Source organism: Triticum aestivum, chromosome 3B (genome assembly GCF_018294505.1).
Source record: "Triticum aestivum cultivar Chinese Spring chromosome 3B, IWGSC CS RefSeq v2.1, whole genome shotgun sequence".
NCBI classification, from domain to species: Eukaryota; Viridiplantae; Streptophyta; class Magnoliopsida; order Poales; family Poaceae; genus Triticum; species Triticum aestivum.
This window is the reverse complement of record NC_057801.1, coordinates 669,325,077-669,396,954: the sequence shown is the minus strand read 5'-3', so window position 1 is coordinate 669,396,954 and position 71,878 is coordinate 669,325,077. Positions and strand designations below refer to the sequence as shown.

Here is a 71,878-nt window from a genome sequence, read left to right as displayed (position 1 = left end):
AATTCTGATATGTCGCATGTTATCGATGATGCCACTTCTGCTTTGCATGATACTTATGATGAAACTACTTCTGTGCGTGATACTACTTTGCCATTAGGTGAATTTTTAGATGAACAACTTGCTAGAGTTAGGGGGAATGAAAATATTGAAGATGCTATTGATGATAGTGATGATGAACGTTCCCCCAATGATTATGTTTTACCTGTTGTTCCTAAGGGTTATGTTATGAACAAAGAAGCTGTCGAAGCTATTCTTGCTTGCAATGATAGAAAGGATCTTAAGAAATTATTAGCTAAATGGAAGCAGCAGTCTCTTAATGCTAGAATGAAACCCGATCCTGCTTTTGCTACTTCACCTATTTGTGTTACTGATAAGGATTATGAATTCTCTGTTGATCCTGATATTATTACTTTAGTTGAATCTGATCCTTTTTATGGCCTTGAATCTGAAACTGCTGTGGCACATCTTACCAAGTTGAATGACATAGCCACCCTATTTACTCATGATGAGAAGTCTCGCTATTTATATATCCTTAAGATATTTCCGTTCTCATTAAAGGGTGATGCTAAGACTTGGTATAATTCTCTTGCTCCTGGTTGTGTGCGTAGTTCCCAGGATATGATTTATTACTTCTCTGCTAAATATTTCCCCGCTCATAAGAAACAAGCTGCCTTGCGGGAAATATATAATTTTGTGCAAACCAAAGAAGAGAGTCTCCCACAAGATTGGGGGAGGCTTCTCCGGTTGCTTTATGCTTTGCCTGATCATCATCTTAAGAAAAATGAAATACTTGATATCTTTTATAATGGACTAACCGATGCTTCCAAGGACCACTTGGATAGTTGTGCTGCTTGTGTTTTCAGGGAAAGAACAGTCGACGCAGCTGAAATATTATTGAATAATATGTTGACTAATGAAAATAATTGGACTCTTCCTGAGCCAGTTCCTGAAGTAATTCCTTAACCAATTGAGCCAACTCCTGAGCCTATTCCTAAACCCACTCCGAAGAAGAGAGGTGTTTTATTCCTCAGTCCTGAAGATATGCAAGAGGCAAAGAAATCAATGAAAGAAAAAGGTATTAAAGTTGAAGAAGTCAAGAATTTACCACCTATTGAAGAAATACATGGTCTTAATTTACCGCCTAAAGAACCACATTGTCTTGATAACCCGACACAGGTAGTAAAGGTAAATTCTCTCTATAGATATGACAAAGTTGAAATACCCTCTACTAAATTTCAATAGCCCGTGCTTAGATGAATTTGATGACTTTATGGCTAGACAAGAAAGTTTTGATGCTTAGGTTGGTAGAGACTTAAAGAATAGTGCTTTCGAGATAGGACGCGTAGGTGATAATCTGGCTAGAGTTAAAGATGAACTTCACCGCGTTAGCAAATATGCTTCTATGGTTGCTACTCAAGCTGAGCAGGTGCTCAAGGCTCAAAATGATTTGCTTGATGAATTAAATAATAAAAATGACTTTGCTGTTAGAGTGGCTACTAGAACTGGTAGAACGACTCAGGAACCTTTGTATCCTAAAGGCCACCCTAAAAGAATTGAACAAGATACTCAGAATAATAATCTAGATGTTCCTAGTTCTTCTAAGAAGAAGAAGAAAAAGAAGAACGATAGGACTTTGCAAACTTCTAGTGAACCTATTGCAGAAACACCTGAGAATCCCAATGATATTTCTATTTCTGATGCTGAAACGCAATCAGGTGATGAACATGAACCTAGTGATAATGTTAATGATAATGTTCATGTTGATGCTCAACCTAGCAAATGCAATGATGTAGAGATTGAACCTGCTGTTGATCTTGATAACCCACAATCAAAGAATCAACGTTATGATAAGAGAGATTTTGTTGCTGGGAAGCACGGTAAAGAAAAAGAACCATGGGTTCAGAAACCCATGCCCTCTCCTCCTAAACCATCCAAGTCAAAGGATGATGAGGATTTTGAGCGTTTTGCTGAAATGATTAGACCTATTTTCTTACGTATGCGCTTAACTGATATGCTTAAAGCAAATCCTTATGCTAAATATATGAAGGATATCATCACAAATAAAAGAAAGATACCGGAAGCTGAAATTTCCACCATGCTTGCTAATTACACTTTTAAGGGTGGAATACCAAAGAAACTTGGAGATCCAGGTGTTCCAACTATACCATGCTCCATTAAAACAAATTATGTTAGAACTGCTTTATGTGATCTTGGAGCCGGTGTTAGTGTTATGTCTCTCTCTTTATATCGTAGACTTGAATTGAATAAGTTGACACCTACTGAAATATCTTTGCAAATGGCTGATAAATCAACTGCTATACATGTCGGTATTTGTGAGCATGTGCATGTTGTGGTGGCAAATGTCACTATCTTAACGGACTTTATTATTCTTGATATTCCCGAGGACGATAGTATGTCCATTATCCTTGGTAGACCTTTTCTTAATACTGCAGGGGCTGTTATTGATTGCAACAAAGGCAATATCACTTTTCATGTTAATGGTAATGAGCATACGGTACACTTTCCGAGGAAACAATCTCAAGTTCATGGCATCAATTCTATTGAAAAAGTTCTAACTATCATTTTTGGAGGTTTTGAGTTTCCTCTCCCTACTGTCAAGAAAAAGTGTGACATTCTTATTGTTGGGGATTTTCATATCCCCGTTGAGGTAACTTAGTGTTATTCGAAATTTCTCCGGTTCCGTGTTATTCAGAGTGAGTTTGTTAACAAGACTTGATCAACCTTGTTAGTGGATTCATTTTGATGATCACGAGATGGACGAAAGTAGAAGGCACAACCCTCTGTACCCTCTTTTTACTTTCTGTTATTTAGATTAAATAAATCAAAAATAATATTATATGACTGTTTTCTGATTTATCCATGCAATAAAAAAATAGTCTGAAAATAAAAGTGCTCCAAATGCCCTGCAAATTTAGTATGATTTTTTCTGGATTATTTGAGGATTTTAGGCACTGAAAACACTGCAGGAGGGCCAAGCACCAGGCACGAGAGAGGAGGGCGCCCCCCCTGTAGGGCGCGCCCCTGTCTCGTGGGCCCCTGGTGGCTCCCCTCCACTTATGCCAGCACCCATACACTCCATCTTCTACCCAAAAAATCCCCATCCAGCTGAAGCACGAGTTCTAGCTCGTTTTGCTGCAATTTTCGATCTCTTGGCTCAAAGCTCCATTCACAAAACTGCTTTGGGAGATTGTTGCTTGGTATGTGACTCCTCGATTGATCCAATTAGTTTTTGTTCTAGTGCTTTATTCATTGCAAATGCTTGCTGTCTTGGTGACCCTGTTCTTGAGCTTGCATGTTAAATTTTTGAGGTTCCAAGTAATTCTAATGCATGATATAGGCTCTAGGCACTTTGTATGAGTAGTTGCTATCAATCTTGTTTAGTTTTATGCACTTTTATTTTGAAGTTACTAAAATTTCAGAATTTTTCAAATATGTTAAGGAGGTTCTTTAAAGGCTCTTCTAGCCAAAGCTCTAAAGAAAAACAAGACAAAGAGAAGGAAAAACCCAAGTATTATCTTCCTCGCTTAGAGAAAGTACGACCGTGTGAATGGCCATGTGATGATTTCTTGAGAGGCTGGAATTTATGAAGACTTTTATTCTTTAATCGAGACTGCAGGCCTCACCGGTTTCATCAATGACCGAATCAATCAGTATCTCTTACTCACCAATACTTTTATGCAAAACTTTTATTTTTATCCTAAGAAGTCACCGCCTGAAGTATCATTTTATTTATATGACGAGTTCAAAGAAATGTCTTTACGTCATTTTTGCACGGTATGTAGGATACCTTATGAGGGAGAACTAGAGGAACCCCGTCGTGAAGATGTGGCTGGCTTTGTTAATATTATTGTTGTAGAAGAGCCAAAGAAGGGTTCCAAAGCAAAAGTCTCTAGCATACACTTTCCTGTTTTACGCTACTTTACCATATTTGCTAGTAGATGCTTGATTGGTCGTGGGAATAGTGGAAACTTGAGTGTTTCTGATATTATCATGCTTCAACATGCTTTGCTGGGAGACAATAGTTTTAATATGGGTGTCGTCGTTGCTAAACGGCTAGCCCTTAATCGTACAAAAGGTCCCATATTTGGAGGTATCTATGCTGCACGTCTTGCTAGACATTTTCAGATACCCATTAGGCACCACGAGGAAAAGGAGACAAAACTGCCTCCTCACATTTTAGATTACAAGAGCATGGTAGCGCATAAGTTTATTGTTGATAATGAAGATAGGATGCTCTTGTATAAACTTAGATTCAATAAGAAACACTTTGAGATTATTATCTTGCCTGCACCTCTGTTGTTTGATTTGCTTGCAGAAAAATTTCTTGTCACACCGGAGGCGGTAAACAATCATCGAGCTCAAGCTTTTACTCCAGAACCTGAACCAGAACCTGAGCTGGACCCCTATCGTGCATCATCTGTCCAGTGGGATCCGGAGATGACCAACCAGTGGTATCCTGATTACACCTCTCATTACACCGGAGAGAGTAGCGGTGGTCCTTGGTATTAAACCAACTTAGGCCAAAAGCCTAAGCTTGGGGGAGTACGTATTTCTCACCGACTTTACATTCATGTTCACACACTAGTCGTCGGTGCTCATACTCTTTCATTGTATTATCTATGCTAGTTTAAATTCCCTTTTCTAGTCTTCTTCTTGTGTGTTTGATAAACCTTAAGAAAAACAAAAAAAAATAGTTAGTTTAATTTCCTTGCTTGTAGTAGAAATTAAAATGAAAACCTAAAAAGATTTCTAGTTCTTCTTTTACTTGTTGGGAGCTTTCCCGTGTAAATAGTTTTATTTTCTTTTCTTTCCTTTGGGGGTCGAGAAGACCTTATTAAAAATGCTTAGTGGCTCTCATATGCATGTTTGTTTATTTAATTAGAGCCCATATTACTTGTCTTCTCTCTTGAGTTGAATGCTTGCAGATTCCAGCTTAGTCCAATGCACGTACACTCTTATTATTATACACTTCGTTCGATCGTGTGAGTAAAAGGCAATAATGATGATATATGATGGACTTATTGGGATGAGAAAAGCTGGTATGAACTCGACCTCTCTTGTTTTTGTAAATATGATGATTCATCGTTCCTGAGTTAGCTATTATGAAGTAAACATATTTGCAATGACATTTAGAGATTATAGTTACTTGTGCCATGCTTGATTAGCTATGAGTTATAATGGTTTACCTTGCATGCCAACATACTATTAGAATGATTATGATGTGGTATGATGGGATGGTATCCTCCTTTAAATGAATTGAGTGACTCGACTTGGCACATGTTCATGCATGTAGTTGAATCAAATCAACGCAGCCTTCACGATATTTATGTTCATGGTGGAGTATATACTACTCATGCTTGTACTTGGTGTGAATTAATTTTAATGCATGCTTACGACTGTTGTCGCTCTCTTAGTTGGTCGCTTCCCAGTCTTTTGCTAGCCTTCACCTGTACTAAGCTGGAATACTGCTTGTGCATCCAAACCCCTTAAACCCCAAAGTTGTTCCATATGAGTCCACTGTACCTTCCTATATGCGGTATCTACCTGCCGTTCCAAGTAAATTTGTATGTGCCAAACTCCAAACCTTCAAATGAAATTCTGTTTTGTATGCTCGAGCATCTCATGTAACAACTAGGGCTGCCTATATCTTCCATGCTAGGTCGGTTATTCTCAGAGGAGTGGACTCCGCTCCTCATTCATGAGAAAGGGCCGGTAACCGGGATGCCCAGTCCCATGATCCAAAAAGATCAAAGCAAATCAAAATAATTAAACAAAACTCCCCCAGGGCTGTTGTATGTTGGAGGCACTCGTTGTTTCGAGCAAGCCATGGATTGATGCTTGTTGGTGGTTGGGGGAGTATAAACCTTTACCATTCTGTTTGGGAACTGTCTATAATGCATTTAGTGTGGAAGATATAGCCATCTCATAGGTGTTGCGTTGACAGCAAAAGTATGCCGCTCAAAATGTTATTCAATCTCTATTTTAAAATCGAGCTCTGGCACCTCTACAAATCCCTGCTCCCCTCTGCGAAGGGCCTATCTATTTACTTTTATGTTGAGTCATCACCCTTCTTATTAAAAGCACCCGCTGGAGAGCACACTGTCATTTGCATTCATTATTATTGGTTTATATTGGGTATGGCTTGACTGGATCTCTTTTACCATGAATTACAATGTTTAGTCAGTCCTTGATCTTTAAAGGTGCTCTGCATTTATGTTCTGCGGTCGCAGAAAGGGCCAGCAAGATACCATTTTGTTATATCATGTTATGATTATTTTGAGAAAGTGTTGTCATCCGAGTTTTATTATTATGGCTCGCTAGCTGATTATGGTATTGATATGAGTAATTGTGAGACCTTTGTGTTATTGTGAGTATGGTTAGTTCGTAATATTTGCTGAAACTTGAATGCTGGCTTTTCCTGTTTACAACAACAAGAGCAAACAGAGTTTGTAAAAGTTTTTCTTTTTCACTTTCAGTTTATCAACTGAATTGCTTGAGGACAAGCAAAGGTTTAAGCTTGGGGGAGTTGATACGTCTCCAACGTATCTACTTTTCCAAACACTTTTGCCCTTGTTTTGGACTCTAACTTGCATGATTTGAATGAAACTAACCCGGACTGACGCTGTTTTCAGCAGAACTACCATGATGTTGTTTTATGTGTAGAAAAGAGAAGTTCTCGGAATGACCTGCAAATCCACGGAGGGACTTTTCAGAATTAATAAGAATTTTTGGCGAAAGAATCAGGGCCAGGGGGGCCAAGGCCTGTCCACGAGACAGGGGGGCGCCCCCCCAAGGGTGCGCCCCCTATCTCGTGGGCCTCCCGAACCTCCTCCGACCTCAACTCCAACTCCATATATACCGTCTCGTGGAGAAAAAAATCAGAGAGAAAGTTTCATCGCATTTTACGATACGGAGCCGCCGCCAAGCCCTAAACTCTAGGGAGGGCTGATCTAGAGTCCGTTCGGGGCTCCGGAGAGGGGGATTCGTCGTTGTCGTCATCATCAACCATCCTCCATCACCAATTTCATGATGCTCACCGCCGTGCGTGAGTAATTCCATCGTAGGCTTGCTGGACGGTGATGGGTTGGATGAGATTTACCATGTAATCAAGTTAGTTTTGTTAGGGTTTGATCCCTAGTATCCACTATGTTCTGAGATTGATGTTGCTATGACTTTGCTATGCTTAATGCTTGTCACTAGGGCCCGAGTGCCATGATTTCAGATCTGAACCTATTATGTTTTCATGAATATATGTGTGTTCTTGATCCTATCTTGCAAGTCTATAGTCACCTATTATGTGTTATGATCCGACAACCCTGAAGTGACAATAATCGGGACACTTCTTGATGATGACTGTAGTTTGAGGAGTTCATGTATTCACTATGTGTTAATGCTTTGGTCCGGTTCTCTATTAAAAGGAGGCCTTAATATCCCTTAGTTTCCACTAGGACCCCGCTGCCAAGGGAGGGTAGGACAAAAGATGTCATGCAAGTTCTTTTCCATAAGCATGTGTGACTATTTACGGAATACATGCCTACATTACATTGATGAACTGGAGCTAGTTCTATATCACCCTATGTTATAACTATTGCATGAGGAATTGCATCCGGCATAATTATCCATCACTGATCCATTGCCTACGAGCTTTTCATATATTGTTCTTCGCTTATTTGCTTTTCCGTTGCTACTGTTACAACTACTACAAAAACCCCAAAACATTTATCTTTATTGTTGCTACTGTTACCATTACTATCATACCACTTTTGCTACTAAATACTTTGTTGCAGATACTAAGTTATCCAGGTGTGGTTGAATTGACAACTCAACTGGTAATACTCAAGAATATTCTTTGGCTCCCCTTGTGTCGAATCAATAAATTTGGGTTGAATACTCTACCCTCGAAAGCTGTTGCGATCCCCTATACTTGTGGGTTATCATTATGTTGACAATGAAAGCATACCTCTCAAAATTATTTATCTCTATTTCAAAATCGAGCTTTGGCACCTCTGCAAATCCCTGCTTCCCTCTGCGAAGGGCCTATCTTTTAATTTTATGCAAGAGTCAGTAGTATTCCTTCTCATTCCAACCTACTCTTTAGTTGGCAAGCATCATGTGATGGGGAAAGATCTAAGCATATATGGCCATTCAAATATATTTGATCATGAATTATTATTGTTGACAATTATCTATATGATAAGTAAGTTGGGAGGCGAAACATTAAGCCCCTATCTTTCTTTGTGTTCGATCGATGCTATTTGTTCTAAAAATATGCTTTGAGTGGTAGCAATCATGGAAGACTATATGATAGTTGAGTATGTGGGATTTGCTAAATCAAAGCTCTTACACAGACCCTTCCTGAAAATAAGATGAATTGCAATTGTTTGATGACTGAGAACATAGTTTGCTAGTTTTCAAGAAAGTCTTTGGTCTATGCTTTAACATGTGAATAGCTTGTTACTTGATCATGAAAAGTTTTATGAGATGAGCTACTATTATGACATATAATGATGCTAGAAAAGGTGACTGAAATTATCATTGATCAAACTTGTGCACCTTCTAGCATTCACACTTCATAAATTCTTTCTTTTATCATTTACCTACTCGAGGACAAGTAGGAATTAAGCTTGGGGATGCTGATACGTCTCCAACGTATCTATAATTTATGAAGTATTCATGCTATTATATTATCTGTTTTAGATGTTTATGGGCTTTATTAAGCACTTCTATATTATTCTTGGGACTACCCTATTAACCGGAGGCCCAGCCCAAATTGTTGTTTTCTTGCCTATTTCAGTGTTTCGAAGAAAAGGAATATCAAATGGAGTCCAAACGGAATGAAACTTTCGGGAAAGTTATTTTTGGAACGGAAGCAATCCAGGAGACTTGGAGTGCACGTAAGGGAAGCAACGAGGAAGCCACGAGGCAAGGAGGCGCGCCCTACCCCCCTGGGCGCACCCCCCGCCCTCGTGGGCTCCTCGTGGCTCCCCTGACCGACTTCTTTCACCTATATATGTCCATATACCCTAAAAACATCGGGGAGCACAAGAGATCGAGAGTTCCGCCGCCGCAAGCCTCTGTATCCACCAAAAACCAATTGGGACCCTGTTCCGGCACCCTGCCGGAGGGGGGGATCCCTCACTGGTGACCATGTTCATCATCCTGGCGCTCTCCATGACGAGTAGGGAGTAGTTCACCCTCGGGGCTGAGGGTATGTACCAGTAGCTATGTGTTTGATCTCTCTCTCTTTCTCTCTCTCTCTCGTGTTCTTGAGGTGGTACGATCTTGATGTATCACGAGCTTTGCTATTATAGTTGGATCTTATGATGTTTCTCCCCCTCTACTCTCTTGTAATGGATTGAGTTTTCCCATTGAAGTTATCTTATCGGATTGAGTCTTTAAGGATTTGAGAACACTTGATGTATGTCTTGCGTGGGATACCCGTGGTGACAATGGGGTATTCTATTGATCTACTTGATGTATGTTTTGGTGATCAACTTGCAGGTTCCGTGACCTTGAGAATCTGTGCATAGGGGTTGGCACACATTTTCGTCTTGACTCTCCGGTAGAAACTTTGGGGCACTCTTTGAAGTACTTTGTGTTGGTTGAATAAATGGATCTGAGATTGTGTGATGCATATCGTATAATCATGCCCACGGATACTTGAGGTGACATTGGAGTAACTAGGCGACATTAGGGTTTTGGTTGATTTGTGTCTTAAGGTGTTATTCTAGTACGAACTCTATGATAGATCAAACGGAAATAATAGGTTCATGTTATTTTACTACGGACTCTTGAATAGATCGATCAGAAAGGATAACTTTGAGGTGGTTTCATACCCTACAATAATCTCTTTGTTTGTTCTCCGCTATTAGTAACTTTGGAGTGACTCTTTGTTGCATGTTGAGGGATAGTTATATGATCCAATTATGTTATTATTGTTGAGAGAACTTGCACTAGTGAAAGTATGAACCTTAGGCCTTGTTTCCTAGCATTGCAATACCGTTTACGCTCACTTTTACCACTTGTTACCTTGCTGTTTTTATATTTTCAGATTACAAATACTCATATGTACCATCCATATTGCACTTGTATCACCATCTCTTCGCCGAACTAGTGCACCTATACAATTTACCATTGTATTGGGTGTGTTGGGGACACAAGAGACTCTTTGTTATTTGGTTGCAGGGTTGCTTGAGAGAGACCATCTTCATCCTACGCATCCCACAGATTGATAAACCTTAGGTCATCCACTTGAGGGAAATTTGCTACTGTCCTACAAACCTCTGCACTTGGAGGCCCAACAACGTCTACAAGAAGAAGGATGCGTAGTAGACATCAATGCCGCGTAGGCTTCACCGGCCCACCCTACTCCCTCCGCTGGCCTGGCCGCACGCAATCAGTTGCCTCCTTATTACGCGAAAAAAATGATTCCTGCCACTGACATCTGGGGCGCACCGATTAGGAGGCTGACCTGTGGGCCTACTAAGTTGACACGTATGCAAGGCTTGTCAACTTAGTCAACAAACGATTCTAGCAGCAGTAACCATTGAATTTGAATCGAACGGTCTTGCTGCTTCTTCAATCGCTGCTCTTCTTACACCAGCCGCCCGAACCAGCACCGGCGAGACCGCCTGCTCCTGCCTCTAGTGGCCGGCTGTGCTGCCGTTGAGGCCTCACCGCCCCCTACTACTCCCACTGCTAGTTAGGCCCTGCAGCGACGGCAGCCTCATACCGCAGTCGAACTAGTGAACCCTTGTACTCCTCTCCGCGTGGGCATCCACTGCCGTGTCTTCCCCGGCTCCGCGTCATCCCCTTCCTAGGCCTTGCCGTCGTCCACCCCCTGGTGCTCTCGGCGCGGCATGGTCAACATGGTCAAGGAATGACTTCCATCGGACGTGGACTGCACGTGAAGAGGCTGACAGCTGGGTCCATGGCCGCACACAAGGAAATGCCTCCTTATTACCCGCAAAATAATGATTACTCTAGCTGACATCTAGGACCCATCGGAAGGGCCTCTGTATTTCGCAAAAAAAATGTTCCCCCCGCTGACAGGTCGGACCCACCAGCTATATCTTCGCACGCAAGGAATTGCCTCCTTATTACGCACAAAAAAATGAATACTCCCCCTAAAAGTTGGGACCCAGCATAGTGGGATGTTGACTTGTGGGCCTACTAAGTTGACGGGGACGGAGGGCTTTGTCAACTTAGTCAATATGAACGATTCTAGCTCCAGTGACCGTACGATGTCCATCCAACGGCCATAGTGCTTCTTCAATCTCTGGTCTTCTTGCTCCAGCCGCCCAAAGCAGCACCCGTCGTGTCGCCTGCTCCTGCCTCCCGTGGTCGGCTGTGCTGCCGCGGAGGCCTCACCGCCCCTACTACTCCCAACACTGGCCAGGCCATCCCTCCACTCACCCACACCCCCTGTTATTCTATGGCAACGACAGCCTCACATCAAAGCCGAACCAGTGAACCCTCGTTCTCCTCTCCGTATGGGCATCCACTGCCGCGTCTTCCCCGGCTCCGCATCGTCCCCTTCCTAGGCCTCGCAGCGTCCATCGCCCTGGTGCTCTCGGCGCGGCGTGGTCAACGTGGTCAAGGAACGACTTCTATCGGAAGAGCATTGTACGTGGAGAGGCTGACAGCTGGGTCCACGGCCGTAGCAAGGAAGTGTCTCCTTATTACGCGGAAAATAATAATTCCTCCACCTGACAGCAGGGACCCACCGGACGGGCCACCGTATTTCACGAAAAAAACGTTTCCCCTGACTACTGGGACCTACCAACTACATTTTGCACGCAAGGAAGTGCGTCCATATTACGGACAAAAAAATGATTCGCCCCCTAACTGCTGGGACCCACCAGCTACACCTTCGCACGCAAGGAAGTGTCTGACAGTCGAGACCCACCTGGTTGAAGCGTACGCAGCGTTGTTATTCTGGTCGCGAACGTGTACATACATACTGGTCGATGTAGAGGCGCGCATGTGTCGTAGTATAGGCGTGCACGTAGCATGTACACTTATGTACAACGGCCAAGGTGCAAGAAAGAAAATACGTCCACGTATGTACATACGGGCGGGTCTCAAACGCCTACTCGCGCATACGTACTGCCAGGGCTCGTGTACATTGCTGGGTCAGAATGGAGAAATTGCGTGTCGTCTGTTCATTGGGAGGCAACGGAATGCATCGTGTTCATCGGGAGGCAACAGAACGAGTGGGAGCCAACCGGCTTGGACGGAACAGCTAATGGAAACGAGGCCTAGTGTACCGCAGAACGGAGGAAATGGCCTTGTGTTCGACCGGCCACATTTGAAACAGGATCCTGTTCATCGGGAGGGGTCTGTCATACCGCGAAGTAGAGGAAACGGACTTCTGTTGGACCTCCTACGGTCGAAACGGGGCCCTGTTGATCGGGAGGGTTGTGGCGTACCGCAAAACGGAGGAAACGGACTTGTGTTGGAGCGCTACGGTTGAAACAGGGGTCGTGTTCATCGGGAGGGGTGTGGCGTACCGCAAAACGGGACTCCACGGGATAATGTTCATCTCCATCGTCGACCTCCTCCAGCCTCCACGGGCTATTGTTCATCCACCGTCGACCTCCTCCAGCCTCCACCTGCGACTGTTCATCCTCGTGCTCCTGTTTATCCAGCCTCCACTGCGCGCTACTCCACCGGCTACTGTTCAACCAGCCCTCGTCATGAGGTCCTGTTCAACCACCCCTCCACGGGCTATTGTTCAACCAGCCCTCCACCGGCTACTGCTCAACCTTCCCTTCATGGGGTCCTGTTCATCCAGCCCTCCATGTGGTCCTGTTCATCCACGCCCAACCGGCTCGATCGATCGTGGTTCTGTTCATCCAGCGGCAACACCACGGGGTCCTGTTCATCCAACCCCCACCGGGAACTATTCATCCAAACCCCCCAACAACGCTCACTATTCATCCAGAGGCAGCATCGATCGGCTTCAGTTAGCAGCAGTAGCGAAGGAATCACTCGATCGGGTTTAGTTAACAGCCATCGATCGATCGCTCGGGTTCAGTAACGCGTAGCCTGCAGTGCAATCACTCGGGTTCAGTAGGCGAACACCTCGCTCGGGTTCAGTTAGAGCCCAACGCCTCGCACCCACGCTCGGCCCCAACCACCCACCGTAACCGGGAACACCCTGATATTTTCCTCGCCCTCGCTTCTACCACGGTTTTTCCGTCATGGACGGCCCAAAGAATGTCATGCAGCTGCGTCTCCGGCCTGCCCAGGACAAAAAATCCATTTTCTGTCATGATTTTTTGTCATAGAAGTAGGAGCCCACTACATCTATGATGATACCGGATTTTGTCACAATTATCGTCATAGAAGTGTCATAAGTATGACAAGAAAAAAATTCGTTCGGCCCAAAATGTCACGGATGTGTCTTTTTTTTGTAGTGACCTCCGTACAATTTAGATGGTATAGGTTCTCAAAGGTTAGATCCGCAGTGATGCTTAATCAAAACCTATGAAAGTTGCCAGAGAAATCTCTTTGTGTTCCGAGCAAATACTTGCCAGGAAGAGACTGTGATCTTCTTCGATGCGAGAGATTTATCTCAGACCGAGGAGTTGGCATTACTTGCTCCACAAGTAATGTTACTGTTGTGCTCAAATCTGACCGTTGGACTCGTGTCATTCGGCCATTGGCTGCTATCGATGTCCAATTTGGTCATTTCCCTCCAGGGAAGGCTGCGGCTATAAATAGCCACCCCGCTCCAACGTTGTTCGTTGGCTGCTCCGCTTGAGATTTCTCAGAAGATTGATTTGAGCAACCCCTCTTCGAGTAATCTGAGTTTAAGATACATCGAGAGAAAAATCAAGAGCCCAAACTTAGACCGTGGTTTAGCATCACAGTAGTTCTGAGTTAGAGTTCTTGTACTTGTTACTCTTGAGAGCTGCGAACTCTCTAGACGGATAGGTCTCGGCTCGAGTGTTGAAGAATTGTTGTCTTCACCGAGCTAGATCTTCAGCAACCAAGAGTGATTGTGGTTCGCGAAGGTCGACCGAAGGGTTGGAGATCACCGACAAGGATCTACCACGAGTGAATTCTACTGAAGTCTGATCAGCTTCGAGTTGAAGGAGAATAAGGTGAAGAGAGTTTATTTTCCGTGTTAAGACACATGCCCTCAAACCAGACGTAGCCCTTTGGCAGAAGGGTGAACCGGTCTACCAAATCTCATTGTCGTCATCGAGCACCTCTGGTTCATTCTACTTTACTGCATTTCCTTCAGCAGTTTACTTTCGTGCTCTGTGTCAATAGTTATCTGATCATTATCATTTACTGTGTTTTTCTTACTCATATGCTTCTGTTGTCATTCACATAAGTTATTCTTCGTATCTCTTTCCAGCATTTTCATCACTCCGTTTAGACATCATCATTTTACCTCGGATAACCTTCGTGCATATCTCTCACCTCCCGCATCATGTTCTGCCTCATCCTACTGTGTCTGTTTGCAAGTTGCATTACTCTCTTCGTAGTTAAACCTGTGATTTCGCAAGCACTTACTGGTATCACTTCTTTCATCGGGAAATATGCTTCAGAAGAAGAAGATTGATTCAGTTTATTTCCTCTTTTACTTTATTCCGCTGCTATGATTGGGACCGGTTTCAAAACTTTCGAAAGAAATTTTGAATCTCCCATTCACCCCCCCCCCCCCTCCCCTGGTCGATGTACTCTCGGTCCTAAAACGTTCAACCGGCGTTTTAATGTTTAAATATGTTAGTTTGGAATTGTTTGTGCGGTTTTTTCTAGGTCAACGCGCAAAAAAATGTGTCGGACTAATGTTGGGTGCTTGCGCCGAACCAAATGAAAAGGTGAACACAGCTGTTTGCTCGGCCGACCCAGACAAAGCGCGCGTCCTTTTGAGTTTGATTGCTCTGACCCGCACTATCCAAACAGTACATTAGAGCACGGCGCAGCTTGTCCACCTAGACGGGACACGTTCCATGGACGTGGGAGCGGCGCGAATGAAACGACGGTGGCCGAGCCCCGGAAAAAGGGAGGGCGCCGGCCGCCGGGCTGGTCGCGACGCGGGCAGTGCCAGCGCCATATCCACAAGCTCAGTGCGGAATCGCTGGCCGCGGCGGCCGCCCAGCACGATCGACAGGCTGCAGAATCCACATGCGTCGTAGTACAAAGGGGATACCTTCTCTCCTCCCCAGCTAGACCCACGACGCCACAGCTCAACTGGCGTGTCATCGTATACTAGCGTGTCACCAAAATAACCGGCTGCCATGTGGCGTGAGATCTAGTAGAAGCATAATTATATGATGATGTCTGTCTGTGTGGGGATCTGTCTTGCGCACACTCATTTGGAATCCTAGTACCACCCAGCTAGTAGATAATGTTCGCCAGCGACATCGCGATGGTCAGGCGATTTGCGGCGCTCGATAGCGAGAATAGGATGGATGTCTGTCCATATCAGGGCATGTACAATGGTTCTATCTTAGCAATGCCACGTAGGATAAATGATGAGGTGGAGGAGAGAGAAATCATAAGAAAAAGCTTGTCTTCTCTTATTTAAGATAAGACAAAAGATGATCTCTTAGCACAATATGTCTCACCATGTTTTTAGGAATAACTATTTATTAAACATAAGGCTAAGAGATGACCCATTGTATACACTTTTTTTTTGTCATTTCTAAATTACATGCAAGAGTTAAAATAAGACTACCTTATCAATCATTGTACATGCCCTTACTATTCGTCAGTTTAGGAGTTTGCACCTTTTTCTTTCCCGTCCCTCGTACGAGAGCAGCGAGGAGTTGACCCTGCCGGTCCTTTTCTTTTTTGTCTTTTGAAAAGGGCACTGCCGGGAGAGCGGCGATTTGGTGTCCGGCTCACTTGAGCCCGAGTATGAACAGTACCGTGATTTAAAATAGAAAAAAAGTTTTAACCTTTTTTTTTGGTGCAAGATGCTTTTGAGCGTGAACTCCGTGCAAAATTTTGTAAAGTTTGGACATTCGAGGAGCTCATGGCAAAAAAGACAAAGACAAATTTTGGATGTCTAATTTTTTTTGAAAATCGCACTGTTAATGCCTGATTTTGTCACTTTTGCCATGAACTCCTCGAATGTCCAAACTTCACAAAATTTTGCACGAAGTTCACGCACAAGAGCATCTTGCACCACAAAAAAGATTAAACTTTTTTCTATTTCAAATTGAGGTACTGTTTACCGGGCTAATCTGAGCCCGGGCTCTAGGTTGAAGTATCGCACTGCCGGTCCAAATTAACACAGAGGTGAAGGGATCAAGAAACTCGCATGCGAAAAAAGGATCCCAAAGCAAGCAGTGATTAAGCGCGGCAAAAAAATTGGATTTTTTTTCGAAATGGACACGAACTCGTGTGTACTTTCGGCCAAAACAACAATATCACGTGCCATGTGTGGAGACGTACGTTCAGGGATCTTCTGCGACTGAGTTGTAGGCTCGTCGCGTCTGATAGTCTGATGGCAACTTTATTATGGTTAATTTGTAGGGATGAATGAACTCGTCCAATACTTCAAGCTGTACTTTTTTTTTGTATAATACTCCAGATGCTAAGAGCATCTTCAGCCGGCCCCCCAACAAGCCTCCCCAAGCCACTTTTTGAGCGTCGGCGGGCAAAAAACGCCCCAGTCAGCCCCAGAGACCCGTTTTTCGCCGGATTTCACGAAAGTTATGGCCGGCACTACCACCCCAAAGCCAGCCCCCCGGGGGCAGCTGGGGACGCCGGCTGTTGCCTTTTGCATGCACAGGGCCACTCGTCAGCCCCTCTCTCTCCCCTCTCTCTCCTCTCTCCTCCCCTTTCTCTCTTTTCTTTCTCCTCTCTCTTCTTTCTTTCCTTCCACCACCTACCGCACACAGCGCGCATGGCCGGGGCGGGGTTCGCGCTCGCGCGGTCAAAGCCTCCACTCGACCATCTCCTTCCTCCTTGCTTGGTCGCCATGGCCACCATCCTCACAAGATCCAGCCCGTCTCCTCCACGTCCGCCGAGTGGACGTTCCGGCGGACCCGGTCGGCGCCGTCGCTCGCCGCCGAGTTCGCGGGTGGCCCGCTCAAGCGCTGGTGGGACTGGGGCCACGGCTGGCTGCGGCTTCGCCGGCGACCTGAAGATGATCGAGGAGGAGGCGGTCGCGCTCGGTCGGGGCACCTGGGCCCACTTCCTCTACAAGGTGTGCTCCGGGGTCCGCCGCCTCGTCGCGTCCGACCACCCGCTGCCCACCACGCAGTGCCTCAGGGGCGCCTCGCTGCCCCCGTTCCGGCGTTCCGGCGGACGGGCGGTGGTGCCGAGCAGGCCGACGCGGCGGGACGAGCTGAAGGGCGCGCGGGACAAGAAGCAAGGGCGCGGGACGAGCTGCAGGGGCGGGGTGCGCGGGTCGAGCTGCAGGCGCGCGCGGCGGCCGTGTGAGTTGCCGCCGAGCTCGCGCAGCTCCGGGTCGCCTCCAAGCTCGCGTTGCCGCCGCTGCAGTCCACCTTTGGGTTGTCTCCAAGCTCGCGCCGACAGGGAGGGAGGGGAGCACGCTGGACGGCGGCGAGCGGCGTCTTGGTGAGGGCGACGAGCAGCAAGAGGCGTCGTGGCAAGGGCGGCGAGCAGCAGGAGGGCGTGCGGTGGCTACGAGTGGTGCGTGGGGGGGCCAACGAGTGGATAGATTTTCACCCCAAGACTAAATGTTACGCCGGCAGCCCCCTAAGCGGCGAAAAAAAATGCCTCGTGAGGGCTCAACGGCTGGAGATGCTCTAAAAAGAAGTCAATTCGGACGAGGGGATCAAGCAAAGTAACATGTTATCATTCGCCGGCGAACCAAGATATTCGTTGGATTTCCTAAAAAATAAACGGAGATATTCGTTGATGTGCAAGCTCACGCGTCGTCGCCGAACTTCCGGTCGTTCTCGCCGCGGATGACAATTGGCGAACGCTTTATAAATATAGTACATTGTTGTGACCCTTGCGAATCGTCGGGTTGAAGGGACGAATATATACAGCACGGCGGTGAATCGGCCCTCAGGTGCTGTAGTGGAGCTTCACTTTCTGAAACAACGGATTAATCTCTATCTATAGTATTATAAAAATAGAGTTGATGATGATGATGTATCTGTCATCCTGCAATATAGCCTGTCCGATCGAATCGGGTGGTGTCGGTGTTTCAGTGTCGTATCCTTCCTGAAGGCGCCGCCTTGGAGCCCACGTCTCGTCATATGCGGCTTCACTTCTTCACTTAGTGTTAGAGATGGTGTTGCTACGCTCAACGCCTATGTATCTTGCCTTGGGTGTGTTTGGGTGTGTTGTGCGGGCGTGCGTTTGTGTCGGATGCTGTTGATCATTGCTTTATATATAAAGCGGGGCGAAGGCCTTTTTCGGTATAGTCTGTCCAATATATATCTAACGGATAGAAAGGAAACTATGACAATTTACCCACACTCTTCCCCACATTTGCAGATAAGGTTTTCCTTCGTTTAATTTTTTTTCTTTCACAAGATAAACTACTCATACAAATGCATTTTGATTTTCCATGGAACGCACGGGCATTTTGGGCATCTTGCTAGTTACCCCTAAAAACGGATTAATTACACACCGTGCCAAGAGTTAACGCTATGCAATTCGGCTTGTCTCTGAAAGACTAGAGTGCTTCATCAGCAAGAGAATACTTTCAAAAAAATAGTCTAGAGAATTTTTTTTTCAGATAACTAGAAAAAAAATTACTCGCTCCAAATGTCCACTTTTTTTTAAAGAAATGTCCACTTTGTTAAGATGGGACGGCCTAAGCCCACCACATTTGAAACTGCAACGGGACCATTTTAGCCCATACATGTTAGATGGGCCTTCGCAACATCCGAACAGCGTTTTCTGTTTCCTTCGGCCCCTTATCCACATCCGCAACTCCCACATCCCCTTCCCACCAAACCGAGCACCACCATGCCACTGCCGCTGCCCGCCGTGGGCACGGGCACCGCGTCGGCGATAGCTCCGGTCACCGCCGCCGCGGCAGCAGCGCCCCTTAGATATCGTCCCATACGACTCCGCGCATCTCCCTCGACGGTTTCCTCTCCTTCAACCTCTGCGATCTCCAGCTCACCGCCCCCGCCGTCTGCGAGGCATTCCCGCAAACACTTGGCGGGCAGAGGCGACGCCCCGGCGAGGCCCTCAAAGGGCCGGGTGTTCTTCCTCGACGTCAACCCGATATGCTTCCGCGGCTCCCAGCGCAGCCTCAGTGCCTTCGCGCGCTGGCTCGCGCTCTTCTTCACGCACGTCAGCCTCCGCGACCCCGTTGTGGCCGTGAGTATACATCCTCCCAGACCCTACAAAGGAGTCATCTTCCCGTGCTCCTTCCAGTGACTTATTAATTCTCTCTCGTTGTGCTAGGTCTTCGACGGGGCAGGCGGGAACGAGTACCGGAGGCGGCTGCTGCCGTCCTACAAAGCGCACCGGACTCGCGGCGCAGGCACTGGTGCCGATTCCCGCGTGGTCGACGTGCTCCGCGAGTGCAATGTTCCGGTGGGTGGACCAGAGATGGCGGACACAGTTGTGTTAATTGCGCAATCAGCAATGCTCTCTTTGTCACAATTCTTTCTGATCCTAATGTTTTTGTGAACGGCAAACTCAGATTGTGCAAGTCGATGGATATGAAGCAGACGATGTAGTGGCTACCTTGACAGAGCAAGTATTACAGAAAGGTTATAGAGTTGTCATTGCCTCACCTGACAAGGACTTCAAGCAGTTGATATCTGAAGATGTTCAGTTAGTTATGCCCATTCCTGAGATTGGCCGATGGTCCTTCTATACGCTGAGGCATTATGTTGCACAATACAAGTGTGATCCAACTGTAGATTTGAGCCTCAGTGAGTATATGTCTTGTAGGATAATCTGCAACTGTTCAGTTCTTTTTTGTTCATCAATTGATGAATTAGAAGTTATGCTGTGTAGGATGCTTTATGGGTGATGAAGCAGATGGTGTTCCGGGAATCCAGCATCTGGCTCCTGGTTTTGGTCGCAAGACTGCGGTGAAACTACTGAACAAACATGGTTCATTGGAAAACCTACTTAATACAGCTGCAGTTAGAACTGTAGGCAAGGAGTATGCCCAGGATGTGTTGGTCAAACATGCAGATTACTTGCGAAAAAACTATGAAGTTCTCAGTTTGAGGAGGTATGAACTTTTTTATATAATGAACATACAAAACTTTCCCTTCGATCGTATCCATATATTGGCATCTATATACATAAACTTTGCATTGTGGAGTCAATGTAAATAGCTTATTGTACTATTAAGGTACAAAACCTGCCATGTACTCCGTCCCGAATTACTGGTCTTAGATTTGTCTAGATACGGACATGTTTTAGTGTTAGATATATCTGTATCTAGACAGATTTAAGACAAATACTTTGGGACGGAGGTAATACTTTTTTTTTCTACCAAGCAAGTGTTCAAATGTAGTAGCATACTGGACGTATGGTTACAGATATGTCTTTGCAGTAAGGCTGAACTGAATTCTTGGTGGCGTATGAAAAAATGACATATTTCTTTCTCCTGGAACAGGGATGTAAATGTTCAGCTTGATGACAGATGGTTATCCACAAGGGACACTTGTAATGACACCAGTGTGTTATCTGACTTCATCACTAAATTCAACTAAGGACAGAAGCTAAATAGTGGGTAAAAAGCAAATATGACCAATTTTGTTTCTTCCTCTTAAGCTCTATTTACCATCAGACCATCATCAGTGAAAAAAGGCTTTCAATAGTTAGATGAGGCAGTCTCTTGGCAAGGTTACTTGGTAAGAGAATTTTTGTCACAGATCATTGTTTTTAATAATACTGAAACCGAAGTCTTGTTAGACTGGTCATGTGTGGCTGAGGTGCTGGAATAAACTGAAAGTAGTACATTGTTCCTATCAGTTGAGTAGGAAGTTCTTGGTCTGGGTATTCTGGTAGCTGCCGGTTGCTCTCTGTTCCCTCCGTTCACAAATATAAGATGTTCTAACTTTTTTGTGAATTGGATCTATATAAACACATTTTCGTGTGTTTGTTCACTCATTTCAGTCCGTATATAGTCCATATTGAAATATCCGAAACATCCTATATTTGTGAACTGAGGGAGTATCATTTAACAGAAGGGCCTTCAATTTTTAGCAGAGTTTGTAGCATAGGTAATTAGGTATGCAAACTATTGCCGTTAGTTTCGGTAGTCATTCATGGTCTGAACATGTCAGAAACAGTGTCCTTGTGGAACGAACTGTTGTGTGGTTTCGGTTATACTAGCTAGCATTACTCATTGTGTGTTTATGGCAATTCTAGGTTCAGAACTGGAACTCGAACAGCAGCTGTGCCTAACCAACCCACGCTGTTTTTATCTCGTTGAACGAGCAGGTGATGCTGGGTACAAAACGCAGGGGTGTGGTCCAGGAGCAGTGTAGTACTACGTGCAGCGTCACAGTGATGGGAGTGACCCATCGTCTCATCTCACCCGAAGACAGACACCGGACATGCTATCTCAGCTTTTTTTTTTGTCATGCTAGTAGCATATCTTAAAGGAGCCAACACAGATTGCAGATCTGATCTGATGTAATGTAATCCTCGGATGCTATTACTCGCTGCTGCTAATTGAATACTGTGCTGGTCATGTGTGTTGGTCTGGGACTCTGGGTTCGTGGGACGCTGGCCAAATCTAGCGAGGCTTTGTTGTGGCATCGGATGACCACCACGCCAGGCTAGACTGTGTGTGATAAATCTGCTCTGCTTGTTTGCAGTAGTAGCTTTTTCTTTCGTTGATTGATTGATTCAGTTTGATAATGGTGAGTTTCGGAGAACTAGGCTGTAGCCTAGTGGCAAGAGAGCGGCGTCTCCAGCAATCAGGGTTCGAGCCACGTCGGGGACGAATTTCTGGTTTCTCACAAGGGATGCTTCTCCTATATCAATAAACCATGGGTGCTAGTGCCCATGAGTTTCATCGATAATGGTGAGTTTCACGACGGGCCCCCGGGAACGGGAAGCTATGGAATGATTCGGAAAGAGCATCTTGCTGCCTCGGAAAGCATGGCCTGGGCCTGTGGATCTCCGGGACTTGATCGCTCCTGACTTGTGCAAAGGCTCCAAAAAACGGCAGCGCGGACAGTGGAGCATCGGAATGGAATCCAAGGCCCGGCCTAGGAACGGACTCAAATGCTACTCCGTTCTAAAGAATCTAGCTGAGACTGAACGGTCACTGGTTCAGCTGCTTGACCTTCTGAGGCAGTAGAGTACGACAGGATCTGTTTCAGAATGCTGTCTGTTTTCCCCTCCATGTGTGTTTTCCATCGTGCTCTGCTCCGGCATAAAATGGCGGCTACCAACACTGTACTGTTACCGGCCAGGGGATTTGTTAGGGTTTGCAGCTGGTTTCAGCAAGCGGGATTACTGGAGTGAGCGAGCAGCGCTTTTCCCGGTTCCCCAGATACTGGAGGAGTGGTGCACTTTGGATTTCATTCATTCATTCACACTCCGATCTTCACTGCATACGAGTAGCTTTTCACCCTTTCATTCATCTTATCTGCGAGTGTCCCGGCTCTTCGGATCCTGACGGCACGGCAGATATGGCAAACCCAAAACGTGCTCGGGCCAGTACTTAATAATTGGAAAGCTCGTACGCTCACCTTCATCTCAGCATGTGTGCATGTGGTGTGTTCTATTCTCTCTGCCCTACTACCTTGTTTTTTCACGTCGATACAAAGATCCAAAGATTGGACGGAGCGCTAAGCCCTAGTCACCCCGAGCTACCCCCCCTCCCGCTTGATCAGTTCATTCTCACAGCAGTACTACGGGCGGGCCGCTGTTGGGCTGGTCCCAATCCAAGGAATCCGATGGCGATGGGGTTCGCCGCACTGCACTGAACTGAGCCGTGTCCGCCATGTTGTGCTCCACTGTCCCCCCTGCACCGCCGCGCGCCGCGCGCGATCTGCGGTGCCACGTCGGGGCATCGGCGCGCCGTGCCAGAGCGCGGAGGGGTGCCGATCGCGCAACGGGAAGCCGTGCAGTGGACAGGACTTCGTTTCTCGTCACGCGCTCCCCTGCTGCAGTGCAGTTCACGCTTGTGGAGCTACAGGCCACGGTCCCTCCCAACTCCCACGCATCTACATCTACTCTCCGGTGGATACGGTGGAGGTGCGCCCACGCACGCGCGCACGGTGGTGTACGAGCGGCGTGCTCCATGGGCGATGGCCCCGGCCGGTTCCGGCTTGGTCCCGGGCACCCACCGGGAGGAGCCCAGTCCGGACCGGTCCGTTCCAACTACATGCACGAAATGCACGAATGATGCGCTCATGCACTTGATCGGCCTCGTTCGCTCGCTCGTCCCAATTTAATAGCCCACGACGGCCGGCGCCCGGCGGCGGGGACCCCGAACGCGATGCACGGGGACAAATTAGTAGCGGTAGGGGCTAGCAAGGGAGCGATCAGTGTACCGCGTTCGTCCTCCCAACGTGATCGATCGTCGCGGATCGCTTCCCTCGATCTCCCGCCCACTCGAAACATGGAGATCGAAGCACAAATGCATCCACGGCCATGCCCCCCACACGCTCTGGAAACACAGGGCCACCCAGACCCGGTGACCGGCGCAGCGGACAGAAAGTTACGGATCCTGGCTAGCCATGCACCGCTGCCCCTGGAGTCCGTCGTGCTCGTGCTCAGTCAGCCATGCCGGCGGCTGCAGGGACCACCCACCTGACGTCATTCCGTTTTTATATTTCTAATTTTGCCTCTCGAATTGGCCTACGGTATGGAACTGCTCTCGGCTGGTTCACGGCGGTCTCGCCCCGACAATGAAGCAAGCACGCGTGCCCCTGTCCTCATCGCCATGGGCAAGGCGGCAAGATGAAGGCCGGTAAATAGTTCCGGAGTTAAGAAGAGGGCCTGCAACTGCAACCCAACCAGGCAGCACCGGACAACACAACACCGAGAGCACGAGGTCGAAATAAATTTGCCTCCCGCCCGCCACGAGTAGTGGCATTTAACCCACCATCCGATCTCCGGCCATGGCAACAATCCGGCATCCGCATATGGAGGCGGAGGGCGACACGTCCCGGTGGCCCTGAATAAATGGGGCACGCGATCGTCAAACATGACATTGGTGCATGTCCGTCCGTCCATGACACCACCTAGAGCTATTACTAGTACTAGAAGAACGCCCGTGCGTTGCAACGGGGCCACATTAACTTTAAGAGTTCAATATTAATATTCTCATACATATCAATCCTTCTTCTCCTTCCGTCTGCCACCGAGACAGGGACCTAGACTTTGTGCTGCTCTTATTGATTTCAAACCCAGACGAGATGGGGTGGTGGGAGGGGGGACGAAAAAACCCAGACGAAACAAAGGAGAAGGAGAGCCTCATCAGTAGCATCATGGTGAATTTCAAACCTAGCGTTGTGCTCCGCCCAACGAACATGGACGCCGCCGCCGGCGGCCCGGTGGAGCTCGAACCCGAGAGACTCTGCTGCTTGCTGGGAGGGGTCGGGGAGGGTCGGAGCACATGAGCATTGACGTGAAGGCAGAGTAGGCCGGGGAGATTACTGTGCACGCCGCACAGCGACTTGGACCTCGGAGGGCCTTAGCTCTGTCAGGAGGAGGTCCCGAGTTCCTGCCGAGGACAGCCTGACGGGGGAGACGCACGTCCGCTCGCGCTGCCCGCAACGCGACCACGCCCTGCCCTAGGGTTCTGCGACGGCGGCAGCGTCGTCCACAGCCACACCCTCTCTGAGTCCTGCCCTGAACTGGGGTTCCGAGATGGCGGCGGTGGCGGAGGTCTCTGAGGTTGGAGAGGGGCAAGATGTAGGACGGCGGAGGCTGGAGCCTGGAGCGATGGCGGCGTTTCGGGATTGCAGGCAGGGGGACGTGCGAGGTGAGTGTTTTTTTCACCGGTTTATGTTGTGTTGCCTGCACGGATATATAGGAGAACAAATAGGTGGATTATAATTCCTTCCATTGTATAAGTGCTGGGAAAGGAAGCGAGGGACAAAAATCAATCGAGGGGCCTTTAAGAGTAGAGATTAGTTAATTGGATTTTTCTTTAAAGTCTGTTATTTGTTTTCTTAAAATTTATTATATGTTTCCTAAATCAAATTGCATTGATGGAATGGATCGATTGATTTGGATAGTCTATTATTTGTTTCCTTCACATCCATTATATGTTTCCTAAAGCAAATTGCATTGATGAGATGGATCGTTTGATTTGGATGGATCGATTGATTTGTTTCCTTAAAATTGGATTTTTTTTAAAGTCTGTTATTTGTTTCCTTAAAATTTATTATATGTTTCCTAAATCAAATTGCATTGATGGGATGGATCGATTGATTTAGATAGTCTATTATTTGTTTCCTTCACATCCATTATATGTTTCCTAAAGCAAATTGCATTGATGAGATGGATCGTTTGATTTGGATGGATCGATTGATTTGTTTCCTTAAAATTGGATTTTTCTTTAAAGTCTGTTATTTGTTTCCTTAAAATTTATTATATGTTTCCTAAATCAAATTGCATTGATGGGAGGGTGACGCATGGAAAGTTATGATCCGTTAAGATTTTTTTCGTTGTGTGAGAGGGTGACGCGAAACTAAACCGGTGGGGTAGGGGAGGGACGAAAAAAACCAGCGAAATGAAACGGGTGGGAGGTGGGAGGAAGTACCAAAGAAGTACCAAAAAAAACCGGGTGAGGTGGGACGAAAAAAAACCTGGAAGCGAGACTACCAACTGCTTCATTAGGAGTAGAGATAGAGAGGATCATCGCCATTAAAAGCCGCAACCAAAACGGGCCCTCTGTCTTGCTCGCCTTTGTTTGCCAAAGCCCTTTGCTGGGCATGCAAAGAGCAGTAATCAGTGCCCAAAATGCACAAAGCTCAACCGCCCCGTCATTCGATGAAAGTTGCTACAGTCACAGGAAAGAAATTCGACTATACAAAGCGGCGAGCCGAGCACATGCATGGACGGACGGATATGACCAGAGGAGGAGGAGGAGGAGGAGGAGCTGCACTTTTGGTCCTTGCGTAGCGTAGCGTATTTTACTGGGCGCTGCCGTTGCGGTCAAAGGGAAAGCGCGACTGCACAGTGCGCGCCGCACCCTTGTTTATTCCGCGACACAGCTGGGGGTTCGGTTCGGCGTCGCTTTTTCCCCTTCGGTTCCCGCGGATTGTTTCGGGGGACACGACACGGTGACAGCCTTGGTCCTTGGAACGGGGACGGCCGGGCCAGCGGCCCCTCCGCCCCCGCTGGATACATGGATCATGGATGGATGTTCTTCCCACCCCGCCCACGATTAGTTTATGCCCCCATCATTTTGTGACAGTACAGTAGCAGGGGAGGGGAGCACCAAACACTTTCTTCTCCTTCTTAATCCGGCCTGCAGCCTTGTCCGACCCTCTTGCCGCCGCTTGTTTTCTCCTCAGCCCAGGCTGGCCAGGTATGTATGCCTGCCTCTGCCTTGCCTGCCAAGAACGTGTTACAAATGGCGCCCTTTTCATCCCCAGAAATGCTGAGCAGTGGAAGAAAGGATAATTTTGGGTGCAAGCAAACATGGCTCATGATCGCCACGTCGCCAGATTGTGTGGAGCTGTTGAGGGACACCAATAACTTCGCTGCCGACCCTCAACAGATCCTGCCTTGCTGGAAATGAGCAAGCGGATCCGGGCGTACAAGGAGGGGGCGCAACAGCTTCCTCTAACGAACAACAAGAGGCAGCGGAAATGAGGGGCGAAACGAACGTAACGAGAGTAACATGGGATTGATGAATGAATGATGACAAGGTACTAGTACTTCTAAATATAACATGCCCATGAGGAGGATCCAGCGATTGCAACAATGTACAGACAAATTTACAGAGCAGCAGCATCAGATTGTAGTGTTCCTCATCCTCCTTTGCTCCCCACAATTTTCTCCTCAACAACCATCACGATGTGCCACTATGTCATCCATGCCATACCAACCTCCCTCTCCCAACTACTGTACCGTCGCAAAATCAAGCTCACTTTGGGTTTTTAATTTTAATTAAACAAATGCGGGAATGCGAACCAAAAACCACAAAACCAATGGAATTAAAGAACAAAAACCAAAAAGGCGGTTTTATCTTCTTCTTCTTCTATCATCATCAGGGACTCCAATGGTGGTCATGGACTGTGTAGGCCTCAGACGGACTCGACGGTGCTGCTCTTCACCTTGGATCTGTAGAGGAGCTTCTTCTTCTTCGACGCCGCGTTGCTGATCGTCAGCACGATCTTGCCGGCCTCGCCGGCCTTGAAGCTGCCCTTCATGATGGGCTCCTCGTTCGCCGGGACCTTCCTCGTCTTCTGCACGATGACGGTGTACGCCCCCTCGGCGTCCGGGGTGAACTCCGCGCCGTGGCTGACCTCCCAGCCGAGCACCCGGAGCTCCCATACAATCGTTGAGTTCTACAATGGCAGATGAACAATTATATAAGTTTGAACGATCCATGCATTAGAGGAATTCATAAGCAAGCACTAATTCATGATGCCAACCTCGGTGACAGGGATCTCAATGGTTTCTTTGGATGAAGCTTTGATGGTGAGCTCGGTGACAGAGTCGGAGGTGGTGAAATCAGGGTCATCTTCCTTGAAGAGGCCTCCAAATTGGACGGGAACTTGCTCCGGCGCAATGTATCTGAATTTGGTTGCACAAGATGAACACTAGTTGAGAACTTTGATCCCTCGAAGATCCAAGTATCCAACAACAAAAACAGAATTTGTTAAACATGTCGTGCACAGTACCTGAAGAGGGTCTCGGGTGACTTGGCCTGGCTGGCGAACACGAACTTGCTCTTGGTGCGCTGGGTGAGGAAAGGGCTCATCATTTTGTTGGCAGCGAGATACCACCATGGCACGTTGATGAACACCTGCATACACACCATGATCCAACCAAACTTATGATCCCATTCCACTTAAACTACTGTAATTAACTACAAGTTGGCATGGTAAACAAATGTTACAACTCAGAATTGGGAAAAGTATGAACAAAAGGAAAAGATGTACAATTTGAGCTATGATGATTACCAAAGCCCACGCCAAAAGACATGAGTCAACTCAAACCAGGACTCAAATTTGAAAGCATAAAGGTCTACCCTTTAGCGCAGTGCCCAAAGAACATGCTTTGGGCTCAATCATTCGCTCCCAGCGTTAAACTGTGAACGGATAGAAACTGAATCTTGGGCACAAACAGCTAGCTACAGCTAAATTTCGATGTGCACTGTCACAATGTTGGATCACAGTTACTGCTGCAGCTGTGAGACTGGAAATAAGCAATTCAATGGCTGAGAGAAGAAGCGTTACCTTCTTGGCGATGAACTCGGGGTAGTTGTCCTGGAGCAGGGCGACGGCCTGGCGGGTGACGGCGCGGTGCTTGCCGAGCATGGGCGGCGAGTTCTTGAGGTCGGTCACCTGCACCATGGAGCAGATGCCGCTGGGCGCGAAGTCCAGCTGCGACAGGATGCCGCGCTCCAGCAGCTGGATGCGCCACTTGAGGAACCGCTCCCGCTTCTCCTCGTCGCCGAACGCCTTCTCGTACACCTCCTTGTCCTGGAACTCGCCGTACACGTTGTAGCAGACGGGGTGGCCCTCCCGGTCGGCGCCGCGGTAGAACACCACCTTCTCCAGCTCCGGGAAGGCCAGGTCAGCCTCCAGGAGCGACTCGATGCCGAAGCGCTTCCGCCAGAGCACGGCGGACCTGAGCATCCCCATCGCCTCCTTCACCTTGAACTCGCGCGCGCGCAGGAACTTGAGCAGCACCGCGTCCGTGCGCTCGTCGTCGCCCACCAGCGGCACGCCCCAGATGAACACTGGCTCGGGCGCGGCTGCCTCCGCCTCCGGTGCCTGCTCTGAGGTGGCGGCGGCGGTTTCCTCAGCCGCTTCCGCCGTCTTGCTGCCCTCCTCGGCGGCCACGACGGCTTCCTCCTCTTTCTTTGGCTCGGCCGGCTTGGCCTCCTCGGCCTTGGGTTCCTCCTTGGCCGGCTCCTCGGCTGCTGCCTCGGCAGCGACCTCAGCCTTGGCCTCCTCGGCTGCTGGCTCCGCCGCGGCCTCGGCCTTGGGCTCCTCCTTGGCCGGCTCTTCAGCCTTGTATTCCTCCTTGGCTGGTTCTTCCGCCTTGGCCGGCTCCTCGGTCTTGGCCTCTTCCTTGGCCGGCGCCTCCGTCTTGGTCTCCTCAGCGGCGGCCTCAGTCTTGGCCTTGGGCGGCGGGGGAGGAGGAGGCAGATTGAACTCACCGGCGGCGAGCGCGGCGACGATCAGCTCCTTGAACTCGTCGAGCGCCTTCTTCTCCGGGTCAGGCAGGTCGGCGACGAGGTTGCTCTCCTCCTTGAAAGAGCCGGTGGCCTCGACGGCGCCCCCATCGTCGGCGACGGCGGCCGTCTCCTCGGCCTCCGCCTCCGCCGCGGGCTCCTCGGCCTTCTTCTCCACCTCCGCCGGCGCCTTCTCGGCGACGACCACCTCCGTGGCCGCGGCGGCGGCGGCGGCGGCCTGTGGCTGCGGCTCCTCTGCCATCTCCGCGAGCTGTTTCAAGCTTTTGCGGTGAAGAAAGACAGAGCAGGAGAGAGAGAGAGGGAGAGGGGGGAGGGAGCACCGGAGGTAGAGAGAGAAAGCTTGGGGTGTTGTGCTGGGACTAGGGTTTGGGGGAGGAGAGATATAGGGAGGGGGCGGGGGCGGAGGCGGAGCAAGGCTGTCAGAGTGCGCTCTTGCGCTGGCCGGACGGAAGAGGAGAACCGAACCAGAGCAAGGAAGGTGGCGCGCCCCCCGTGGGCCCCCGCGTCATGCAACGGATTTGTTCCAATTAATGACGCGTTAATTGCGCTGATTTCTTTCTTGCTGGATGATTTGTTTTCTTGTGCCGGGTAGAAATGAAATGGACGGTGGCGGAGGTATCAGTGGTCACTGCGTATTACTGCCTCCGTTTCAAAATACATTGATTCCACAACAATACTACATGTCTAATTTGGGGCTTTAAATCATCGCAACTGCTAAAAAGCGCTTGGATGCTCGTTTGCTCGCGCGAGCACACACTCTACCAGCAGTCCGACTCCTAGTCGCACGCGCAATCGGGCGCACGTGTCTTTTTTGTCCGAGACGCTTCGTCGGTTCGCGCGACCCGTCTTTACGACAACCATCGACCTGAAGGGCCCACCACTACACCCACCTTTTGGTGCCGTTGGCGTGGTTTTCGAAACTGCTTAGCGAGGGGCGCCGCTGACTTCTCCCAAATCAACCCCCCCCCCCCGCCGCATTACGCCACCGCAGAAATTGGAGCTCCCGTCGGCAGCCGCAGAGGCCGTGGGTGGTGGTGAAGCGCGCGGGCGGCGGGGACGCATGAGGCTGCGGTGGTGGCCGCGGGACTGCAGAAGAGAAGGCGAAGGTCGCCGCGGTGCTTTGCCTCCCAAGCCGCTGAGGGTGCGGGGGTGAAGGTCGCCGGGACGGTGCGTTTCCTGCGGGGGGGGGGGGGGGACGCCATGGAATTTTCGAGGCAAGAATCGCGTGTTCCCCTCCTGTTTTTCATGGAACGGATTTTCCCCACTCGGTGATAGGAGGTGGGGTGGGGCTAGTTCGTTTGCTGCGTTTTTGGAGGTTCATGGGGTGAAGGTAGGAGGAGATGTGATCATGCGAGCAGGGAGGAAAGTGTTCCTTCGCGAACGAGTGGGCAAATCTACGGATTTTGTTGCCTGAGCTATGTGAATGAGTTGCCTGAAAACTCATGCTTATGAGTTGCGTTCTATATTTTGCGTGGTGCCTGAGATTTGCGTAGGAGTTGCTTGACTTTTTGTGTATGAGTTGCATGAGAACTCATGTGTATGATTTGCGTTCTAGATCTTGGGGTGTTGCCTGAGATCTGTATGAGTTGCCTGACATTTTCTTTATGAGTTGCATGGAGAACTCATGCGTATGAGTTGTGTTCTAAAGTTTAGGGTGTTGCCTGAGACCTGCGTAGGAGTTGCCTGACATTTTCTGTATGAGTTGCCTGAAGAACTGTAAGTGCATCTAGTGCCCCTTAGTGATTTTGGTGTATTGAAGACTTATATGTTAAGGGACTAATATGTTTGTGAGTGTACACAGGTTCTATAAGTCGATGAGGAGTTTGATATTTACAGTGAAAGTCGACCCCTAAAAATGAATGTCTTCAATTGAAGACTTTGGTTCTCCTGAAGACTTTGAAAGTGAAGAAATTGGTGTGACCGTGAAGAGTTGGATATTCATGCGAGGACTATGAAGCGTGAAGACTTTTGTTTTCGTAGTTTCATTTTCTTCTTCTTGAGTCATAAGAAACACCGTACTGTTAAAGGGGGTTGAGGTAATACTAAGGAAACTGATTTCCAAGTGATGCTCATCTCAAAATCCTACACCTACCCAATCCTTCGAGTGAAGCCATTGAAAATCTCATATCAGTTCAGTCAATTTCTTCAGTGACAGAGATGAAGATCTTTTAGTCTCTGAGGAATTTGTTCTGACTGAGGAGTTAGAAATTTGCCAGTGCGAATTGCCTACACAGTGAGGAACATGATAGCCCTGAGGAATTCGAACGTCAAATCCGACTGTTGCTGTGCTACGCGCCAGCTGTCCAAAATATCCTACCACCTAACGGTCATATCATTGAAGGGCATTTATGTCTTATAATGTCGGGCTGCTCCCTAGGCTATAAATAGCCGTCCCCCTACAACCACTAGCTGGTTGGCTGCTTCGAGAGAAACTGACACTTGTCAATTGAGAGCATCCCATCCTCCGAGGACTTTGAGCAAAAATCATCAAGTGAGGAAAACCAAAATCCCAAACCCAAAGTGATTGAGCATCACTGAAGAGATTGTTCCTGTGTGGAACCGACGCTTGTTACCTTTGAGGACTGTGTATCCTCTAGACGGTTAGGCGTCATGGTCTGAGCATCCAAGAGGAATTGTGGATGGCCCAGTGACCTAGTCTGTGAAGGTTTGGAAGTCACCTGTGAAGGCTTACCACTACTGTTGGGCGAGGTCTATGTGATCTTAGCTCAAGGAGAATACGGTAGGACTGTGTGTCCGGGACTGTGTGTCCTTGAATTTAAATACTCAGCCGCTCCAACCAGACGTACAACTGTCACAGCAGTTGGAACTGGTCTACCAAATCATTGTCTTCACCAAGCCTACTGGTTCTATTTCCTCAACCCTTCCATTTCCTCAGTTATGTGTTGATGAAACTGATCATTACTATTTGAAGACTTTGATTGAAGAGTTTCTCTAATTCCTCAATCTTATTTCTTCAGTCAGCTTGTCTTCATCCTGCTTATTTTGTGTCTACGCTTTCTGTACTCTGTGTTTTGTCTTTCATTTCATCATGATGACTATATTGTTGCTCTGTTATGCTTATACCTGAGTACTTGTTCCGCTGAAAGTAGTTCTTCGCTTAGGAAGTTCCTCACCCTGAAATTCCTTACTGAAGAATTCATAAAAATCGCCTATTCACCCCCCTCTAGTCGACGTAACGCACTTTCAATTGGTATCAGAGCAAGCTACTCCCTTATTCTGTGTGATTTTGGTTTAACCGCCTGGAGTTTTAGTTATGTCGACTGCAGGTATGATCAAGGTCTCGGCTGGGTGTCCTACATTTGATGGGACAGACTACCCCTATTGGAAGAACAAGATGCGCATGCATCTTGAGGCAATTGATAATGATCCCTGGTATGTTGTGGAAAATGGTGTTCCCTCTGTCACTTCATCTGTGAATGCTGCTGATGTGAAGAGATTCAAGCAACTTGATTCTCAAGCGAAGAATATCATATGTGGCCACCTGAGCAAAGGACAGTTAGACAGAGTGAGTGCCCTGGAAACTGCCAAGCTGATTTGGGACAGGCTGTCCAAGGTCAACGAAGGAGTCTCAACTCAATGTGACTCCCGAGTTGATGTTCTTCGCAATCTTTTCAACCGCTTCAAAAGACTCGACAACGAAAATGTTCAGCAAATCTTTGACCGCCTCACTGACATCTCAAATGAGCTTCAAGTACTTGGTGCCACTGACATCACCGATCATGACGTGGTGAAGAAATTGCTGAGATCACTTGATACCTCATTTGACACCCAAGCACTGAAGGCCAAGGCAGTCTCTGAGTCTGAAGCTGAAGACTCTGGTAGCAGCCTTGGTGATCCTGAAGAACTGAGCCAGGAGCTAGCAATGCTCGTGAGGAAATTCCAGAAGTTCTCTTGCCGCGGTCGCTCTGGAAAGTCTTCAAGAAATGATGATTCCTCATCTCGTGACTACAAAAAGAGAACTTGCCACAAATGCAAGAAATCTGGTCACTACATGTCTGATTGTCCTTTGTGGGAAAAGGAATCAAAGAAGAAGAAGTACAAAGACTACGATTCTGATGACTCAAAGAAGAAGAATGTCGAATTTTGGGTTCCGGCAGACCCTTGAGGTTTGAACACTGGGGTGCGCGTGGAGATCTTTCCCCTACCGGCTCACGTATCGAAGTCTCGCAAAGGATCTAGGCTAGAAAGAAGAACGCACAAGGGACACGAGATTTATACTGGTTCGGATCACCATTGTGGTGTAATACCCTACTCTAGTGTGTGGTGTGTGGATTGCCTCAGGGGCTGATGATGAATAGTACAAAGGGAGAACAGCCTCGCGAGGGCTGTTCTTGAGCTGGTGCGATGAACTGCTTGGGAGAGTCCAGTCACCTCTTGGATGCCTACCTGATCTCTAGATGCCTCTACTCTGTGGTGGCTAGTCCTATTTATAGAGGGAAGCCCTAGGCCTCTTCCCAAATATTGAGCGGGAAGGGCGCCAACAATTGGCCATCTTGAAGGGGAACATCTAGTACACTTATCCTGACTAAAGTTGGTCTTTGGTTGCCAAAGGCTCTGACGATGACGCCGTCCTGGGATCCACGGTGACCTCCTTCCTGCCGCTCTGTTGGTCTTGGTCTTGTTGCACCGAAATGGTAACCTTTGCCTGATGCCTTGGCTTGTTCTTGCCCCCTTTGCACCGAAGGGGAAACAAGGACACTGCACAGGCCGGGGCCCGCCTGGTCTCGATCGTCATGGCTTGCATCACGAGCTCCTCGCGAGGTGTCCTGCCTTGATCTCTCCGCCTCCTTGCGAGCCTGCCTGATGAGGCTGCGCCTGAGGAAGCTTCCTGTAGTCCACCCTGCGAGGCTTGGCCCCTCGCGAGGGTCTTGAGCTCCAGTCGATGAAGATAGGTCGCACTGGGGCCCCTACTTGAGCCACGCCGCAAGCCGCAGGCAGGCAAGTCTGGGGACCCCCGTTCCCAGAACGCCGACAATAGCCCCCGGGCCCAAGGCGCGCCCGGACTTGGCTTAGCAGAGAAGCGAAGGGGCAAGTGCGAAGCGCCATGGGCCCCAATAGCCCGCGGCCTTGGGTGCCGCGTGGCGGTTGGTTGGACGTGGGCGTCTCCGCTTCCCCACGACGCCTCGGCAACCGCATGACTTAACAAGTCCCTGCATGCAAAAATGGGTCATGATTACCTGTGATCATGGAGGCCGGCGGTTGGCCTCCTCCGGACTATAAGTACGGGCGGGCGAGAACCCCCATTGTCCATCTCTCCTTGCTTCGCCTCTTTCTCCTCACTCCTCCTCCGCTTTGTCGACAATGGTGTCGATCCGCCGGTTTTCTACAGAAGAGAAGGGGAAGGCCCCCCGAGAGGGGCCCGACCCGCTTCTATCGAAGAAACGGCTAGTCCTCTGTCGCGGAGACGGGGGTGCTTGGCAGGAGGTACCGAGGCCCTGGTACGAGCGGCCACCGCCAGGGTTCCCGCTGCCCTTGTACGCCCGAATCGAGGGCCCTGGAGAAGAAGGCGTCGAGCGACATCGCCGGAGCCGCCGTCGTCACCGGCGGGTTACGACGGTGCGCATCGTCCCTCCTGGAGTCCACGCCGAGGGCTCCTCTCGTGAGCTCGTGCTCCACGCCGCCATGCCTCCGCGGTCTTGGATTCGTCTTCCTCCCTCCTTCGCCTTTGAGATCCCGCCGAGGGGGCCTCTTGAGCTCTAGCTGCAGCACGCCGACTGCCGCACCCCCGCGACCGAAGCGGAGGTCGAGGTTGTCGCGCCCGGCAAGGTCTACATGACCCGGGGCTGGGGTGAGATCGCCCGGGTCTGCCGAACTGGAGGTGCCCTCATGATTCATTTCGAGTACGATGGTGCCTCCTTGATGTTCTTCAAGGTCTTCGACGCGGAAGGACGCCGGATGGAATGCTGCCCTAAGGAAGGTGGCCGGAGCATCGCCGTGGCAAGGAGCAGGCCTGCTCACCGCTTCCCCGGCAGCTCCTCAGGCAGCAGCGAAGGAGCCGGGGGGTCCAGCGACTTCGCCGAGCTTCACGCGACTCCGGAGACGAGTGACGACAACTACGAGCCCCCGGGCTTGTGTCGCTCCCGGAGCAGGGCAGCTGCATCAGGCTGCCGACGCCATTGATCTGGATGGGGTTGGCGCCAGTGCCTGACGGCCCACTGTTGATGATGGCGTCTCCCGCGGAGGCGCGCGTAGTTAGCGTCCCTTAGGATTAGCACCTTTTGTTCCCTGCGAGGAACCAAAACACCACCCCGCGGGGGTATGTAAGGCGCTGGCCATGCCTTCTATGAATATTATATCTTTATCATGAATCGATGCGAGATGCTTGTCCTGTCCTGGCTCGATTCCCCCTTTTTTTCCTCACGAGGGCTTGGTGCTCTACGCTGACAGGTCCCGGTCCCCAGACAGGCTTCAGCCGTTGCTGGTATGCCAGGTCGTGATGCCGTGGTCAAGGCCAGGAGGTGAGCGGCCCGAGGTCCAGTAAGAGTCCCTGAGTCGCAATGCTCAGGAGGTCCCATTTAGCGCTCAAGCAGCCTTCGCTGGGCAAGAAAGGTAGGCAACGTTGCCGTGACAGAACTGCGCTAGGTGGGGGTTTAGTGCTGAGTCGAATCAGCTTTCGTGTGACTTATCTGGTAGGTTTGGAGTAGTTTTTGGCGAAGTGCCGGGCCTGCGTGGCGGCAGCTGAGGTGTTGCTGGGTCAGGTCTTCGCGAGCTTCTTCCCTCTCCCCCACACTTTCCTTCATGCTCTACGTCCTCAGGTCCCGGCCCTCGAGCGAGCTCAGCCACCGCTGGTATGACAGGTCGCTATGCCGTGGGTCAAGGCCAGGGGTGAGGGCTGGAGAGCCAGTAAGAGACCATGAGTCGCGTGCTCAGGCGCCCCCCTTTTAACGTGCAAGCGGATTGTGCCGGAGAGAAGGAGAGGAGGCTCACGTCGTGCCCAGCGTTACTCCTGGAGCGGGTCCTGCGTACCAATCACGAGAGGAAGCAAGGTCTGTTGTTACAGTTGCCAGCCAACCATTGGTCGCTCCGAGGGAGTGATTGGGGCATTGAGGGCCCGGTGAGGTGGCGCCTTGCGGGGCTGCCGCGGCCAGAGCTCGACCACTCAGATTTATCGGCGTTGCAGGGACGGACCCGTGTGCAAGTGCCGTTCCAGAGCGAGCGGCTCCAAAGGTAGGTGTCAATCGAGCAGGCGATTAGGTCGAGTACGTTAAGCATGAAGGAGCAAATCCATTTAGATAGATGCAGAAAAGGCAAATGCCACCGGGTCAGGCCCGAGCAGCTTGGGGATAATGCAGCCCGAGGAGCGCCCCCAACAAGGTAAGGAAAGAACATGAGCAAAATGGATACATGCCGCAGGGACGGACCCACGCGACCTGGGAATGATGCAGCCCTGCAGGCGCTCCCAGCTAAAAATGGAATTTTGAAAGATGTCACCTGATACCGTTGAAGACGAAGGAATGCTGAAGTAGCAGATGACGCGTGATGCGGAAGCCGATCCTCACGAGCCCCTAGGGCCCAGAGCCTTGGGAGGCTCTGGGGGCGCAGGCGGCTCTTCAAGGACCATCTCCATCTCTACCAGGGCTGCGCTATGCCTGACCTCCTGAGCCTCTAGAATGCTCCTCAGCAGGCGCTGATGAGCGGCAACCGCGTTCGGCAGGCCGAAGGGCATGCGAACGTAGCTGTGGGGTGGACCCTCGCAACGCCCCACGTGCGAAGGCCAGAGGCACTCCTGAGATGCGGCTCGGTTGAGCCCTGGTACGTCGATGCAGACGCGCGACTCACCATCCTTGCCTGGATGGGTAGCTACGGTGGGTAAGCGGCGGTTGCCGTGCATGATTCTTGACTCCTGCAGCTCTTGAATGCTTCTCGCGATGAACTCCTGTGGGTTTGGTCCTCCTTGCTTCACACCGTCTTGAGGGAAACGTGCTTTGAAGCACACCTCCAAGTGGTGCCCGAGCGCCTCCCTCATGACCTTGGCAAGGTCAGTGGCCCTCCAGGAGAGAGCCCCCGAGCCTTGCCCGAGGAGGGCGCCAGGCGCGCCTTCCTATGCGACGGAGGGAGGCGCCCCTTGGACGGGTGCGGATCCTGGCGCGATGCCCCTGGATGTGCCTGCCTCCCGATGGTTCGGACCAGGTGATGCTTTCTTCTTCTTAGGGACTGCCTCGGTGAGTCTTCCGCTCCTGTGATCTGGGTCTTCAATTGCCGCGGCCTGAAAGGCACGCTCGAGAGAACACACTGCATCCCTTTCCTCACAAGGTACCGTGATGACTCCATCGCTTCCTGGCATCTTGAGGACATTGTAGCCATGGTGAGTCACTGCCATGAACTTGGCCAGGGCTGGGTACCCGAGGATGGCATTGTATGGCAGGTGGGTGACGTCGTAGTCAATGAACTCGGTGCAGTAGTTGTTGCGCTGCCCAAAGGTGACAGGAAGGCGAACTTGCCCTATCGGAACAGTGGAACCATCGGTGACTCCTGAGAAAGGCTTGGCCGGCTGAAGCTGATCATATGACACTTGGAGATTGTTGAATGTCTCGACGGACAGGACGTTGAGTCCTGCTCCGCCATCGATGAGGATCCTGGTGACTTGCACATTGCTGATGACTGGGGAGCAAAGCATTGGGAGGACTCCGGCCATTGTTGCGTACTTGAGCTGATCCACTGAGCTGAACGTGATAGCGCATGCAGACCACCTGAGGGGGCGCGTGGCCTCAAGCTTGGGGAGGACTGCATTCACCTCGCGAGCAAACTGCTTGAAGATGCGCTGAGAGGCTGGGGCCTGAGCACCGCCCAGGATGCAAGCGATTGCGCGCGGCTCCTGGAAGCCCCCAGCCCCCTCGTCCTGATGATGGTCTTCATTCCTCCTCGGCGGTGGCGGCAGAGGAGGGAGGCCTACGTTGCCTTGAGGGCGATCCTCACGAGGCTGATCCCTCCAACCTCCCTCGCAAGGTTGGTCCTGCCAGCGGTCCTCGCGAGGTTGGTCACGCCACCCTTGGCGAGGGCCACGGTCATCCCATCGTCCTCCACCTCTTCCTCCTCCTCTGCCATAGCCCCAGTCGTTGTGCTCGGGGCGTCGGCCGATACGCCCATCTCGCACAGCCCTGAGCTCTTGGCATTCGTTGGTGTTGTGGGTGTGGAGGTCGTGGTACACGCAGTACCGGCTGCCCTTGGATGACTCAGGTTGATCCCTGCCTCGCTTGGTGTCTAGCCCTGCTGCGAGCACAATAGCCCCATTGCGCTTCACGTCCTTGACCTTGGGCTTCTTCTTTTCTGGATCGACAGCCGGAAGCTCGAGGAGGGAAAGGCGCCCTTCCTCAGCCCTGGCGCACTTGGTCGCCAAGTTGAACAGCTCCAGGGATGTGCACAGGTCTTCATGGATTGCTAGCTCCTCTTTCATCTTGATGTCACGCACGCCGTCAGAGAAGGCTGAGATGATGGCTTCCTCAGTCACCCTGGGGATCTTGAGGCGAGCGTTGTTAAAGCGCTGGATGTACTTCTGCAGGGTCTCTCCTGGTTGTTGCTTGATGCGGCGTAGGTCACTCATGGCCGGGGGCCGGTCGCGAGTGCCTTGGAAGTTGGCGATGAAGCGAGTGCGCATCTCGTCCCAGGAGGAGATCGTGCCGGGAGCCAGGTTGAGGAGCCATGTGCGGGCACCGTCCTTGAGCGCCACGGGGAACCAATTCGCCATGACCTTTTCATCCCCGTTGGCCGCCTCGATGCCCAACTCATAGAGCTGGAGGAACTCCGCGGGGTCCGCAGTGCCCTCATTGCGTGGGGGCAGATCTGGCTTGAACTTGCCCGGCCAGGCCACGCTGCACAGCTCGCCGGTGAAGGCACGGCAGCCTGCAGTGACCACAGGAAGCCTTTGGTGACGAAGGGCTTGATCTTGGAGGTCTCCGCGCGTTGCCGCCAGGAGCAGCGCGGGGTCTTGGCGCGCTGGAGTAGGAGCGTGGTCATGACGTGCCGGTGCGGAGAGCACACGAGCAGCTTCTTGAGGGCGAGGGATCTCTTGGCAGCTCATTTCTTGTCACATAGGCACCAGATGCGGCGGGTCTCGTCCCGGGGCCGCGCATCGTGGAGCCAAGGCGCCTTCTTGAGGAGGAGGTGGCGGAGGCACCTCTTGATCCACGCCTCCTGCGCAGGATGGAGGGCGAGGCAGCGAGGGAGAGGGCATAGGAGAGCCCCCTGCAGCGCTGACGAGCTCGGTGATGCGGGCGCGCCAGTCCTCGTAGAGGTCGTCAACGGGATGGTAGTGCAGGAGCTCTCGCGCCAGGAGCAGTGCGGCGTGCGCGTCCGCGGGGGCGCGACGGGCGTGGGAGGACAAACCGACTGGAGTCAGCGACGTGGTGGCGGTGCGTCCTTCCCGCCGCACCGAAGGATGCAGGGACGAGGCTTGCTGCTCGTTCCCCGCCGGGCCGGTGGCGGCGTTGGCGGCAGGCGACAGGGAACGACGGGGGCATCCGCCGATGGGCGTCGTCTGGGTGACGCGGGTGGCGAGAGCAGCCCGACGCTCGGCGCGAGCCCGACGAGCGTCAGCCATGGATACGACGGAAGATCACACGCGACCAGCGGATGAAAGATTCCGGCACACCCCCTACCTGGTGCGCCAAATGTCGGATTTTGGGTTCCGGCAGACCCTTGAGGTTCGAACATTGGGGTGCGCGCGGAGATCTTTCCCCTACCGGCTCATGTATCAAAGTCTCGCAAAGGATCTAGGCTAGAAATAAGAACGCACAAGGGACACGAGATTTATACTGGTTCGGGCCACCATTGTGGTGTAATACCCTACTCCAGTGTGTGGTGTGTAGATTGCCTCAGGGGCTGATGATGAATAGTACAAAGGGAGAACAGCCTCGTGAGGGCTGTTCTTGAGCTGGTGCGATGAACTGCTTGGGAGAGTTCAGTCGCCTCTTGGATGCCTACCTGATCTCTAGATGCCTCTACTTTGTGGTGGCTAGTCCTATTTATAGAGGGAAGCCCTGGGCCTCTTCCCAAATATTGAGCGGGAAGGGCACCAACAATTGGCCATTTTGAAGGGGAACATCTAGTACACTTATCCTGACTAAAGTTGGTCTTCGACTGCCAAAGGCTCTGACGATGACGCCATCTTGGGCTCCACAATGACCTCCTTCCTGCCGCTCGGTTGGTCTTGGTCTTGTTGCACCAAAACTGTAACCTTTGCATGATGCCTTGGCTTGTGCTTTCCCTCTTTGCACCGAAGGGGAAATAAGGACACTGCGCAGGCCGGTGCCCGCCCGGCGCCCGCCTGGTCTCGATCGTCATGGCTTGCGTCATGGGCTCCTCGCGAGATGCCCTGCCTTGATCTCTCCGCCTCCTCGCGAGCCTGCCTGATGAGGCTGCGCCTGAGGAAGCTTCCTGTCATCTGCCCCGCGAGGCTTGGCCCCTCGCGAGGGTCTTGAGCTCCAGTCGATGAAGATGGGCCACACTGGGGCCCCTACTTGAGCCAGGCCGCAGGCAGGCAAGTCTGGGGACCCCCGTTCCCAGAACGCCGACAAAGAAGAAATCCTCAAAGTCTTCATCATCAAAATCTTCAAAGTCTTCATCTCCAAAGAAGAGCAGTTCCAAGAAGGCACGGGCATTCATTGACAAGGAAATGGACTCTGAAGCTGAATCTGAAGACAATGTGGAGGAGGAGGAATCTGAGAAGTCAGACTCTGGTGTGGCAAGCTTAGCCCTCACTACCGCCTACATCAGCAAGTCCGTCTTCAACACTGAAGAAAATGACCTCCCCAACTATGCTGACAAAAGCTTTGATGACTATGCTCCCACCTACCACTTCATGGCAAAAGGTGCCAAGGTACTCAAACATTCCCCCTCCGACTCTAGTGAGGATGAATCTGATGACAATCTCAAGCCTAGCTATTCCAAACTTGCTAAAATTGCTGTTAAACAACAGAAAGCTTTAGAAAAGATTCAAAATCAACTAGACAGAAGCGATGACCTATTGGGTGAGGAATTGAATCGAACCAAGACTCGGACAGATAATCTTCAGAGACTTCAAACTAGGTTTGACAACCTTCAAAATCATCATAACACTCTCTTAACTAATCATGAGAAGTTTTCTTATGAATTTCTTCAAAGAAAGCAAGATCTTGAGAAGTTAAAAGTGAGTTATGAAGATCTTCAGAAGGAAAATGATTCATTGCTTTCTCAACAGATCAGTTTCGCTCAAGAAGAATTTATTCCACCATGTTTGAAATGCATTGAGCGTGAATCTGCTAATTCATCACCTGAATGTTCAAATTCTTCTATTGCTGCAAATTCTTCAACTGTCTTTGTGGTCACAAATTCCTCATCTGAGGATACCACAAGTATCACTGACAATAATGCAGGGCTGAAGGAATTATATGTGACAGGCATTTATAAAAGCCTCAAAGGGCATCAGAATCTATGTGATGTGCTCAAAAAGCAGATCTTGAATAGGAACCCTAGGAAAGAGGGTATTGCCTTTGAGAGGAAACTCAATGCTGATGGGACCTACTGGGAACCTAAGCAGTATCCCAAAACCTCATGGGTGGCTGCGAAAGGACCTCCTGTAAGTCCATGCACTCTATCTGGTTTTACTTGTGACTCTTCATTTTCCTCTGATGAGTCATCTGACTCAAACTATAAACTGTTTAAGAATCAGAATGGTGAAGTATTTGCTCGATATGTTGGAACTAACTGCAGGAACGGTCCCCCTATGAAGAAAATCTGGGTTCCTAAAAGGTGCCTTGAAAATCTTCAGGTAAATGTCATCATGACACCACCCATGAAGAATAGTAACCCGAGATCAAATTCTTCATATGGATCAAAATCTCCATATGGATCAAATTCCTCACATGGATCAAAATCCTCATATGAACATCATCATGCTAACACTTCTGTTTCACAGGGAAAGTCTAAGGGCCATGAATATGTGCATTATTCTTCAAACCATTATATACATAAGTCCTCGAAGAATTTCTCTGGTTATTCATATGCTTATCCTAACCACTCTTCTGTGAAACAAAGTGCACTGGCTTCAATGCCATCTTTTTCTTATGGAGCTCGTAGAATGATGAATTCTTTGCCACCCCTCCAGATGTGGGTGGTGAAGAAAAAGAACTAATCTCTTATGCAGGGTCAGGTCTCCAGACGAACTTGATCATCTGAAGAAATTGCTGGAGACCTGAATTTGCTTGAAAGGATGCAATCTAATCATGTAGAAATGAATCACTCATTTCTCACGTCCTCATACTGCTATATCTGCTACTGTTGATGAAATTGATATCCTATTCTTCACTGATGAAGTATATGGGTTCGTAAGTTGCACTAATTCATCTGCAGGATGAACAACCCAAAGCTACTGAGTGGGTCCTCGATAGTGGATGTACAAATCACATGACCGGTGACAGGAACTTGTTGATGGACACTGATTTGTCACCATCTCATCTGAAGCATATCACCTATGCTGACAAAGGCAAAAGCAAGGTATTGGGTCTAGGTAAGGTTGCAATCTCAAAGGATAGATACATGGACAAAGACATGCTTGTTGAGTCCTTAGGATTCAACATCATGTCTGTCTCAATGCTTTGTGATCTTGATATGGTTGTCGTCTTTAGCGAAAATCATTGCATTGTGCTGATGGAATCTGACAATTCCAAAGTCTTTGAAGGCTTTAGGAAAGGAGACTTGTATATTGTTGATTTCTCTGCAGGACCACAGCCTGCCACATGTCTACTTGCAAAAGCTTTAGAATGCTGACTAGGGCATCGATGACTTGGTCATGCTGGGATGAGGAACTTGCATACACTCGCGAAGAAGAAGCATGTCATTGGCATAAAGGGTGTCAAATTCCTCCAAGATCATCTTTGTGGGGCTTGTGAGGCTAGGAAGATCACCAGAGCCAAGCATCCCTCGAAGACTATCACGACCACTCCTCGTCCCTTTGAATTACTTCATATGGATCTCTTTGGCCCTACTCATTATGCCATGTTCTCTAGTTCTGCATCACTATATGGCTTTGTCATAGTTGATGACTATTCTCGTTACACATGGGTGCATATCATCACTTACAAAGATGAAGTGCAGGAAGTCTTCAGACGATTTTCCTCAAGAGCAGCTACTAACTTCGATGTGAAAATCAAGCATATTAGGAGTGATAATGGAACGGAGTTCAAGAACACTGGCCTCGATGAATATCTTGATATACTTGGTATTACTCACGAGTTATCTGCTCCCTATACTCCTCAGCAGAATGGCGTCGTGGACCGCAAGAACAGAACACTTGTTGAGATGGCTCACACCATGCTTGATGAATACAACACACCTCAGCGCTTTTGGCCTGAAGCAATTGATACTATGTGCCACATCATCAACAGGGTATATCTTCACAAATTCTTCAAAAAGACCTCATATGAACTCTTCTGTGACAAGAAACCCAATGTAAGTTATTTCAAATTCTTCGGTGCTAAATGCTGGATTAGAGATCCTCACCATCACTCTAAATTTGCACCGAAAGCACATGAGGGTTTTATGCTTGGTTACGGAAAGGACTCGCACACCTACAGAGTCTTCAACATCGATCATCACAAGATTGTTGAAACAGTAGATGTGCGGTTTGATGAAACTAATGGCTCGCAAAGAGAGCACCTACCTCCTGTGCTAGATGAAATGTCTCCTGAGGAATCCATCAAGTTCAAAGCTACTGAGGATATCATCCCTACCAAAGAATCTGCTGAAGAAGTCATTCCGGATCGTGAAGAAAATCACGCTGGTGGTGCTAAAGAAACTGGTCCTGAAGAAATTGCTGGGCCTAAGCAAAGTCTTCAACCCGCACATCCTCGCATTGCAAACAAAGTGCAGATCGAGAAGATCATTGATGACATCAATGCACCAGGTCCTCTCACACGCTCAAAAGCTTCACATTTATCTAACTTTTGTGGGCATTTTGCGTTTGTCTCTATCACAGAACCCACAAAAGTTGATGAAGCATTCATGGAATCCAAGTGGATTCAAGCCAGGCAAGATGAATTGCATCAATTCGAGCTCAACAATGTGTGGGAGCTTGTCAAGTGACCAGACCCACGCAAGCACAGCATCATCGGTACCAAGTAGATCTACCGCAACAAACAAGATGAAAATGGCCTTGTGGTGAGGAATAAGGCTCGTCTTGCAGCTCAAGGCTACACACAGGTTGAAGGAATTGATTTTGATGAAACTTTTGCACCTGTTGCTAGACTTGAGGCTATTCGCATATTGCTTCCTTATCTAACCATCATAATATCATCTTACATCAAATGGATGTGAAAAGTGCATTCCTCAATGGTAAGCTTGAGGAATAAGTATATGTTGCTCAACCACCAGGTTTTGTGGATCCAAAATTTCCAGATCACGTCTACAGACTCACCAAGGCCCTCTATGGCCTCAAGCAAGCACCTCGGGCATGGTATGACACACTGAAGGAATTCCTCATGAAGAAAGGCTTCAAACCTGGTTCACTTGATTCAACTATTTTCACCAAAGCATATGATGATGAATTATTCGTGTGCCAAATATACGTTGATGATATTATCTTTGGCTGTACTAACCAACGATACAGTGATGAATTTGCCTATATGATGAATGAAGAATATCAAACGTCTATGATGGAAGAATTGAAATTCTTCTTAGGTCTTCAAATCTGTCAACAATACAATGGCATATTCATATCTCAGGAGAAATACCTCAAGGATGTGTTGAGGAAATTCGGCATGCAAGATTCCAAAGGCGTCAAAATCCCTATGCCCACAAATGGCCATCTATGCACTGATGAAAATGGTAAAGACTTTGATCAAAAGGTATACAGCTCCATGATTGGCTCTTTATTTTATTGTACCTATGTGCATCTAGGCCGGATATTATGCTTAGTGTTTGCATGTGTGCCCGATTTCAAGCTACACCGAAGGAATCACACCATAAGGCTGTGAAGCATATTCTTCGATATCTAGCTCACACACCAACACTTGGATTATGGTATCCCAAGGGCTCTTCCTTTGATCTCATTGGATATTCAAACTCTGACTATGCTGGTGATCGGGTGGACCGCAAGTCAACGTCAGGCACATGTCATTTCCTCGGACGATCCTGGGTATGTTGGTCCTCGAAGAAGCATAACTGCATATCACTCTCCACTGCTGAAGCTGAGTACATTGCTGCTGGATCTTGCTGTGCTCAATTGCTATGGATGAAGCAAACCCTCAAGGACTATGGCATCAATGTGAAGAATGTGCCACTCTACTGCGACAATGAGAGTGCTATCAAGATTGCTCACAACGCAGTTCAGCACTCGAAGACAAAGCACATCCAGATTCGTCATCATTTTCTTCATGACCATGTGTTGAAGGGCGACATCTCCATCAACCACGCAAATACTGAAGACCAGCTGGCTGATATCTTCACAAAGTCCTTGGATGAGAAGAGATTTAGCAAGTTGCGGTGTGAGCTAAATATCTTAGAATCTTCGAATGTTCTTTGAAGAGGACACACATCCTAACACTTATGCAAACTTGATGACTTAGATGTGCAACACACGAAGTAAAGTTTTTCTTCAATCAATGAAGACTAACCCTCTAAGTGTGAAGAAATTGATTTTCAGAACCGACAATTGTACGCGGTGTCTGAAATCACCATTCTTATATGGTGGGTTACGCCACCAACCAAAGTTGAAAATCTTCAATTTGAGTTTTTCTTCGTTTTTGAAATTCCTCAGTTTTTCAAATTCTTCAACTTTGCATTGTCTTCACTCTTTTCGTCATTGTTCTTCATTGACTATATATATACTTGAGTTTTTATGTCCTGTACAGCATTCACTTATTGCTAATTCTTCAAGTTGACTTTTCTGCTAAGTGAATGTGATCGGACCCTTTCCCCCTCTATGCTAAACTCAACCCAGTCTATTCACAAACTCTTCATGTGCGTTCTGTTTGAAACCCGTTCAAAATCTTCACTATGTCCTTGTCAGCTAAAGAAATTGCGAACGAAACTTTAAAATATTCTTATCTGAATTTTCGGCTTTTGCCGCTCAAACCATTACACATCCCACGATAAAACGTATCTATTCACCCATGATCTTACACGATCTCCACCACACTGTACATGGGTGACACATGTCGCTAGGATGAGAAGGGTCAGGGGCACGTTCGTCCATTTTCCTCGGGCGAGCGGTTTTTCACTACGGCTATAAGTACCTCTCACCCTCCTCAGACTGCATTTACCCCGCTCGATCTCACTCCCCTCGCTCGAGCTCTCAAGCCCTAGTGCTGCTGCTACCTTCATCGTCGTCGGTGAGGAAGAGCTTCACCGCCTCGACCTCGTCGTTGTCGTACTCGCGCCGGCCGCGGACATCTTCTCTCCATCGCTGATGTAGCCGTCTTCCTCTGCCAAGTTAGGGTGTGGAAGATTTGGACATACGAACTTCTCAATCTACATTCCCAGTTCGTCGTGTTCTTTGTCAAGGGTAATTAAAAGTTACTTTTACTGCCGTTGTTACTACTGATGATTTTCATCAAATCTTCAAAACGTGTTTATTCTTCAACTTCCACACTCTAAACACCTAGCACAATCTTCTGCTCTTGATTTGTTTCTCTAAGTGACATTTTTCTTCATGATTCCTCAATTGTGTGAATCTCAAAATCCGCAAAACTCTGGAACCTAAGTCAAAGAACGCTTAGTGAAATTCTTCAAGACACATCTGGTCAATTTCCTCAAACTTGTTCAATTTTGCAAAAACTTCCGAGAACGCATATGACCTCTCCAAATTCTTCACACCTATACTCTGTTCACAGGTACACATGTCTGCTGCTGAATCACTAGGTTCTCATCAACTTAACTCATTTGCAGCGTTCCTCGAAGAAAAGTTGCATACTTCCTCAGAGAACTCTATTGTTCATATTCCTCAGTTGAAGAAAATGGCAGATGGTAAAAGACCTCAGAAAGGAGGAAAGAAACTGGAAGTCAACACATCGTTTGAGATCCCTGATGACATTTACACAGGGTACTGCACGCCCGATGAGGCAACTCACGGGAAAGAAACCAAGAGTGAGCGCAAAGTGCGCATACAGAGGATTGAACGAAGATGGGCACGATAATGGAGGGAGTACAGATATGTTACTCCTAAATATATGAAGAAATTCGCTCTTCACCCTCCATGCTCAAGACCTCCGTTGGCACCTGACCAAAGAGCTGATCCAACAAGCCTTAAACATGGTCAGGATTATGCTGATGAATGGGCCAGGTGGCAAGCTAAGTTGGCCAAGCAGGCCAAAGAAGTAGTGAAGAAATTCAATGAAGATTCTGCTGCTGCCGCTGCTGAGGCCACCATGAGTAAGAAGGCTATGCCCAAGAAGCCTGCACGAAAACCAACTTCCTCAGCAACCTCACGGCCAAGTTCCTCAGCAATTCCCTCATGGCCAAGCTCCTCTGTGCCATCATGGCAAATTCCTCAAGCTGCCCCAGTTCCTCAAGCTGCACCAGTTCCTCGGGCTTCAAAACCCTCAGCTCCTCCGGCAAAGTCCTTGGCACCTGTGCATCTTGCCACTTGCCAAAGGACCACATGCATCTCAATTGCCTCAGGAGCTTCTGCAAGTTCTTCAGTTCCTCATCTATCTTCAAAGAGCCCAACTTTGCTGAAGACCAAGGCCACTGCAGGATGAGGCACTAGACCAAGTCCTCACAAAAAACAAGTTGCCTTTCAAGTACCATCTGATGATGATGAGGCTGATGATGAAGAATTAGCTGATATCATCAAAGATAGACAGCAAAGGGCCTAGATTTCATTGACCTTTGGTACAAAGATCCGAACACTCCTCTGCTAGAGCTAGACCTCAGTCCTGGACAAAGTCACATGTTGACAATGTTCATAGCTGAAGAAAAATGGAAATATGATCAAGCAAGAGCTGCTAAGAAAGCCCAGTACAAGAAGCAACGTCATCTGAAGGATAAGGTTCTGAGGTTATCGCCTGAGCAACTCATTGTTATGCAAACTAAGATCAAGAAGCTCAATCATGAATTTGATGCCTACAAGGCTGAATGGCTGGGAGCCAAAGTCAGATTCGTCAAAATGGCGAATAAATTCACTTCAAATGGTGTTGACCCGTCGCACGTTGAGATTCCCTCGGCTGAAGCATCTGCTCAGCTGACTGAAGAACATGCCAGCACCGCTGATCAAAATCAGGCTGCTCATGAAACTGCAAGCACCAGGGCTGAAGAAATACCAGCCGCTGAAGAAACTGCCAGGGCAACCACTAGTGTTGCGCCTGAAGAACAAGCTAGGCCAGCTGAAGAATCTGAAGCTGCACTTAAAGAAATTGCACAAGACAGGCCAACTGCATCAGTTGCGCCTGAAGAAATTGATCCAATTTCCTCTGCTCCGCCATCACCAACACCAAGCCCAGTTCTTCCTTCTGCTCTGGAAGTGAAGAAAACAAAAGCTGTGGAGCGAGCCGCTCTGAAGAAAATGAAAGCATCTATTTCCTCAGAATCTTCTGCATCCAAGAAGGCGAAGATTTTGACAGGCTCAATTGAGAATCCTATCGATGTTGTTCCTCTCTCAAGCATGCCATCAAAGGAACTCATTCCTTTTTGTGAAGATTATGATATTCCTGATGAATCTGCTGAAGAAAATCTTTTTGTTGCTTCCACAAAGCAGATGTATGAAGAAATTGAAGTTGAATTTATCACTTCAACTCCCTAGGTATCATCGCCAACGCCTCAGTTCACAGCTGAAGAGGCCGGCGTTGAAGAAATGGAAGAGGATGAAGATGTGGACATTGGGTGCACCACACCTGTGATGAACGATGATTTTTGGGACAGTCAGCACCCCAACTCTCCTCTGTTCACACTGCTTCAACAAATTCCTCAGTCCTCGGTCTCTACAGAAGTTCAGATGGGTTCTGATGAAATTCATACTGCCCCTTCCATTCATGAAGAGATTCCACCCACTAGTGCTGATGACAAAGCTGCTGAAGAAATGGAGACTGATACGTCTCCAACGTATTTATAATTTTTTATCGTTCCATGCTATTATATTACCCGTTTTGGATGTTTATGAGCTTTACTTTACACTTTTATATCATTTTTGGGACTAACCTACTAACCGGAGGCCCAACCTGAATTGCTGTTTTTTTTGCCTATTTTAGTGTTTCGAAGAAAAGGAATATCAAACAGAGTCCAAACGGGATGAAACCTTCGGGAGCGATCTTTTCGGAACAAATGCAAACCTGGAGACTTGGAGTGGACGTCAAGCAACAATCGAGGCAGCAACGAGGGTGCCCAAAGTGCCCCCTGGGGGTGGGCGCGCCCCCACCCTCGTGGGCCCCTCGAGCATCCACCGACCTACTTCTTCCTCCTATATATACTCCCGTACCCTGAAAACATCAAAAGAGACCATGAAAACCTAATTCCACCGCCGCAACCTTCTGTATCCGCGAGATCCCATCTTGGAGCCATCGTTGGCGCTCTGCTGGAGGGGGAATCGACCACGGAGGGCCTCTACATCATTTCCAAGGCCTCTCCTATGAGTTGTGAGTAGTTTACCAGAGACCTTCGGGTCCATAGTTATTAGCTAGATGGCTTCTTCTCTCTCTTTGAATCTCAATACAGAGTTCTCCTCGATCTTCTTGGAGATCTATTCGATGTAACTCTTTTTGCGATGTGTTTGTCGAGATCCGATGAATTGTGGGTTTATGATCAAGTTTATCTATGAGAAATATTTGAATATCCTCTGAATTCTTTAATGTGTGATTAAGTTATCTTTGTAAGTCTCTTCGAATTATCAGTTTGGTTTGGCCTACTAGATTGATCTTTCTTGCAATGGGAGAAGTGCTTAGCTTTGGGTCCAATCTTGCGGTGTCCTTTCCTAGTAGCAGGGGCAGCAAGGCACGTATTGTATTGTTTCCATTGAGGATAAAAAGATGGGGTTTATATCATAGTGCATGAGTTTATCCCTCTACATCATGTCATCTTTCTTAATGCGTTACTCTATTCTTCATGAACTTAATACTCTAGATGCAGGCAGGAGTCGGTCGATGTGTGGAGTAATAGTAGTAGATGCAGAATTGTTTCGATTTACTTGTCATGGACGTGATGCCTATATACATGATCATGCCTAGATAATCTCATAACTATTCGCTTTTCTATCAATTGCTCGACAGTAATTTGTTCACCCACTGTAATACTTATGATATCTTGAGAGAAGCCACTAGTGAAACCTATGGCTCCCGGGTCTATCTTTTATCATATAAGTTTTCCATCTACTTTTATTTGCATCTTTACTTTTCCAATCTATATCATAAAAATACCAAAAATATTTACCTTATCATATTATCTCTATTAGATCTCACTTTTGCAAGTGGCCGTGAAGGGATTGACAACCCCTTTATTGCGTTGGTTGCGAGGTTCTTATTTGTTTGTGTAGGTGCATGGGACTTTTGAGGAGCCTTCTACTGGATTGATACCTTGGTTCTCAAAAACTGAGGGAAATACTTACGCTACTTTGCTGCATCACCCTTTCCTCTTCAAGGAAAACCAACGCAAGCTCAAGACGTAGCAAGAATGATTTCTGGCACCGTTGCCAGGGAGGTCTTCGCTCAAGTCAAGACATACCAAGTACCCATCACAAACTCATCTCCCTCGCATTACATTATTTGCCATTTGCCTCTCGTTTTCCTCTCCCCCAAGGTTGGGGATATAACTATTGGTATGACCCGCCCAGGAGGGGCCGGGTTATACTTGCAAATATTCTTGAAACCCAAGACCCAGGATAAAGATGGCGGTTTAGTTGAGGGCCCAAGGCCCAGAGGCGACATAAGGCCCATAGTGATAAACCGCCATGTGTGCGTGACTTGTATTGTAAGGCAAGAATAGTTAAGAAACCGAGCCGGACACTGTTTATGAGCCGGCCGGGACTCTGTGAGCCACAGGGTGTCAACCTCTGTATATAAAGGGACGACCTGGCGGCGGTTCAGGATAGGTAACATCAACTCGAGAGCTAGGTCAAGCGATTCGCTCCCTGGTTATCAAGACATAAGCAATCCCACTCAAAACTAGATCGTAGGCTTTTACCTTCATCGTAAGGGGCCGAACTAGTATAAAGCTCGTGTCCTTTGTCCCGATTAACCCCTTTAAGCTTCCTAGTTGTGATGGCTCCACTGAAGGAAATATGCCCTAGAGGCAATAATAAAGTTATTATTTATTTCCTTATATCATGATAAATGTTTATCATTCATGCTAGAATTGTATTAACCGGAAACATAATACATGTGTGAATACATAGACAAACATAGTGTCACTAGTATGCCTCTACTTGACTAGCTCGTTTATCAAAGATGGTTATGTTTCCTAACCATGGACAAAAGAGTTGTCATTTGATTAACGGGATCACATCATTAGGAGAATGATGTGATTGACTTGACCCATTCAGTTAGCTTAGCACTTGATCGTTTAGTATGTTGCTGTTGCTTTCTTCATGACTTATACATGTTCCTGTAACTATGAGATTATGCAACTCCCGTTTACCGGAGGAACACTTTGGGTGCTACCAAACGTCACAACGTAACAGGGTGATTATAAAGGAGTACTACAGGTGTCTCCAAAGGTACATGTTGGGTTGGTGTATTTCGAGATTAGGTTTTGTTACTCCGATTGTCGGAGAGGTATCTCTGGGCCCTCTTGGTAATGCACATCACTATAAGCCTTGCAAGCAATGTAGCTAATGAGTTAGTTACGGAATGATGCATTACGTAACGAGTAAAGAGACTTGCCAGTAACGAGATTGAACTAGGTATTGGATACCGACGATCGAATCTCGGGCAAGTAACATACCGATGACAAAGGGAACAACGTATGTTGTTATGCGGTTTGACCGATAAAGATCTTCGCAGAATATGTAGGAGCCAATATGAGCATCCAGGTTCCGCTATTGGTTATTGACCGAGAATAGTTCTAGGTCATGTCTACATTGTTCTCGAACCCGTAGGGTCCGCACGCTTAAGGTTTCGATGACAGTTATATTATGAGTTTATGAGTTTTGATGTACCGAAGGAGTTCGGAGTCCCGGATGAGATCGGGGACATGACGAGGAGTCTCGAAATGGTCAAGACGTAAAGATCAATATATTGGACGACTATATTCGGACTTCGGAAAGGTTCCGAGTGATTCGGGTATTTTTTGGAGTACCGGAGAGTTATGGGAATTCGCCAGGGAGTATATGGGCCTTATTGGGCCATACGGGAATAGAGGAGAGAGGCCAAAAGGAAGGAGGCCTGCGCCCTCCCTCTGGTCCGAATTGGACAAGGGGGGCAGCCCACTTTTCCTTCTCCCTCTCCTCCTCTTTCCTTCTCCAACAAGGAAAGGAGGAGTCCTACTCCTCCTCTTTCCTTCTCCAACAAGGAAAGGAGGAGTCCTACTCCCGGTGGGAGTAGGACTCCCCCCTTGGTGCGCCTCCTCCATAGGCCGGCCGCCTTCCCCCTTGCTCCTATATATATGGGGGCAGGGGGCCACCCCAAAGACACAACAACAATTGATCCTTGAGATCTATTAGCCGTGTGCGGTGCCCCCTTCCACCATAGTGTTCCTCAATAATATTATAGCGGTGCTTAGGCGAAGCCCTGCGACGATAGAATATCAAGATCATCACCACGCCATCGTGCTAACGGAACTCTCCCTCGACACTCAGCTGGATCGGAGTTCGAGGGACGTCATCGAGCTGAACGTGTGCTAGAACTCGGAGGTGCCGTAGTTTCGGTGCTTGATCGGTCGGGCCATGAAGACGTACGACTACATCAACCGCATTGTTCTAACGCTTCCGCATTCAGTCTACAAGGGTATGTAGATTACACTCTCCCCTCTCATTGCTATGCATCACCATGATCTTGCGTGTGCATAGGAAATTTTTGAAATTACTACGTTCCCCAACAGTGGCATCAGAGCCTGGTTTTATGCGTTGATGTTATTTGCACGAGTAGAACACAAGTGAGTTGTGGGCGATACAAGTCATACTGCTTACCAGCATGTCATACTTTGGTTCGGCGGTATTGTTGGATGAAGCGGCCCGGACCGACATTACGCGTACGCTTACGCGAGACTGGTTTTACCGACGCGCTTTGCACACAGGTGACTAGCGGGTGTCTGTTTCTCCAACTTTAGTTGAACCGAGTGTGGCTACGCCCGGTCCTTGCGAAGGTTAAAACAACACTAACTTGACGAACTATCGTTGTGGTTTTGATGCGTAGGTAAGAACGGTTCTTGCTAAAGTCCGTAGCAGCCACGTAAAAATTAGGAACAACAAAGTAGAGGACGTCTAACTTGTTTTTGCAGGGCATGTTGTGATGTGATATGGTCAAGACGTGATGCTATATTTTATTGTATGAGATGATCATGTTTTGTAACCGAAGTTATCGGCAACTGGCAGGAGCCATATGGTTGTCGCTTTATTGTATGAAATACAAACGCCCTGTAATTGCTTTACTTTATTACTAAACAGTAGCGATAGTCGTAGAAGCAATAGATGGCGTAACGACAACGATGCTACGATGGAGATCAAGGTGTCGCGCCAGTGACGATGGTGATCACGACGGTGCTTCAAAGATGGAGATCACAAGCACAAGATGATGATGGCCATATCATATCACTTATGTTGATTGCATGTGATGTTTATCCTTTATGCATCTTATCTTGCTTTGATTGACGGTAGCATTTTAAGATGATCTCTCACTAAAATTTTCAAGAAGTGTTCTCCCTGAGTATGCACCGTTGTGAAAGTTCTTCATGCTGAGACACCACGTGATGATCGGGTGTGATAGGCTCTACGTTCAAATACAACGGGTGCAAAACAGTTGCACACGCGAAATACTCAGGGTAAAACTTGACGAGCCTAGCATATACAGATATGGCCTCGGAACATGGAGACCGAAAGGTCGAGCGTGAATCACATAGTAGATATGATCAACATATTGATGTTCACTGTTGAAACTACTCCATCTCACGTGACGATCGGACATGGTGTAGTTGATATGGATCACGTAATCACTTAGAGGATTAGAGGGATGTCTATCTAAGTGGAAGTTCTTAAGTAATATGATTAATTGAACTTAAATTTATCATGAACTTAGTCCTGGTAGTATTTTGCAAATTATGTTGTAGATCAATAGCTTGCATTGTTGCTTTCATATGTTTATTTTGATCTGTTCCTAGAGAAAATTGTGTTGAAAGATGTTGGTAGCAATGATGCGGATTGGATCCATGATCTGAGGTTTATCCTCATTGCTGCACAGAAGAATTATGTCCTTAATGCACCGCTAGGTGGAAGACCTATTGCAGGAGCAGATGCAGACGTTATGAACGTTTGGCTAGCTCAATATGATGACTACTTGATAGTTTAGTGCACCATGCTTAATGGCTTAGAATCGGGACTTGAAAGACGTTTTGAACGTCATGGACCATATGCGATGTTCCAGGAGTTAAAGTTAATATTTCAAGCAAATACCCGAGTTGAGAGATATGAAGTCTCCAACAAGTTCTATGGCTAAAAGATGGAGGAGAATCGCTCAACTAGTGAGCATGTGCTCAGATTGTCTGGGTACTACAATCGCTTGAATCAAGTGGGAGTTAATCTTCCAGATAAGATAGTGATTGACAGAGTTCTCTAGTCACCATCACCAAGTTAGTAGAACTTTGTGATGAACTACAATATGCAAGGGATGACGAAAACGATTCCCGAGCTCTTCGTGATGTTCAAATCAACGAAGGTAGAAATCAAGAAAGAGCATCAAGTGTTGATGGTTGACAAGATCACTAGTTTCAAGAAAAGGGCAAAGGGAAAGAAAGGGAAACTTCAAGTAGAATGACAAGCAAGTTGTCACTCCCGCGAAGAAGCCCAAAGCTGGACCAAAGCCTGAAATTGAATGATTATACTGCAAAGGAAATGGTCACTGGAAGTGGAAATGCCCTGAATATTTGGTGGATAAGAAGGATGGCAAAGTGAACAAGGGTATATTTGATGTACAGGTTATTGATGTGTACCTTACTAGTGTTTATAGTAGCCCCTGAGTCTTTGATACTTGTTCGGTTGCTAAATATTAGTAACTCGAAACAGGAGTTACAGAATAAACAGAGACTAGTTTGAGGGTGAAGTGACGATGTTTGTTGGAAGTGATTCCAAGATTGATATGATCATCATCGCACACTCCCTATACTTTCGGGATTAGTGTTCAACCTAAATAAATGTTATTTGGCGTTTGCGTTGAGCACGAATATGATTTGATCATGTTTATTGCAATACGGTTATTCATTTAAAATCAGAGAATAATTGTTGTTCTGTTTAAATGAATAAAACCTTTGATGGTCATACACCCAATGAAAATAGTTTGTTGGATCTCGATCGTGGTGATACACATATTCATAATATTGATGCCAAAAGATGCAAAGTTAATAATGATAGTGCAACTTATTTGTGGCACTGCCGTTTGGGTCATATCGGTGTAAAGCGCATGAAGAAACTCCATACTAATGGGTTTTTGGAATCACTTGATTATGAGTCATTTGATGCTTGCGAACCATGCCTTATGGGCAAGATGACTAAAACTCTGTTCTTCAGAACAATGGAACGAGCTACTGACTTGTTGGAAATAATACATACCAATGTATGCGATCCAATGAGTATTAATGCTCGTGGCGGGTATCGTTATTTTCTGACCTTCACAAGATGATTTGAGCAGATATGAGTATATCTACTTAATGAAGCACAAGTCTGAAACATTTGAAAAGTTCAAAGAATTTCATAGTGAAGTGGAGAATCATCATAACAAGAAAATAAAGTTTCTATGATTTGATCACGGAGACAAATATTTGAGTTACGAGTTTGGTCTTCAATTAAAGTAGTTTCACAAACTCATGCCACCTGGAACACCACAACGTTATGGTGTGCCCGAACGTCATAACCGCACTTTATTGGATATGGTGCGATATATGATGTATCTTACCGATTTACCACTATCGTTTTGGGGTTATGCATTAGAGACAGTTGCATTCACTTTAAAAAGGGCACCATCAAAATCCGTTGAGACGACGCCTTATGAATTGTGGTTTGGCAAGAAACCAAAGTTGTTGTTTCTTAAATTTTGGGGCTGCGATGCTTATGTGAAGAAGTTTCAACCTGATAAGCTCGAACCCAAATCGGAGAAGTGCATCTTCATAGAATACCCAAAGGTAACTATTGGGTACACCTTCTATCACAGATCTGAAGGCAAGTTATTCATTGCTAAGATGGATCCTTTCTAGAGAAGAAGTTTCTCTCGAAAGAAGTGAGTGGGAGGAAAGTAGAACTTGATGAGGTAATTGTACCTTCTCCCTTATTGGAAAGTAGTTCATCACAGAAATCAGTTCCAGTGATTCCTATACCAATTAGTGAGGAAGTTAATGATTATGATTATGAAACTTCAGATCAAGTTGCTACCAAACCTCGTAGGTCTTCCAGAGTAAGATCCGCACCAGAGTGGTACGGTAATCCAGTTCTGGAAGTCATGTTACTAGACCATGATGAACCTACGAACTATGAGGAAGCGATGATGAGCCCAGATTCCGTGAAATGGCTTGAGGCCATAAAATCTGAGATGGGATCCATGTATGAGAACAAAGTATGGACTTTGATTGACTTGCTCGATGATCAGCAAGCCATGTTAAATAAATGGATCTTCAAGAGGAAGACGGACACTAATAATAGTGTTACTATCTACTAAGCTCGACTTGTTGCGAAAGGTTTTCGACAAGTTCAAAGTGTTGAAAACAATGAGATTTTCTCACTCGTATCGATGCTTAAGTCTGTCCGAATCATGTTAGCAATTGCCACATTTTATGAAATTTGGCAAATGGATGTCAAAACTGCATTCCTCAATGGATTCTATAAAGAAGAGTTGTATATGATGCAACCATAAGGTTTTGTCAATCCTAAAGGTACTAACAAAATGTGCAAGCTCCAGCGATCCATCAATGGACTGGTGCAAGCATCTCGGAGTTGGAATATACGCTTTGATGAGTTGATCAAAGCATGGTTTTATACAGACTTTTGGAAAGGCCTGTATTTACAAAAAAGTGAGTGGGAGCTCTGTAGCATTTCTGATATTATATGTGCAAGACATATTGTTGATTGGAAATGATATATAATTTCTGGATAGCATAAAAGGATACTTGAATAAAAAGTTTTTCAATGAAATACCTCGGTGAAGCTGCTTACATATTGAGCATCAAGATCTATTGAGATAGATCAAGACGCTTGATAAGTTTTTCAATAAGTACATACCTTGTCAAGATTTTGAAATAGTTCAAAATGGAACAGACAAAGAAAGAGTTCTTGCCTGTGTTGCAAAGGTGTGAAATTGAGTAAGACTCAAGACCCGACCACGGCAGAAAATAGAAAGAGAATGAAAGTCATCCCTATGCATCAGTCATAGGTTCTATAAAAGTATGCTGTGCTATGGACCAGACCTATTGTGTACTCTGCCCTGGTTTGGCAAGGGAGTACAATAGTGATCTAGGAGTAGATCACTGGACATTGGTCAAAATTATCCTTAGTAGAATAAGGATATGTTTCTCGATTATGGAGGTGATAAAAGAGTTCGTCGTAAAGAGTTACATCGATGCAAGCTTCTACACTGATCCAGATGACTCTAAGTCTCAATCTGGATACATATTGAAAGTGGGAGCAATTATCTAGAGTAGCTCCGTGCAAAGCATTGTAGACATAGAATATTTGCAAAATACATACGACTCTGTAATATGACAGACCCGTTGACTAAACTTCTCTCACGAGCAAAACATGATCATACCTTAGTACTCTTTGGGTGTTAATCACATAGCGATGTGAACTAGATTATTGACTCTAGTAAACCCTTTGGGTGTTGATCACATGACGATGTGAACTGTGGGTATTAATCACATACACATGTGAATATTTGTGTTAAATCACATGATAATGTGAACTAGATTATTGACTCTAGTGCAAGTGGGAGACTGAAGGAAATATGCCCTAGAGGCAATAATAAAGTTATTATTTATTTCCTTATATCATGATAAATGTTTATTATTCATGCTAGAATTGTATTAACCGGAAACATAATACATGTGCGAATACATAGACAAACATAGTGTCACTAGTATGCCTCTACTTGACTAGCTCGTTTATCAAAGATGGTTATGTTTCCTAACCATGGACAAAAGAGTTGTCATTTGATTAATGGGATCACATCATTAGGAGAATGATGTGATTGACTTGACCCATTCCGTTAGCTTAGCACTTGATCGTTTAGTATGTTGCTGTTGCTTTCTTCATGACTTATACATGTTCCTGTAACTATGAGATTATGCAACTCCCGTTTACCGGAGGAACACTTTGGGTGCTATCAAACGTCACAACGTAACTGGGTGATTATAAAGGAGTACTACAGGTGTCTCCAAAGGTACATGTTGGGTTGGCGTATTTCGAGATTAGGTTTTGTCACTCCGATTGTCGGAGAGGTATCTTTGGGCCCTCTCGGAAATGCACATCACTATAAGCCTTGCAAGCAATGTAGCTAATGAGTTAGTTACGGAATGATGCATTACGTAACGAGTAAAGAGACTTGCCAGTAACGAGATTGAACTAGGTATTGGATACCGATGATCGAATCTTGGGCAAGTAACATACCGATGACAAAGGGAACAACGTATGTTGTTATGCGGTTTGACCGATAAAGATCTTCGCAGAATATGTAGGAGCCAATATGAGCATCCAGGTTCCGCTATTGGTTATTGACCGAGAATAGTTCTAGGTCATGTCTACATTGTTCTCGAACCCGTAGGGTCCGCACGCTTAAGGTTTCGATGACAGTTATATTATGAGTTTATGAGTTTTGATGTACCGAAGGAGTTCGGAGTCCCGGATGAGATCGGGGACATGACGAGGAGTCTCGAAATGGTCGAGACGTAAAGATCTATATATTGGACGACTATATTCGGACTTCGAAAATGTTCCGAGTGATTCGGGTATTTTTCGGAGTACCGGAGAGTTAAGGGAATTCGCCGGGGAGTATATGGGCCTTATTGGGCCATATGGGAATAGAGGAGAGAGGCCAAAAGGAAGGAGGCCTGCGCCCCCCCCTCTGGTCCGAATTGGACAAGGGGGGCAGCCCACTTTTCCTTCTCCCTCTCCTCCTCTTTCCTTCTCCAACAAGGAAAGGAGGAGTCCTACTCCTCCTCTTTCCTTCTCCAACAAGGAAAGGAGGAGTCCTACTCCTGGTGGGAGTAGGACTCCCCCCTTGGTGCGCCTCCTCCATAGGCCGGCCGCCTCCCCCCTTGCTCCTATATATATGGGGGCAGGGGGGCACCCCAAAGACACAACAACAATTGATCCTTGAGATCTATTAGCCGTGTGCGGTGCCCCCTTCCACCATAGTCTTCCTCGATAATATTATAGCGGTGCTTAGGCGAAGCCCTGCGACGGTAGAACATCAAGATCGTCACCACGCCGTCGTGCTGACGGAACTCTCCCTCGACACTCGGCTGGATTGGAGTTCGAGGGACGTCATCGAGCTGAACGTGTGCTAGAACTCGGAGGTGCCGTAGTTTCGGTGCTTGATCGGTCGGGCCATGAAGACGTACGACTACATCAACCGCGTTGTTCTAACGCTTCCGCTTTCGGTCTACAAGGGTATGTAGATTACACTCTCCCCTCTCGTTGCTATGCATCACCATGATCTTGCGTGTGCGTAGGAAATTTTTGAAATTACTATGTTCCCCAACATCCACGACTAAGTCCTTTCACTAGGACATCTTCCGTGACAATTCCATGACAGTTGGCACCCACCGTGGGGCCCGCGCATGGTGGATTTGAGTTCTTGAAGGGCAGCTGCGAAGGGCTCAAGGGATATGTTGTGGGCCGGATGACCAAGAGTCGTCGCGGCAAGCTCTACATCGACGACGCAAGCTGGGGCCCCGATGCCGGCTCAATTGAGTATGGGTACCGGGTCCCCTTCGGCGGAATTCACGTCTTCATCAGCAAGATCGGCGAGCCGGGCCCTGAGCTGGACATCTGGACCGACCTCGTCGAGACGGCTCAGCGTGCGAGACCCGCCCGAGCTCCGCCTGCGGTGAAGCGTGCCTTCGTGGGATGCATCCACGATGGGCTCTATGAAGGATCTGCATCCGACGGTGAGACAACCATCTACTCTGATGGCGAGTCATCCACATGTGAGATAGATTTATTGTATCAACTGCAAGACGGCGGGCTTGGGGGTTGTTCCTATGGCAACAGTATTCTGGATTGCCTCGAGCCGCCGAGCAAGGTTGGGATCTTCATGGCCGGCACACAACCTATCCAAGACTCCACAACTGCGGCGGCCATGACCTCCGGGTCAGCAGTAGCCGGGGCAGGAGGCCCTGTGCGCTCGCCGGCTCAGGAGTTGATGGATCTCACAGATAAGTTGACCACTATGTTAACCACCGTGGTCAACCTGGCGGATCAAGCTCGACATGATGTGGAAGTGGTGCAGTTAAAATTAGATATGGTGCAGGCTAAGGAAGACCTAGCAGCGGAAGATGTCAGGATAACCGCAGAGCGGGCGGCTCTGGATGCTCAGGCTCAGCGGATTCAGGCACAGACCTTCCGGCTCACGCAGGATCAGAACGCGTCTAATGAGGTCATGAGGAGAAGATATCAGAAGACTCAGTCTCGGCTCCCTCCGGTTTATGATCCTCGAAACCTCTTTCACACACCTGGCGTAGGGCCCAGTAACCCGCCGTGGCTCTCCCCGTTGTCGGTGTCAAAACCGGCGGATCTCGGGTAGGGGGTCCCAAACTGTGCGTCTAGGCGGATGGTAACAGGAGACAAGGGACACGATGTTTTACCCAGGTTCGGGCCCTCTTGATGGAGGTAAAACCCTACGTCCTGCTTGATTAATATTGATGATGTGGGTATTACAAGAGTAGATCTACCACGAGATCAAGGAGGCTAAACCCTAGAAGCTAGCCTATGGTATGATTGTTGTTCGTCCTACGGACTAAAACCATCCGGTTTATATAGACACCGGAGAGGGCTAGGGTTACACAGAGTCGGTTACAATGGTAGGAGATCTACATATCCGTATCGCCAAGCTTGCCTTCCATGCCAAGGAAAGTCCCATCCGGACACGGGACGAAGTCTTCAATCTTGTATCTTCATAGTCTTGGAGTCCGGCCGATGATGATAGTTCGGCTATCCGGACACCCCCTAGTCCAGGACTCCCTCAGTGATCCTTGATGCATAATTCTCCGTCGTGGCTCGTCTACGGAGCCGGTTCCACCATGTTATGGTGTATGACTGATTCTGGTCTCGAATATTCATGTGGTGTCTCATGGTCCTTGTGATGCGGGTTTTATAGAGTGTTTGACAAAAAACAGGGGGCATGCGTCCCACAAAACTACCACTTTTAAAAAAGTGACTGAAAACTACCATTTTTTATTTTGTGACTAAAAAATACCAAGTCAAGTTGATGATTGTTTCAACCATTTTAAGTGAGTTTCTGATAGGAGTTGCCCATATGTCAGGTGGATGGTTGCCCTATGGCTAACAACGCTCACCTGGTGCCCGTTAGTGCCAGCGCTTGGTCACACCTGGTCGGACCAGGTCAAAGTCGACCGACTGGCTTGCCCCTTCCCCACTGTCTCTCATTCTCCCTCAAGCCCACTGTCCGCTCTCCTCTCCTCTTCTTCTTCTTGCACAAGAGTAACGCCGCAAGCATGCCATCATGGACCAACACCAACGAGAACTCCGATGAGGACATGAGAAAGTTCAGCATCATGCAGATGGAGTACTTTATAAGTCTATCATGTCATTTCCTCTGCTAGGATTAGGGTTAGGGTTTGAAGATAATTTTTTTTCATTCAATTTCATATCTTTGAGTGATGTGATATATATCTTTTTGTTGCTGCTGCGGCAAACTCCTGACACTGTGGTGGACGCAAGTTTCTGTGGGCTTGTAGTTGAATCCGAGCCTAAGTGCATCTTACATAGGCAGAGGACAGACAAGTTTGTGGCTTTTGAAGGCACTGACACATGCAGGAGATTCATAGGATGTGCTACTAAAGTAAGAAGATTTAGAGTTTATGATTTGTTTGATTGATTTGGTGATGCATAGTGGAAACAGAACACTGAATTTGTTGTTGTTTCACTCACTATTCTTTTGGTAGTGGTGTTGTGAATGTTGTTATGGTATAATTGTAGTACATAGGTGGTGTGGTGTTGATGTGTATGGATTTAGCACCTGAATTTGTTTGTAATTGAATTTATCTTACAATAAATTTTAGTGAATTTAGCTAACAATAAATTGTCATTGAATTTTTAGGATCATGTGAACTGTGGTGTTGTGGAGTGGGTAGATGCCCCTTGGCCTGTAATTTTGCAAAGGTGCCTAACCAAGCTCTAGGATATGCATCATTAGCAGAACCTTGGTAGAGTCCAAGAAAATGATGCTCATAAGGAAGAGGTGGAAAAACTGAAGGATCTTTGATTCTCTGGGAAACCAGTACATCTAGCTTATGGTTCATGTATCCAAGTTGTTTGACTATCAGGATGGACAGAAATCTCATGACATGGATTACACAAGCCAAGCAATCTATGAATGAAGGAGATGAAGAAGTAACTTGAAGAGCAGGCAAAGATTAACTGCCAAATGGAGAAGCTTAAGCCAGGAAATCATGTACTAATCCGGACAACCACTTTGTAGTAACCTTTGTGGTCTTGACACATGCTCCAGAAGTGTGCACCATATCACACTTCTTGATACATAAAGTTTTTTCAGGAGCTAACTTAGAGAAATTGATATAAAATTCACATCCCTGGGCCCTTTCTAAGCAACAAACAATAATCCTATCTGTTGCATTTCTGTGATACTGAAAATTCCTCAAAGTCCTAATGTGAAAAATCTCTAGGTGCATCTTTGAACTCATAAACATTGGTGAAGAACAGTCCCTTAGAAAATTGTTCTTGTGGATCTGGAAGTTTGTTATCAAACCATACCTTTTCCTTCAACTTCTTATTCCTTCTCTTCCTACCACTTGGTAGTATATAGGATCCTTCAGGCTCATCTTCTTTATCACTGATGCCATAATCACAAGGAAAACATTTTTCGTCTGCTTCAGGGAACCAATTTGAGTTTTCCTTTTTCTCAACCTCATGGTGGGACCTACTGGTTAGACCGGGAATTCTCACTAGCTTGAGTTTCTAGAGCACTGGTGTTGGAAATATGCCCTAGAGGCAATAATAAATTAGTTATTATTATATTTCCTTGTTCATGATAATCGTTTATTGTCCATGCTATAATTGTATTGAAAACTCAAATACATGTGTGGATACATAGACAACACCATGTCCCTAGTAAGCTTCTAGTTGACTAGCTCGTTGATAAATAGATGGTTACGGTTTCCTGACCATGGACATTGGATGTCGTTGATAACGGGATCACATCATTAGGAGAATGATGTGATGGACAAGACCCAATCCTAAGCCTAGCACAAAGATCGTAGTTCGTATGCTAAAGATTTTCTAATGTCAAGTATCATTTCCTTAGACCATGAGATTGTGCAACTTCTGGATACCGTAGGAATGCTTTGGGTGTACCAAACGTCACAACGTAACTGGGTGGCTATAAAGGTGCACTACAGGTATCTCCAAAAGTGTCTGTTGGGTTGGCACGAATCGAGACTGGGATTTGTCACTCCATGTAAACGGAGAGGTATCTCTGGGCCCACTCAGTAGTACATCATCATAATGTGCACAATGTGACTAAGGGGTTGATCACGGGATGATGTGTTACGGAACGAGTAAAGAGACTTGCCGGTAACGAGATTGAACAAGGTATCGGTATACGACGATCGAATCTCGGGCAAGTACAATACCGCCAGACAAAGGGAATTGTATACGGGATCGATTGAGTCCTTGACATCGTGATTCATCCGATGAGATCATCGTGGAACATGTGGGAGCCAACATGGGTATCCAGATCCCGCTGTTGGTTATTGACCAGAGAACATCTCGGTCATGTCTGCATGGTTCCCGAACCCGTAGGGTCTACACACTTAAGGTTCGATGACGCTAGGGTTATAAAGGAAGTTTGTATGTGGTTACCGAATGTTGTTCGGAGTCCCGGATGAGATCCCGGACGTCACGAGGAGTTCCGGAATGGTCCGGAGGTAAAGATTTATATATGGGAAGTCCTGTTTTGGTCACCGGAAAAGTTTCGGGTTTTTCCGGTAACGTACCAGGACCACCGGGAGGGTCCCGGGGGTCCACCAAGTGGGGCCACCAACCCCGGAGGACTGCATGGGCCAAGTGTGGGAGGGAACCAGCCCCAGGTGGGCTGGTGCGCCCCCCACAAGGGGCCCAAGGCGCAGGGGAGAGTGGGAGGGGGCAAACCCTAGGGCAGATGGGCCCTAAGGCCCACCCCAGGCGCGCCTCCCCTCTCTCCCCCTCTGGCCGCCACCCAGATGGGATTTAGGGGCTGCCGCCACCCCTGGGGAGGGAACCCTAGAGGGGGCGCAGCCCCCTCCCCTTCCCCTATAAATAGTTGAGTTGTGGGGGCTGCCTAACACAGGAGTTTCACCTCTTCTTGGTGCAGCCCTACCTCTCTTTCTCCTCATATCTCGCGGTGCTTGGGGAAGCCCTGCAGGATTGCCACGCTCCTCCACCACCACAACACCGTTCTGCTGCTGCTGGACGGAGTCTTCCTCAACCTCTCCCTCTCTCCTTGCTGGATCAAGGCGTGGGAGACGTCACCGGGCTGTACGTGTGTTGAACGCGGAGGTGCCGTCCGTTCGGCACTAGGATCTCCGGTGATTTGGATCACGACGAGTACGACTCCTTCAACCCCGTTCTCTTGAACGCTTCCGCTTAGCGATCTACAAGGGTATGTAGATGCACTCTCCTTCCCCTCGTTGCTGGTTTCTCCATAGATAGATCTTGGTGACACGTAGGAAATTTTTTGAATTTCTTTCTGCTACGTTCCCCAACAGTGGCATCATGAGCTAGGTCTATTGCGTAGATTCTTTGCACGAGTAGAACACAAAGTAGTTGTGGGCGTTGATTTTGTTTAATATGCTTACCGTTACTAGTCCAATCTTGTTTCGACGGTATTGTGGGATGAAGCGGCCCGGACCGACCTTACACGTACTCTTACGTGAGACAGGTTCCACCGACTGACATGCACTTGGTGCATAAGGTGGCTAGCGGGTGCCAGTCTCTCCCACTTTAGTCAAAACGGATTCGATGAAAAGGGTCCTTATGAAGGGTAAATAGCAATTGGCATATCACGTTGTGGTTTTGCGTAGGTAAGAAACGTTCTTGCTAGAAACCCATAGCAGCCACGTAAAACATGCAAACAACAATTAGAGGACGTCTAACTTGTTTTTGCAGGGTATGCTATGTGATGTGATATGGCCAAGAAGAATGTGATGAATATATGTGATGTATGAGATTGATCATGTTCTTGTAATAGGAATCACGACTTGCATGTCGATGAGTATGACAACCGGCAGGAGCCATAGGAGTTGTCTTTATTTATTGTATGACCTGCGTGTCATTGTACAACGCCATGTAATTACTTTACTTTATTGCTAACCGGTAGCCATAGTAGTAGAAGTAATAGTTGGCGAGACAACTTCATGAAGACATGATGATGGAGATCATGATGATGGAGATCATGGTGTCATGCCGGTGACGATGATGATCATGGAGCCCCGAAGATGGAGATCAAAAAGGAGCAAAATGATATTGGCCATATCATGTCACTATTTGATTGCATGTGATGTTTATCATGTTTATGCATCTTATTTGCTTAGAACGACAGTAGTAAATAAGATGATCCCTCATTAAAATTTCAAGAAAGTGTTCCCCCTAACTGTGCACCGTTGCGAAAGTTCGTCGTTTCGAAGCACCACGTGATGATCGGGTGTGATAGATTCTTACGTTCACATACAACGGGTGTAAGCCAGATTTACACACGCAGAACACTTAGGTTAACTTGACAAGCCTAGCATGTACATACATGGCCTCGGAACACAAGAGACCGAAAGGTTGAGCATGAGTCGTATAGTAGATACGATCAAGATGAAGATGTTCACCGATGATGACTAGTCCGTCTCACGTGATGATCGGACACGGCCTAGTTGACTCGGATCATGTAATCACTTAGATGACTAGAGGGATGTCTATCTGAGTGGGAGTTCATAAGATGAACTTAATTATCCTGAACATAGTCAAAAGATCTTTGCAAATTATGTCGTAAGCTCGCGCTTTAGTTCCACTGTTTAGATATGTTCCTAGAGAAAATATAGTTGAAAGTTGACAATAACGATTATGCGGACAATAGAAAGCTTATGTCCTTAATGCACCGCTCAGTGTGCTGAACCCCAAACGTCGTCTGTGGATGTTGCGAACATCGGACATACACGTTTTGATAACTACGTGATAGTTCAGTTAAACGGTTTAGAGTTGAGGCACCAAAGACGTTTTCAAAACGTCGCGGTACATATGAGATGTTTCGAGGGCTGAAATTGGGATTTCAGGCTCGTGCCCATGTCAAGAGGTATGAGACCTCCGACGATTTTCTTAGCCTGCAAACTAAGGGAGAAAAGCTCAATCGTTGAGCTTGTGCTCAGATTGTCTAAGTGCAACAATCACTTGAATCGAGTGGGAGTTAATCTTCCAGATGAGATAGTGATGTTTCTCCAAAGTCATTGCCACCAAGCTGCTAGAGCTTCATGATGAACTATAACATATCAAGGATAGATATGATGATCCTTGAGGTATTCGTGATGTTTGACACCGCGAAAGTAGGAATCAAGAAGGAGCATCAATTTTTGATGGTTGGTGAAACCACTAGTTTCAAAAAGGGGCAAGGGCAAGAAGGGATACTTCATGAAACGGCAAATCAGCTGCTGCTCTAGTGAAGAAACCCAAGGTTGAACCCAAACCCGAAACTAAGTGCTTCTATGATAAGGGGAACAGTCACTAGAGCGGAATTACCCTAGATACTTGGTAGATGAGAAGGCTGGCAAGGTCGATAGAAGTATATTGGATACACATTATGTTAATGTGTACTTTACTAGTATTTCTAGTAGCACTAGGGTATTAAGATACCGGTTCGGTTGCTAAGTGTTAGTAACTCAAAATAAAAGAGCTACGGAATAAACGGAGACTAGCTAAAGGTGAGCTGACAATATGTGTTGGAAGTGTTTCCAAGTTTGATGTGATCAAACATCGCACGCTCCCTCTACCATCAAGATTAGTATTAAACCTGAATAATTGTCATTTGGTGTTTGCGTTGAGCATAGACATGATTGGATTATGTCTATCGCAATACGGTTATTCATTTAAGGAGAATAGTGGTTACTCTATTTATTTGAATAATATCTTCAATGGTCTTACACCTAAAAGAATGGTTTATTAAATCTCGATCGTAGTGATACACATTTTCATGCCAAGAGATATAAGATAGTAATGATAGTACCACTTACTTGTGGCACTGCCATGTAAGTCAAATTGGTATAAAACGCATGAAGAAGCTCCATGTTGATGGATCTTTGGACTCACTCGTTTTTTTGAAAAGTTTGAGACATGCGAACCATGTCTATTGGTATGTACGCATGGAGGAACTCCATGCAGATGGATCGTTTGGACTCACTTGATTTTGAATCACTTGAGATATGCAAATCATACCACATGGGCAAGATGACTGAAAAGCCTCGTCTTTCAGTAAGATGGAACAAGATAGCAACTTGTTGGAAGTAACGCATTCTGATGTGTGCAGTCCAATGAGTGCTGAGGCATGCAGTGAATATCGTTATGTTCTTACTTCACAGATGATTTGAGTAGATGTTGAGTACATTTACTTGATGAAACACAAGTCTGAATTATTGAAAGGTTCAAGTAATTTCAGAGTGAAGTGGAAGATCTTCGTGACAAGAGAGTAAAAGGTCTATGATATGATCATAGAAATGAGTATCTGAGTTACAAGCTTTGGCACACAATTAAGACATTGTGGAATTTTTTTCACAATTAATACCGCCTGGAACACCATAGTGTGATGGTGTGTCCGAACATCATAGTTGCACCCTATTGGATATGGTGCGTACCATGATGTCTCTTATCGAATTACCACTATCGTTCATGGGTTAGGCATTAGAGACAACCGCACTCACTTTAATAGGGCACCACGTAATTCCGTTGAGACGACAACGTTTGAACTGCGGTTTGGAGAAACCTAAGTTGTCGTTTCTTAAAGGTTTGGTGCTGCGACGCTTATGTGAAAAAGTTTCAGGTTGATAAGCTCGAACCCAAAGCGGATAAAATGCATCTTCATAGGACATCCAAAACAGTTGGGTATACCTCCTAATTCAGATCCGAAAGCAATAGGAATTGTTTCTTGAATCAGGTCCTTTCTCGAGGAAAGGTTTCTCTCGAAAGAATTGAGTGGGAGGATGGTGGAGACTTGATGAGGTTATTGAAACGTCACTTCAACAAGTGTGTAGCAGGGCACAGGAAGTTGTTCCTGTGGCACCTACACCAATTGAAGTGGAAGCTTATAATAGTGATCATGAAGCTTCGGATCAAGTCACTACCAAACCTCGTAGGACGACAAGGATGCGTACTGCTTCGGAGTGGTACGGTGATCCTGTCTTGAAGGTCATGTTGCTAGACAACAATGAACCTACGAGCTATGGAGAAGCGATGGTGGGCCCATATTCCGACAAATGGTTAGAATCCATGAAATCCGAGATAGGATCCATGTATCATAACAAAGCATGGACTTTGGTGGACTTGCCCGATGATCGGCAAGCCATTGAGATAAATGGATCTTTAAGAAGAAGACGGACGTGGACGGTAATGTCACCGTCTATGAAGCTCGACTTGTGGTGAAGAGTTTTTCACAAGTTCAAGGAGTTGACTACGATGAGGTTTTCTCATCCGTAGCGATGCTTAAGTCCGTCAGAATCATGTTAGCATTAGCTGCATTTATGAAATCTGGCAGATGGATGTCAAAACGAGTTTCCTTACCAGTTTTCGTAAGGAAAGGTTGTATGTGATACAATCAGAAAGGTTTTGTCGATCCTAAGGATGCTAAAAGGTATGCTAGCTCCAGCGATCCTTCCATGGACTGGAGTAAGCATCTCGGAGTTGGAATATACACTTTGATAAGATGATCAAAGATTTTAGGTTTATACAAGGTTTATGAGAAACTTGTATTTCCAAATAAGTGAGTGGGAGCACTATAGAATTTCTGATAAGTATATGTTGTTGACATATTGTTGATCAGAAATGATGTAGAATTTTCTGTAAAGCATATAGGGTTATTTGAAAAGTGTTTTTCAATGGAAGACCTGGATTAAGCTACTTGAACAATAAGCATCAAGATCTATAAGATAGATCAAAATGTTTAATAATACTTTCAAATGAGCACATACCTTGACATGATCTTGAAGGTGTTCAAGATGGATCAGTCAAAGAAGAAGTTCTTGCCTGAGTTGTAAGGTATGAAGTTAAGAGTTAAAGCTCGACCACGACAAAAAAGAGAGAAAGGACGAAGGTCGTCCCCTATGCTTCAGACATAGGCTCTATAGTATGCTATGCTATGTGCCGCACCAGAAGTGTGCCTTGCCATGAGTTAGTCAAGGGGTACAAGAATGATCCAGGAACGGATCATTGGACAGCGGTCAAAATTGTCCTTAAAGGAATAAGGAAATGTTTCTCGATTATGGAGGTGATAAAGAGTTCGGCGTAAAGGGTTACGTCGATGCAAGCTTTAACACCTATCCGAATGATTCTGAGTAGCAAACCGGATACGTATAGTGGAGCAACCATTTGGAATAGCTCCAAGTGGAGTGTGGAAGCAATATCTACAATATGACATAGAGAATTGCGAAATACATACGGATCTGAATGCTGCAGACCCGTTGACTAAAACCTCTCTCACTAGCAAAACATGATCAAACCCCATAACTCATTGAGTCTTAATCACATGGTGATGTGAACTAGTTTAGTGACACTAGTGAACTCTTTGGATGTTGGTCACATGGCGATGTGACCTATCAGTGTTAATCACATGGCGATGTGAACTAGATTATTGACTCTAGTGCAAGTGGGAGACTGTTGGAAATATGCCCTAGAGGCAATAATAAATTAGTTATTATTATATTTCCTTGTTCATGATAATCGTTTATTGTCCATGCTATAATTGTATTGAAAGGAAACTCAGATACATGTGTGGATACATAGACAACACCATGTCCCTAGTAAGCTTCTAGTTGACTAGCTCGTTGATCAATAGATGGTTACGGTTTCCTGACCATGGACATTGGATGTCGTTGATAACGGGATCACATCATTAGGAGAATGATGTGATGGACAAGACCCAATCCTAAGCCTAGCACAAAGATCGTAGTTCATATGCTAAAGCTTTTCTAATGTCAAGTATCATTTCCTTAGACCATGAGATTGTGCAACTCCCGGATACCGTAGGAATGCTTTGGGTGTACCAAACGTCACAACGTAACTGGGTGGCTATAAAGGTGCACTACAGGTATCTCCGAAAGTGTCTGTTGGGTTGGCACGAATTGAGACTGGGATTTGTCACTCCGTGTAAACGGAGAGGTATCTCTGGGCCCACTCGGTAGTACATCATCATAATGTGCGCAATGTGACCAAGGGGTTGATCACGGGATGATGTGTTACGGAACGAGTAAAGAGACTTGCCGGTAACGAGATTGAACAAGGTATCGGTATACCGACGATCGAATCTCGGGCAAGTACAATACCGCCAGACAAAGGGAATTGTATACGGGATCGATTGAGTCCTTGACATCGTGGTTCATCCGATGAGATCATCGTGGAACATGTGGGAGCCAACATGGGTATCCAAATCCCGTTGTTGGTTATTGACCGGAGAATGTCTCGGTCTTGTCTGCATGGTTCCCGAACCCGTAGGGTCTACACACTTAAGGTTCGATGACGCTAGGGTTATAAAGGAAGTTTGTATGTGGTTACCGAATGTTGTTCGGAGTCCCGGATGAGATCCCGGACGTCACGAGGAGTTCCGGAATGGTCCGGAGGTAAAGATTTATATATGGGAAGTCCTGTTTTGGTCACCGAAAAAGTTTTGGGTTTTTCCGGTAACGTACCGGGACCACCGGGAGGGTCCCGGGGGTCCACCAAGTGGGGCCACCAAGCCCGGAGGACTGCATGGGCCAAGTGTGGGAGGGAACCAGCCCCAGGTGGGCTGGTGCGCCCCCCACAAGGGGCCCAAGGCGCAGGAGAGAGTGGGAGGGGGCAAACCCTAGGGCAGATGGGCCCTAAGGCCCACCCCAGGCGCGCCTCCCCTCTCTCCCCCTCTGGCCGCCACCCAGATGGGATCTAGGGGCTGCCGCCACCCTTGGGGAGGTTACCCTAGAGGGGGCGCAGCCCCCTCCCCTTCCCTTATAAATAGTTGAGTTGTGGGGGCTGCCTAACACAGGAGTTTCACCTCTTCTTGGCGCAGCCCTACCTCTCTT

General features: G+C 47.3%; 2 protein-coding genes across 7 annotated transcripts; one reads left to right on the top strand and one right to left on the bottom strand.

Moving 5' to 3' along the window:
- Positions 1-18,888: 18,888 nt before the first annotated feature.
- On the top strand, positions 18,889-21,643 carry LOC123071591 (5'-3' exonuclease). 6 transcript variants are annotated; one of them, XR_006434437.1, is made up of 6 exons: positions 18,889-19,299; positions 19,387-19,518; positions 19,628-19,862; positions 19,948-20,170; positions 20,561-20,798; positions 21,391-21,643. XR_006434437.1 is itself a non-coding variant. In XM_044495170.1 (6 exons), the coding sequence occupies exons 1-5, from the start codon at positions 18,940-18,942 to the stop codon at positions 20,655-20,657; spliced, it is 1,047 nt and encodes a 348-aa protein (XP_044351105.1). In that variant the 5' UTR covers positions 18,889-18,939; the 3' UTR covers positions 20,658-20,673; positions 21,391-21,643. The 6 variants fall into 6 exon arrangements, 4 of the variants coding, with proteins under 4 accessions (XP_044351105.1, XP_044351104.1, XP_044351102.1 ...); XR_006434438.1 differs by having other exon boundaries at positions 21,319-21,643; XM_044495170.1 differs by having other exon boundaries at positions 20,561-20,673.
- Positions 21,644-26,751: 5,108 nt separating this feature from the next.
- On the bottom strand, positions 26,752-29,682 carry LOC123071590 (patellin-3). The gene is made up of 4 exons (XM_044495166.1): positions 28,329-29,682; positions 27,771-27,895; positions 27,522-27,663; positions 26,752-27,434 (listed from the first exon to the last, which is right to left on the bottom strand). The coding sequence occupies exons 1-4, from the start codon at positions 29,532-29,534 to the stop codon at positions 27,171-27,173; spliced, it is 1,737 nt and encodes a 578-aa protein (XP_044351101.1). The 5' UTR covers positions 29,535-29,682; the 3' UTR covers positions 26,752-27,170.
- Positions 29,683-71,878: the final 42,196 nt, after the last annotated feature.

Coding starts and splice junctions, on each gene's coding strand:
- LOC123071591 (XM_044495170.1), top strand. CDS start 18,940: ATGCCACTGCCGCTGCCCGCCGTGGGCACGGGCACCGCGTCGGCGATA. Junction 19,519..19,627: donor TCCGCGAGTGCAATGTTCCG/GTGGGTGGACCA, acceptor CGGCAAACTCAG/ATTGTGCAAGTCGATGGATA. Junction 20,171..20,560: donor GAAGTTCTCAGTTTGAGGAG/GTATGAACTTTT, acceptor CTCCTGGAACAG/GGATGTAAATGTTCAGCTTG.
- LOC123071590 (XM_044495166.1), bottom strand. CDS start 29,534: ATGGCAGAGGAGCCGCAGCCACAGGCCGCCGCCGCCGCCGCCGCGGCC. Junction 27,896..28,328: donor CCGAGTTCATCGCCAAGAAG/GTAACGCTTCTT, acceptor GTGTGTATGCAG/GTGTTCATCAACGTGCCATG. Junction 27,435..27,521: donor TTGAGATCCCTGTCACCGAG/GTTGGCATCATG, acceptor CTGCCATTGTAG/AACTCAACGATTGTATGGGA.